This window comes from Syzygium oleosum, unplaced genomic scaffold, assembly GCF_021117445.2.
Source record: "Syzygium oleosum isolate NSW1041296 unplaced genomic scaffold, Sole_v2.1 Sole_v2.48, whole genome shotgun sequence".
In the NCBI taxonomy this organism is placed as follows: domain Eukaryota; kingdom Viridiplantae; phylum Streptophyta; class Magnoliopsida; order Myrtales; family Myrtaceae; genus Syzygium; species Syzygium oleosum.
This window is the reverse complement of record NW_026607532.1, coordinates 1,966,605-2,032,016: the sequence shown is the minus strand read 5'-3', so window position 1 is coordinate 2,032,016 and position 65,412 is coordinate 1,966,605. Positions and strand designations below refer to the sequence as shown.

The 65,412-nt window shown below is 41.1% G+C and overlaps 2 protein-coding genes and 1 pseudogene across 2 annotated transcripts; all 3 read left to right on the top strand.

The window, feature by feature from the left end:
- Positions 1-21,064: 21,064 nt before the first annotated feature.
- On the top strand, positions 21,065-22,773 carry LOC130136710 (probable LRR receptor-like serine/threonine-protein kinase At3g47570; annotated as a pseudogene).
- A 4,252-nt stretch (positions 22,774-27,025) lies between these two features.
- On the top strand, positions 27,026-29,143 carry LOC115661860 (3-oxoacyl-[acyl-carrier-protein] reductase, chloroplastic-like). Its single transcript, XM_056306835.1, has 6 exons — positions 27,026-27,084; positions 27,165-27,238; positions 27,624-27,766; positions 28,484-28,577; positions 28,933-29,015; positions 29,111-29,143. The coding sequence occupies exons 1-6, from the start codon at positions 27,026-27,028 to the stop codon at positions 29,141-29,143; spliced, it is 486 nt and encodes a 161-aa protein (XP_056162810.1).
- An 18,290-nt stretch (positions 29,144-47,433) lies between these two features.
- Positions 47,434-51,804, top strand: LOC115661864 (probable LRR receptor-like serine/threonine-protein kinase At3g47570). Its single transcript, XM_030584060.2, has 3 exons — positions 47,434-50,231; positions 50,332-50,742; positions 51,467-51,804. Exons 1-2 carry the CDS (start codon positions 47,558-47,560, stop codon positions 50,721-50,723), a joined length of 3,066 nt encoding a protein of 1,021 aa, XP_030439920.2. The 5' UTR covers positions 47,434-47,557; the 3' UTR covers positions 50,724-50,742; positions 51,467-51,804.
- The last annotated feature ends 13,608 nt before the right edge of the window (positions 51,805-65,412 follow it).

Here is a 65,412-nt window from a genome sequence, read left to right as displayed (position 1 = left end):
CAAATATTTGCTAATAATGATATGGTTTTTAATATTAGGATTTTCCAAACTTCAATGTTTGGACTACAACCAAATGAGTTTGACCATTTGTGCGATGAACAATTTGCAGCATGGTTCAAGACATATGTAAGTTGCCTATGGATCAAAACCAAGTTATTAAAATTATATACATCATTTAGTTAAATATATATTATTAACTTTGCATGTGTAACCTTAGATTCACAGTAATTATGATGAAATTGGAGGGCAAGGATTGCTATATTATCTGTCATGGGGTCCACAGTTAAGAGTTCGAAGTTGGCCAGCATATTTCATAAATGGATATAATTTTCATACTCAAGAATATGGAATGGGAAAATCCACAATGAATAGTGGTGTGTCTGTTCGGTCATCCAATGGTGACAGTTCGAAAGATGATTTTTATGGCTTGTTAGATGAAATCATAGAGATAGAGTACCCTGGACCATTAATGATGCGGGTTGTGTTATTTAAGTGCACGTGGTTCGACCCCGTCAAAGGAATGAAGGTGCATACGAAGTTCAATTTGGTTGAAATAAATCACAAGAAAAGGTATATGAAGTATGAACCATTTGTCTTGGTACAACAAGCAATTCAAGTATGTTATGCATCATATCCTAGTTTGAAACGTGACAAAGCTGATTGGTGGGCTGTATGTAAAATCAAAGCACGGAGGAAAATCGAGGAACACTGGAAGGATAGAGCCTACCAACAGGAGGAAGTGTCTAACACGGTTGAAATTGAGGAATATAACATACCAACTTTACGAGATCCGTGTGGAGCAATGATAGATGTGGATCCAACTGAAATTTGCGAGTTAAATGTACAAGAATGTTCATAATCTGATTTTCAGACAGATGACGAAGACAAGGACGAGGACAAGGACGAGGACGAAGACGAAGATTAAAATTTTTGTCGTAAAACACTACAGATGTGTAATTATTAATGCCACAAGTGCTATTTTGGTTGTTATCATTATTGTTCTTGTTATTATTGTTATTGTGCTTTTTTATTATTGTTATTGTCGATTATTCTTTTTATTTTAATTGATCGTCCGAAATTTTGTCTCTAAATGCCGACAAGTTTAATATTATTAACATGCCCTAACATTTCCGATATTCTAATTTCTATTGCAACATTTGAGATGCCTAAATTTTGGATTGAAAAAAAGATGTAGCAAATTTAGGACCCAAATAAATAAGATGCTAAATTTTTGACCGAAAAAAAAAAGTCACAAATTTACAACGTTCATGTAGTATGTGCATATTTACGCCGGACTCAAGCTGTCCGTCGCAAATTTTGCGAGAGAATTTGTACCGTTCGAAATTCTATACGGATAATTTAATCCGTCGCAAATTTGCAACGGAATTTTTTTTACGTCGCAAATTTGCGACGGATTTTTATTTCTGTTGGAAATTTTTTGTCGATCGCAAAATTTGCGACCGATATAGAAAGTCCGTTGCAAATTTGCGACGGAAAGTTGATTTTGCGATAAGATTTTTACCGCTCGAAATTTTCGGCGTAAAAAAAATCCATTGTAAATTTGCGACGGACTAAGATTTCCGTCGCAAAATTTGCGACGGACTAATCTGTCCGTCGCAAATTTGCGACGGACTCAGCAATCCGTCGCAAATTTTGCAACCGACTAAGATTTCCGTTGCAAAATTTGCGACGGACTAATCTGTCCGTTGCAAATTTGCCTTTCAAATTTTGCCGTTCAAATTTGCGACGGAAAAATTAATCCGTCGCAAATTTGCGACGGAAAAATTAATCGGTCGCAAATTTGTGACGGACAGCTTAGTCCGTCGCAAATTTTGCGACGAACAGATTAGTCCGTCGCAAATTTGCGACGGACTAAGCTGTCCGTCGTAAATTTGAGACGGACAGTTGAGTTCGTCGCAAGTTTGCGACGGACAATTGAGTCCATCGCAAGTTTGCGACGGATAGCTAGAGTCCGTCGCAAATTTTCGACGGACAACCACAGTCAGTCGCAAATTTTAGGAGGGAAATTTTGCCGTTCAAATTTGCGACGGAAAAATTAATTCGTCGCAAATTTGCGACGGAAAAATTAATCCATCGCAAATTTACGACGGATGTTTAATTCCATCGCAAATTTGCGACGGATTTTTGTTTTCGTCGGGAATTTTTGTCGGTGGAAAATTTGCGACGGACGTCAACGTTCCGTCGCAAATTTCCATCGTTATTACCCCTCCCCCTTCCCCGACGCCGCCCCCCGCCCGATCTGCACATTCCCCCCCGCCCGTCGCCATCGCAGCCGTCGCCGTCGCCACTCGTCGCCGGTCGGCCCGCAGCCCCTCCCGTGCGCCGGTCGCCCCAGCCCGCCCGCGGCCCCCGCCCGTCGCCCGCCCCCCGCATCGTCGCGCCCTCGCCCCCTCGCCGCCACCCGCCGGCCCGTCGCCCGCCCCGCCGGCCGCCCCTTAGCTCCGCCTCGTCGCCCGCCCCCGCGGTCGCGTCCTAGCAAGCCGGCCCGGCCGCCGTCGCCGCCCGGCCTCACCGTCGCCCGCCCGCCCGTCAGGCCTGGCTAGCTGCTTGGCCAGCCGCCGCCGACGCTGCCGCCACCGCCGCCGCCGCCCGGCCGCCGGCACCGCCGTGCCGCCGCCGACCAGCCTCGCCACCCGCCTCCTAGTTGCCGGCCGAGGCTGCGCCCGACCCGCCGCCGCCGCCCGACGCCGCCGCGCCCCACGCGCGTTGCCGCCGCCCGACACCGTCGCCGCCCTGACAGCTGCCGCCGCCGAGCTCCGCCGTTGTTCGCCCGGTCGTGGCCGAGCACCCGGCCGACTAGTCACCATTTGAGCTCACGCTTGCGCCGGGACCGCCACTGTTCTATCGGCCGATTTTTATTATCCTTGAACCAAGTAAGCAACTCTCTAAACCATAGTTAGTATATTTAGGTAATTAGTCGGACTTGTTTAAGGATTATTTAGGATCACTTTTCGTTGGTTAAGTTACGGGTCGATTTCAGGATTGCATGTGGCTTTGATCGATGTTCAACTGGTTAATTTGTCTATTATGTGGATGATTAAGTGTTAAATGACGATAAGGTGATTGATTAAGCGTTTTCACAGAAAATGCTTGAAAATTGAACAATTCTATAAAAAATCAAGGAAAATTACGGAAAATTAAAACAACGGTATATGTTGGCAACAAATATGAAATTTGACCGTAAAAGTTTTTTAAACTTTTTAAAAAACAAAAATTTCATAATATCACAAAATGGCAAAAATTAATAGTGACCACCCATTTTCAATGAAATTTAGATTTTTTAACGTTCCGGGGAAAAAAATATTAAAAAATTAAAAATTTCCATAACCTTATAAAATGGCTTAACATAAATGTGGTCACCCATTATGAGGGAAATTTTTATTTTTTTTGGGTGAAAAAAAAATTAAAAAAATATAAAATTTCAATACTGCACAGAATTGCCTAGAAAACATGTGGCCATCAACTTGCAAAAATGTAAATTTCTTTAGATGGCCAAAAAAATTAGAATTTAAAAATTTTCAAAATTTCACGGAATGACTTATAATACCTGTGGCCACCCACTTTTAGTTATATTTAATTTTTTTAACGTGCCCTAAAAATTATTAAAATAAATAAGGACAAAAATTTTGGAAACTTTACTTAATAGCTTAGACTACCTGTGGCCACCCAATTTTAGTATGGACAAATTTTTTTTTATTTCACGAAAAAAATTTATATTAAAAAATAATAATTTAAAAATGCTTAAAATTTTAAAATTTCAAAACTTTACAAAATGTCTTAGAATATCGGTGGCCACTAACTTTTAGTGAAATTTTTTTTAGGGCCCAAAAAAAATTTAACAATAATAATAATTTTTTTCTTACAAAACTGTACAGAATGACTTATAATACCTGTGGCCACCCACTTTCAGTGAAATTTAAATTTTTGTACGTTGTCAAAAAAAATTTAATCAAAATGAATGCGATTCATATAGTGATGTTTAATACTTGTAGCCACCCAAATCGTGCTCATACATTGATGTTTCATATCAAAATGAATGGGATTCATAGTATATTTGTTTGTAGGAAATTGCACGTCATAAACACTCGACATTGGCTCATTTCAAGGAAACATTTTCTCAGTCTTTCCATCAAAATGGTAAGCTTCGTCATGTACATCATTATGTGCTTGTAATACGTGTCAATAGTTCTTTACATATTCGCATAACCTTCCTACTTGTCAGTATAAACGTGGAGGTCACATGCCTAGAAGATAAGGCTCTTCCTCGTCCTCGTCCCCGTCTCTTTCCTCTTCCCCTGTCCCGGCATCTAACCCTCAACCACAGTATGGTCCGTCACTATATGGACACGTTAGCCCTTCTTCCAACACTCAACAACATGTTACGGGACTTGGCCACATGTGAACTGAACGTTCTCCAGTTCAATCTCCTTTAGCTCCCTCTCCTTCCGTTCCACCCCATTATTCGGCGGAACAATCGAATATTGACGGAAACAGAGGTCAAGAAGATAACCGATTCTTCATATACCTATTTGGAGATTCGTAAGTACTTCATTTTTATTTTAGTATATGTAATATTTAGGGCTTTAGATATTGATGTCAATTGAATTGTCCATGTTGCACAATATTCATATGAATGCAGATTCACGGATGCTCCATCTGTTGTGAGGGAATTGAACAAAATAGTAAGAAACTTTTGGATGGGAGAGTATATTACTTACAGAAAATGTTCCACAAGAAGTGAAAGAAATGTGGTGGAATGAGTTCAAGGTAAGTTTTACATATTTTATTTTCTCACCAATTAAGTGTGGTGTAGCATATTGATGGTCAAGAATGATGTAAATGGACCAGAACAACTCTGTAGTTTTCGATACCTAAAGGACCAGATATTTTCCCCGACATGAACTTTACAAAATTTGTCTATATTTGTCTGGTGCATGGTTATGGATATGTAATCATCATAATAATTTTCAATTTGTGTTTTTATTCATTGCAGCGGAAGTTCAAGTGGGAGGAAGCGGAAGACAATGAAGTGAGAAGAATTTTCGATAAGAAAATAAGTGATTTTATGCGAAATGTCATGAATAGAGCGAAGAGCAAGCAAGCGAAGCCGTCTTTCTTTACAGCTGACAATTGGGAGGTAATTAACACATTTTGGGCATCTGAACAGAGTCGGCAACTCTGTGAGCAGAATAAGAAGAATTGATCTTCTAGTTCTAGTGATGGGTCAGCCACATATTCTGGGGGCTCTATCAACATTGCGGAGCATCGCAAACGACTGGTAAGTCTGTTAAATGAGTTATAAGTTAATTTAATTCAATTACTCATGTTTACATTTTGTAGGCACATGAATTGGCGACGGAACCGATATTTGCAGCTACATTTGAACGCACATTTCAAAAGAAAGATAAGACATGGACTGGCGATCGAGCAAAAGCTGTTAAGGTATGTAAGGTTATACTTTGGCTTATATGTAAACTATAATGAAAACCGTGAATGCTTTCAATATTTTTGGTAGATATATATATAGTGATTTTATTTTCATCTACATTGTTAATGTAGGAAAAATATGATGAACTTTTAATGAGCAGTGCTAGTGGTAGTGATGATTATCCTGAGTCCCGGCCACCAGTTGATAATATGGCATTATGGATAGAGGCAACGGGTGGGGCGAAAAAAGGGAAAATATTTGGGATGGGATCATTATCAAGGATGTACATGCCGAATAGTCCTGGAAGTTCATCATCCACTGGGACTGGTCGAAGGAGGTCACGAGCAGACGAGCAATTGACCCAAGAAGTGAATCGTTTGAATAATTTACTTGTTAAGAAGGATGAACGAATACATAACTTGGAACAACAAATGAGAATCGTTATGCAACACCTTAACATCAATCGCTATGACGATCCTCCTGTACCTCCAGCCAATCCAGTGGGTGATGGGTACAATGATGACCAAGACATTGATGCCGAGAATGCTGATGATGATGATGATGATGAAGAAGATTTTCTCCGGTCTTTCTAGTTAAAATTCTCAAAATCGGGGGTAAGCTTGCTTCATAATCTTGGTTTTTCATAATTTCACTCATATTCATATGTAAGAACATTTATGTTCGTCCCGAAACGTATTTTTGTTAACCATTTTGTTATTTTACACCTAGTTCCACATCCATGCATAAACGCTTTTTTTTATATTCTGGACTGATTTATGTATCGACATTTCCTCAGGTCTCGACAAAAGTGACTACTTTTGATGTCCTGCCATCGTACCAAAGCCGCGTCTTCTTCTGTATGGTTTTTTTGCGCCTTCTATGGTTGTCCCGTCTCTTAGTTCATGTTTTGACTGTATTGTAAGATTGGATATCAAATAGTATCATGTCAGACTCTACAACTTTCCTTCTGTTATTTGTTTCAATTATATGTCATTGTGGCTGGTTTGTCAGAATTTACGGTTTGTTCGTTTTTCTGTTTCAATTATATATCATTGTCTCCTTTGATTAATATGGACAAGAATTTATGGCCGAATTGATATAAAAATAGCGACGAATATTTTAAGCCGAATTTTGCTATCATTAAAGTTTGTCGCTAATTTGCGACGAAATTCGCGATGAATTTTCTGACGAAATTCGCTTGTGAATTTTACGACGAAAATTGCAACGAAATTGCGACGGATTTTTGCGATGAATTTTGCGACGGACAGAGTTCGTCGCAAATTTGCGACGAAATTTGTGACGAAATTGCGACGGATTTTTGCGACGGATTGAGTTAGTCGCAAATTTGCGACGAATTTGCGACGAATTTTTGCGACGAATTTTGCGACGGATTGAGTTCGTCGCAAATTTGCGACGAATTTGCGACGGATTTTTGCGACGAATTTTGCGACGGATTGAGTTCCTCGCAAATTTGCGACAAATTTGCGACGGATTTTTGCAATGAATTTTGCGACGGATTTAGTTCGTCGCAAATTTGCGACGAAATATTTGCGACGGCTTATATTCATGACTAATTTGCGACGAATTCTTTTTCGTCGCAAATTTGCGACGAACTTGTGAATTTTCCGTCGCAAAATTTTGCGACGACCTAGTAGCAACGGAATTTTTTCCGTCGCAAAATCCGTCGCAAATTCGATTTGCGACGGATTTTTCCACATTTTCCATCACAAATTTCGTCGCTAATCCGGTGTTTTTTTTGTAGTGCCATGTCTCTTGCCCGCGTTACCGTACACGCCTCAGGCTCAACATCTACCACCTACGGCATAAACAACCGTCTCATTTTCACAACACTCCTTAGCCCGCGTTACAGTACACGCCTCAGGCTATGTCTCTTGCCCGCGTTACAGTACACGCCTCAGGCTCAACATCTACCATCTACTGCGCAACCCGCGTTGAAGTACACGCCTCAGGCTGGCAGTCTTCCGATAATACCGAGCATCGTCCCGCGTTGAAGTACACGCCTCAGGACGGCACAATTCCCACAATCGCACAAGCCACACCACATTCACTCTCTTACTCATGCACATGCTCAACAATCATTTGCCACATTTAATTGGCCAATCACACGTGACCCGTGCACGCATCAATTCACACACAATTCATGTTCACTAAGCATTTGACATGACCAATTTAACAATTAATTCAGTCTGGCCCAAGCGTGCACATAACAAAGCACATTTCAATCTATCAAATCACGGTTCAATAAACACACAAGGCCACTCATGGGCCCACAAACACAGCCACGTTCATAGATATAAATTCGACACTTCCAAGCATATTAAACACCACAATCCAGCCATACTACCACACACCAAACCGACACCATTTGTCCTTAAATCGAGCCCTAAACTCGCCAATTCCATCCCACAACATCCGACACTCTAATCAGTCTCCCTCCAACCTCGAAACATCCTCATTTCATCCTCAAATCAACTCATCTAACACATATTCAAGCATAAATTCTTGTCACGAGGCAGCAACTATTCAACCCCGACACCCCCACCATTCCGCTCATAAAAACGAACATTCAAAGAATCGGGGTAAAATTGGGCAGTTTACACAATGACTGAAATCCTATTCAAATAAATAGTAAACGAACTCCAAAAATTCTGAAATTTGAATATGTTGCGTAAAACATCTTGATAAACATTTTCCGTAAGAACTCGAAATCCAGTTCCAACTGTAAATACCTCTTTTTGTCACTTGTAGTCGGATGAAAATCAACCCGCTCTAACAGACCGTTTTGTCCTCAAAATACATTTCTTTCAATACCCAAATCACCTTCAAAAGCCTTGAAATTTTTATATTTCATAGAAAAGAAAGTCACCAACAAATTTTGTGAAGGAAGTTTATAGAAAATAGCTCTGGAAAATTTTATAAAAATTCGGTAAGACAAGAAGGTCGGGATGAACAATGTTCCGGGCAGTTTCAATACGGTCTGAAAATGGGTTTTCGTACGACCCAAATGGCCTCCAAAAATTCCAAATTTAAAATATGTTATACTTCAAGATGTTGGGAGCAACTTTCATGAATAAAACTTCCTCAAATTCAGCCCACACAATTCTCCACAAAAATAACAAACCGGACGGGTACAGTAACCGCGAATCAGAGACTCACCTCAAATTTCAAAGATCTGAACCTTAGTTAATATCCACCGAAATTCAGATCACAAAACTCATTCCCCTCAGCTCAAATGACCATCCAACAGCCACAAGAATGTCCAAGAACACAATAAAGGATCAAGCTCTCCTCTAATCCAATTACAATCACTTCCATCAACCCCTAAACTACCCCAAACCGCGCCTAAACGAGTCCATTAATACCCGATATCCTAAATAGGGTTTAGATTGCGACTTACCGAGCCCTAGACTATCTCGGCTAGAGCGACAAGTGGCGGCGATTGGCGGGGATGGCGGCGAACGGCGCGGCTTGGCTCGGCGCACGGCGATCGTCGCACGGCTTCCTTGCCGTGGGTCACGACCAAGGGAGAGGGGAGAGAGAGAGAGAGAGAGAGAGAGAGAGAGAGAGAGAGAGAGAGAGAGAGAGAGAGAGAGAGAGAGAGAGAGAGAGAGAGAGAGAGAGAGAGAGAGAGAGAGAGAGAGAGAGAGAGAGAGAGAGAGAGAGAGAGAGAGTCCACGGTGGGGGGTGGTGTTGCCGTGAGGGAGAGAGAGGGGGAATGAGGAGAGAGAGAGAATGGTCTTGACTAAATAGTCCAATTTGACCAAAACGGCAAATTACGATCTTGCCCTCATCTAATCTTTTCAATCAACGGCCCAGATTCGATCTTATCTTGAAACCGACGGCCGAGATTGCATCTTACCCAAAATATCCAAGGGCAATTTGGGAATTTCATAAAAATCCAAGGGCAAAAATGTCCAACCAAATATTTAAGGCAAAATGACTAAAATGCCCTTGCCCATTATAACTAGCCCTTTATAAATCCTTAGGGGTAAAATGGTCACTTTCTTCATTTCTCATCGAAATCGAATTTTTCCAAAGGAGTCGGGACATTCCAAAATTGCACGATCCATTCACAAGGTCATCCTAGCGCCTAGTTGTGACTTCCTAATTTTCCGGTGTCCAATTTGGGCTCAATTAAATAATTAAATTTTATTAAACGCAACTCGAGCGTTTCTCAAACTAACGGGTGGCTCGTTGGGGAAATTCGCATATTCGACCTGTGACCAATAATAAATCGAGTCACATGAAATTTTATTCGGTTCGCGACGACTTCGGTTGTCATTTAAATCACGAGAATCGATCACTAGATCCGAGGGGTACGATCGTTCGGTATAGGTTCAGGATCATTCGTCAATTCATTTCGTGGTCTAGTGATATCACCCGTGATCCACTACTCTGACAGTGGCGAACTGATCGCTGACTATCCTTGGATCGGCCAACAGTGGCTCAAAATGTCACCTCGGCGATTTTATGATCGAAAGTCAATTCACGATCGAATTTTCTCTTAGTCGTACGAATTTAGATCTCCAGTCAGCCTTTCCCTAGTGGTTAGTATCCCAGGAATGATCAGTTCCGGGCGAGAACTAACTACGAGTACATTTATAAAACCAAATATTTCACAAATCCCAAATGGACAAATTTTCAGGATGTCACAAGTTCAAATTCGAAACATATTCTTTCTCTGTATTTCCTTTATCATGTTGCTTTCTCCGTGTCTATGATACACCGACTTCATCTATATCCTCCCTAACCACTGCCCAATAAAATTATATTTTGACGATCCACACCCCTAATTTCGTCTGCACTATATCTAAATGTGTGGTAGAATATGCAATTAAGTGCGAGGTCCCAATAGAAGGCAATGTCTATATTTACGGTATTCTCTTGCTAGAGATTTTCACGGGATTGTATGCCACCAATGACACATGGAGAGACAATTTGACTATTTATAGTTTTGTTGCGGTAGTTTTACCGGAATGAATGCAGGAAATGATGGACATATCCTGCGTCGAAAGAGAGACAAACATTTGGACCCATATAATCCTCAGCTGGCTCTCCGAAAATTACGGTGAGGCCCGTGATGCACGGGTCTTGAGCACTGCTATGATGTTTCTGAGTCAATCTTAGTCATGAAGTTCTTTTGTTGGTATTGATACCGATTTAGAAGAAAAAAATCAATCGATCATGGCCTATGGGAAATCTTAGAGTAATATCCACGATAAAGGTTCTTCACTGTATAAATAGTTGTTCTCAGATTTTCCTTGATCTCACTTTAGTAATTGTGTAAATATCTAACAAAAAGAAAAGAAGTGACATTGTGTGGGGTTTCACTCTTGTTGGTCTCCTTTCTTATTGGAAATTTATATTTCACGCTTTATTGTCCAGAGGTTTCCTAATTCAGAGGAGAGTTTGAGGTTTCACTCTAATGTCCATCCCCAATTTGATGTACGAAATAATTGGATATTGGTAATGTCGCGGTAAAGCAAAGTTAAGTCAGTTACAAGCTTCCTAAATGAGAAATGTTCTTCTATTTAGGGACACAGATATGGTAATCTGGAACAAGAAGCTACTCTTTTTGGATTCAGCTTTCTCGTGTAGAATCTTTCGAAGGTTAATTTCCATGCCAAGGGTGGTACACCAATGGTTTGGTAGCTTAATCTTACTCAATTTTGGTGATGTAATCGTGTTCGTATGATTTCGCAATTAAGGATTGTTCCAATACTTGTAAGCATTTCGCATTCTTTACTTCCACGCTGCTAAAGATGAAATTCCACTTTTCTTCTAATGGAGAACCCTAACTCCAAGCAACTGTCAACAGTCCACAAGAAAATACTTGTAATCATGTTTATCTTGTGCAGTTTCATTCTCTGCATATAAAAGTCGTTTAAATGAAGTCAAATTATTCACAAGAAAATCTACCCGCAAAATGCATCTCGAGCATCATTGATCAATAAATACTTGGAGGATAAACGCAAGCCAGAATCAGTAGAGGAAGAAAAGAACCGGGAAGGAATTAGAGATGGAAGCGAATGGGTCTGGTTGCATTACAAGGAGGAGTAATTTGACCTACTTGGTAATCTTGGTAATACAGCCACTGCTAGCTTACTTGTTCATTGGGGTGCTGCCACTTCCAACACGATGCATCAATGCTTTAATCAAAAGCTGTTTTCCTTGACAATTCAGGGACCACTTCGGTCAAATATGTCTCCTGAAAATCAAAAGACATGTCCACATTCCTGAATCAAACAGAGCCATATATGCATGACGAATAATAGAATCGTAAAAAGGCTTGTTGACCAATTTATCTGTCAACCATTCAGACATCGTTTTTGGAGATGTTGAACTGCCTTCATTTGCTGCCGCATTAAAATCACAAGGTGAGAGCACCGTTATAGTTCCATTCTCAAGATGTCGAAAGACGCACCCGATTCTGTAGACTGTTTATGGGTGTTTTTACATCTTCATACGTATCTATAAATGTACATTTCAGCTCCTCGGATATATAAGATTATATCATCCTAAAAGATGTTCATCGGAGCATATTAATCGCTAGTAAATATTACTACTAAGCGATTCTTTTTTTTCTATAATTAATTAACTCATTAATGGTTAAAGTACGGCGAAAAGCAGCTAAATTATGCTAGAGGACTAGGAAAGGACGTTAATTTGATGTATTGCCGTAGATAATATATAAGGTCAACGGAGACTAGCAATCAATATTCAAGTATAGTGGAAAATATTAAATACCATCATAATCCAGTGCATAATCTATTAACGTGGACGTGAAGGGGAGTTGATGATACTTTGTGTACTCTTTCTATGGACCTTTCTTAATTAAGTGTGTAATTGCTTTTCTGATTAGACGTCTTAAAGGATTTCAAGTGAAACACAAGTAAATCAAGAACACGAGCCTAGTGCATGCATGTCTTTTGGAATCTCTTTCTTTAACTTTTTCTTAGATTGGTCAAAAGAAGAGCGACTCAGCAACTACCTTGAAATGTAGGGTCTTCCCATATGATTATAATAATCATACACTCGAAAAAGTCTTGCGTAAATAATGTTTGCGATTCCCTATGCACATTAGTCAATAATCACGTCTGAAAAAGTTATGGTAGGACACCTGTACAAAATATATTATGGGAACTTTTATTTTCCATCTTTTTTAGTGCTGCTAATCCGCTTTTTCCTGTAAAAACTTAATTACTCCCTATCTTTTTTCTTTTTAATTTTACATGCTGGTTTGAGTTAATTTTGAAAAACTTTTCAGTTGTGATTCCAAAAAAAAAACAGGGAAGACCTAATCTTTTCCACTTTTCAATATATATTTGGTTTGTGGAAAAAAAAAATCAATGAGAATGGAGATTTTGGAAATCATATTTTCATTTTAGGCTAAGAAAGAATGAAAACGAAAAATATTTATATTATGTGAGATTTAATGAAAGCTCACTTATCTTATTTTCATTTAGATATTGTTTCCAATTATCTCCTTTACCCATAGTCCTTTTTTTTATTACACGATAATGAAGGCAGAAATTTTGACAATTCTCATGAACTAAATATATCTATAGTTGATGTTGGTTTCTATGTATAGATTTTCGTTAGGATGAACATTTATTAGCTATAGAAGAATAGAACTACATCTAAATGTCTTGTGCAAGTAACATTTACGGGCATTTTTGCCATGTTGTGGGCCAATTCACAACAAAGTTATCGGGCTCAAACAAACGCAACCGTTGATCCAATAATTGTTAATGATTGTCAATAAACATCTAACGATCATCGTCTGTCATTCAACCTCTCGTGATGAGATTAATAATTTTGCCTTGGTTTTTACCCATGGCATTGTACAGGGGCCGATTCTTTTCCGAGGAGCTTAATGCAAATTTCACAATATGTGAACAATATAATCTACGATGACGCATAATGTTCATATCTCTCCTTATATATTAAGAACAATATTTTATCTGGTTCGAGAGAAATAGAGAAATTATAGCTCATAAACTAATGTGAATTCCCCAAGGAAAATTAATTATCCGGGCCGCATACACTGTTGCTCCTCATAAGTTAAAAGACACGGGAATCCTTTGTGAATCCTACATCCAAATGACTCCATTCTGACAAGCGACGACCACACCAAAAACTAAAAGTCTCTTTCGTTTGTAATTAAAGTCCAACTTTTCTATTATCTCTCCTGTTCACATTTGACTTTTTATTTTTGATCGAAAGTTCACACTTGACTTTAAAGACTTGGAAAGTTAAAAAGTAGACCTTGGTGCGAGGCACACTATCTTATTTTCTTTTATTACAGTGTACGTCCAAAAGTAGTCCACAAGCTATTAAATTTATAATTTAAGATTAAATGATTATTTTGTATCAAGAAAAAAAAACGACCATATTAGGTAACAAGTATCGCCGTACTTTTCCAAACTTATATCGGAAATGCGAGACTTCCGGTAATTCGGTGTTTAACAAGTATCCTGTCAATTAAATGCTTATCAAAATTGGTATACGGTGTGCGATAAACATCTTCCTGCTGGCATGTATATCTACCTTTATTTATTTATTTTTATTTTCTTTTTGATAGTTCATAATAGTGCGATGGTACTTTCTAATCAATTTTATCCATTGCAGTGGTTGTACATCTCAATTCCTTATCATTTGCTTCGACAACACATTATTGTTAGTCCCTCTCTTTCTCTATCTAATTGCAGTTACCCGTACAGATTGTGTACAAACCTGACTTCTAAATACAGGAACGTCACGGAGCCATTTGAAGAAACCATGGTAATTTTTTCTCTGCCTTTTTATGCTTCTTCATACTAAATAAGTTATAGAGAAGTTTGTCCATTTATGTTCTGACAATATAACAATGTTTTACATTTTTCCATATCAAATGCAGGAAGGGGGCTTGCGATGACAACTGTTGCAATGAAATGACATAAATCAATTTCTTGAAATTCTATTTGACAGTATTCAATCACTGATAATGAAGGTTCTTAAAAAGTTCTAAGTTGCTAATCTGTTTAAAAAGATCATATTTTCTTGTTTTAAAAAAAACCTTTACAAGGTCCCAAGGTAGAATAAGAGTAAATACACTTTTTTGATATATTTTCTTTATATTTTGTATTTTATAAATAACCAAATTTTTACTACGTTTTCCATGAATTATGATGAAAGCGAAGATTAAGGTTGAGGTATGTATTTTCTGTTCTTAAATTCTTTTTTTCTAAATGTAATGGGGATTTGCTCATTTCAACAAGTGAAAAACGTAAGTGGCAATTAGGATTACACAATTTACAATGCCATAATTATGTAGTTTTCTATCAACTCAAATTGACTTTTTCACACTTTACCTGTTTGTCTTGACCAAATTAATGATGAATGACAACCAATGAAGAGCAATGTGGAAAGAACGAGTTGATGTTGAGGGTGCTTCGGGGTGGCTCCTGGTTGTGTCGTGCTTCTTTGGAATATGAGTGGTTGTGTTTGCTGTATGCGAAGTACTTTAGATAGGGAGTGGAGATCATAGCATAAATTAACCACTGAGGAACCACTTTTAATGGAAGGATTTTGCCTCTGCTTTGTCCATGGAGCACGGAGATTCATTGGCATAACACTGTCTCATCGTAATGCAAGGTTAATTTTTTTTGTAATAACTTTGGGATGTATCGAAGCGGTGACCATTGGAGTCTCCATTTTAATCCCAGCCAGTCAGGATTCTCTCACAACTCCACAATACGTGCGGATGGATATTCGTCAGATTGACTCTCATGCGTATATGGCCAGACAAAGTCTTCTCCAGAGGCAGAATAGCGCGCTTCAAAAAAAGAAGAAAAGCGCTCCAAAAAGAAAAATAAAAAGAAAAATAAAAAGAAAAGCGCTTTAATGACCACTGAGTCAAAAAGAATAAAGAAAAAGAAGAAAAGCGCTTCAAACAGCTGTCCTGAAAAATCCACACCTTCTTATAAATCTCTTCACCGTTTCCATCGCCACTGACCTGCCTCTTGTTTCTTCTCCGCCCGTTGCTTTTCATATCTACCCGCTTCCTTGGGTTTTGAGTCATGAAACTTGTAAGCATTAGCTTTGTAAAGATCCAATCATGCCACTTGCTTCTTTGTAAGCTTTGTAAAGATCCAATCATGTCTTTGTATTGGTCTTGCACCTTGCTTTAAACAAGTCTCCTCCACCACCAATGAAACAGACAGACTCGCCTTGTTCGCATTTAAGGCCGGCATATCCGGAGATCCTTTCGGTGTCCTCAACTCATGGAACCACAGCATTGGGTTTTGCCAGTGGTATGGTGTTACGTGCGGCCGGCGGCACCGGAGGGTCACGGTCCTAGACTTGCAATCACAAGGACTCTCCGGATCAATCTCTCCTCGTATCGGAAACCTCAGCTTCTTAAGGGTAATGCAGCTCCAAAACAATAGTTTCAATCAAGAAATCCCTCCACAACTCGGCAGGTTGCGCCACCTGCATATCCTACTACTGCACAACAATTCATTGATTGGTGAAATTCCCAAAAACTGTTGCGGAAGCCAAGCGATCGAACAATAAAATTGACAGAATAAGAAAATAAATCGGACACCAGATTTACGTGATTCGGTCGTAGTGACCTACGTCCACGGGAAGAGCAGCACGGAATTCCACTATAGATCAAGCGATACAACGTAGATTACAATCACACTCGAGTCACTTAAACACTCTAAGTGTTTCCCAAACCCCAATTACACCCAATAACTCACGCAGTGTTTAGCCCCACAATTCCTCACGAAATAATCTCTCAATCTCACGAAGGAATTATACACAAATCTTACCACAAGATTTAATCGCTACTAACACTTGAATCCTTGGTGTAATTCCACGAACAAATCCACGAACCCACTGTCAAGCACTCACTTAGAAAGGATGCTTCAAGACTCACGATCAACTGCTGCCGTGCCAATCTTGCGGCAAAAGAACAGCCCCTGTATGGCCCAAGAAGTGAACGCACGGTGGCCGACTCCAGCTTGGAAAGGGCTTCCATGCAATCCTAATGGGATGCGGTCAACAAAATCAACTTTCCCCTTCTTTTCTTTGACCGACTCATGAAATTTGCCACATGTCCATAATTTCCTTTCTTTCATGATCAGAAGCCCAACGTCCACACGGAAATAAAATCGACCACGACTCATAAAAGAAAGTTTCTGTATTTTGCATTGCACTATTCCGAACTCGCACAGGAAGTCCAAATTTCGGACTTTCCTTTTCTATTTTCTTTGCATCAAAGCAAAACGAGAAATATTCAATTCGGAATATTCAAACCTCCACAAATAATAATTAATCTCGGGTCAGGTTTCGTTCACGTGCTCAAATTCGAGACATATTTTCAACAATCTCCACTTTGGCTCGACGTTTGAGCCAAGTCACAATCGCTTTGATAGAATCCGAATTTCGCTACTACTCTCCCACAGCCCCCAATGGGCTCAACCGCCACAGATGTCTTTTAAGTCCAAGCCTCTCTTGAACTTCGCCATAGCCGTGGACCTCATCGGAATACCAACTCCACATGCACCTTTAACCGCTTCACAAGGATTTTCCGACACAACCTCCTCAACCGCAGATAAAGCAAAACCATCATTGCATCCATATCTGTTAGGAGATCGAATACGCACCTTGTCAATATCAGCAGTCACAGCAACTGTTGGCTCAATAGGCTCCACCTTGCTATAAGCACCATCCGTGTCGATTACTTCGCTAGTATCCGCTACCTCAGGAGTTTCTGGTTGTAACTCCACCTCAAGCTGAACGCCATTCAGATCCATATGAACACTGCTATTAACACTCCTAGCCAGAAGTACTGGAGACTCGTCAAATGTAGCTTCTCTGCTGATAATAGGTGAATTTAATTCCGGGCACCACAACTTATAGCCCCGCTCACCTTGTGCATAACCTAGGAACATGCACTTTCTTGTCCTTCCATCGAGCTTACCATCACTAACTCGAACATAACATGGACAACCAAATATTCTAAGAACAGAATAATCAGCAACGTTACCTGACCACACTTCTTCGGGAGTCCGACATTCAATCGCAGTCGATGGGGATCTATTTTTCAGGTAGCTCGCCGTACTAAACGCATCCACCAGAAATCTCCTAGCCACACCAACACTAGAGAGCATTTTATGGGGCATCTCTAGTAATGTTCTGCTCATCAACTCCGCAACCTGTTGTGGTTTAATGGCACTAGTGCGGTGTTTCACTATGCCTTCCTTCATGTAGAATTCGTTTAACAGTTTCGAGCAAAACTCCATACTACTGTCAGTCCGCATCTTGCTTGATCATTTTACCAGTCTCATTTTCAATCAAAGCTTTTAACTGCCTGATCCTGACAACAGCATCAAACTTGTGCCTTAGCACAAACGCCCACGTCTTCCTCGAGTAGTCATCAACAATTGTTAGCATAAATCTGGCATTCTTCCTCGAAGGAAACCGCGACAACCTGCGAACATCCAAGTGAATCAATTTTGCAATTTCCGTGGTTTCTCTGACAATCGCACTGAACTGCACTTTTCGCTGTTAATCTAAATCACAGCACCTGCATACATTCAATTCGTCAGCAACATAACCACATAGCAAATTCCTTTCACTTAGAACCTTTAGGCTTCTCTCGCTAATATGCCCCAAACGCATATGCCACAATTCAGACTCTCGAACCGATGCATTTGACGTCTCCGCAGCGAATTCCGTCACTGTCTTACCTTGAAGTTCACACAGGCCATTATGCTTGATTCCTCTCATTATCACCAAGGCACCTCAAACAACTTTCAGAACTCCACATTCTGAAGAACACCGATACCCAGCTGAATCCAGGGCACTTAAGGAAATCAGATTTTTCTTCAACTCTGGAACATGCCTCACTCTAGTTAATGTCCACACAATACCATCATGCATTCTGATTCTGACATTACCAACACCAATAACATCGCATTCAGAATTGTTCCCCAACTGCACTTTACTACTATCTGTGCACGATAAGTAGTAAACCAGTTCCTGTTTGATGTAGCGTGAAAAGAACAAGCAGAATCCATAATCCATCCGCCAAGCGATGAATTATTAGTGACAGACAAGACATAATCGGTATTATCCGAATTACCATCAGCTATAGCTGCAACATCATCCGTAGGATCAACTCTAATTTCCTTACCCTTGTCGTTTTTCAGCTTAAGGCAATCCCTTCTAATATGCCCCCTCTTGCCACAGCTCCAACAAATAATACCACCAGTCCTAGACTGACTTCGTCTATTCGAGTTCATACTACTTCTGCTAACACGTGTACTAGTTCTTCCTCTATTTTCACCTACTAAAGCAGTAGATACATGTTCGCCAGATTCTCTTCTACAGATGTCCTCACTCATAATTAAATCTCGAACACCATCAAACGTCAAACTTGTCGACCCAGAGGAATTACTAACAGCAGTAACAGTAGTATTCCAACATCAAGCAATGAGGATAATAGAATCAAAGCACGTACCTCATCTTCAAAGTCAATCTCAACTGAACTCAATTGACTAACGATCACATTAAATTCATTAACATGATCAGTAACTGACGCACCTTCGCTCATCTTCAAATTAAATAGACGTCGCATCAAATGGACCTTGTTGATTGCAGAGGGCTTTTCGTACATGTCCGACAGGGCTTTCATCAAACCCGCAGTGGTCTTCTCATTTACGATGTTAAACGCGACGTTACGTGCCAACGTCAGCCGAATAACACCCAAAGCTCGTCTATCCAGCAATTCCCAATCAGCTTGCTTCATCGTCTCTGGCTTCTCCCCAGACAAGGGCAAGTGCAGTTTCATCTGATATAGATTATCCTCAATCTGCATCTTCCAGAAACCAAAATCCTTCCCATCAAATCTGTCGATTCTCACTTTTCCTTCTTTTGCCGCCATCGATTCGCTTTAACTTAGCCAAACCTTGCTCTGATACCAATTGTTGCGGAAGCCAAGCGATCGAACAATAAAATTGACAGAATAAGAAAATAAATCGGACACCAGATTTACGTGGTTCGGTCGTAGTGACCTACTTCCACGGGGAGAGTAGCACCGGAATTCCACTATAGATCAAGCGATACAACGTAGATTACAATCACACTCGAGTCACTTAAACACTCTAAGCGTTTCCCAAGCTCCAATTACACCCAATAACTCACGCAGTGTTTAGCTCCACAATTCCTCACGAAATAATCTTTCAATCTCACGAAGGAATTATACACAAATCTTACCACAAAATTTAATCGCTACTAACACTTAAATTCTTGGTGTAATTCCACGAACCCACTTTCAAGCACTCACTTAGCAAGGGCACTTCAAGACTCGCGATCAACTGCTGCCGTGCCAATCTTGCGGCAAAAGAACAGCCCTTATATGGCCCAAGAAGTGAACGCACGGTGGCCGACTCCAGCTTGGAAAGGGATTCCATGCAATCCTAATGGGATGCGGTCAACAAAGTCAACTTTCCTCTTCTTTTCTTTGACCGACTCATGAAATTTGCCACATGTCCATAATTTCCTTTCTTTCATGATCAGAAGCCCAACGTCCCACACGGAAATAAAATCGACCACGACTCATAAAAGAAAGTTTCTGTATTTTGCATTGCACTATTCCGAACTCGCACAGGAAGTCCAAATTTTGGACTTTCCTTTTCTATTTTCTTTGCATCAAAGCAAAACGAGAAATATTCAATTTGGAATATTCCAACCTCCACAAATAATAATTAATCTTGGGTCAGGTTTTGTTCACGTGCTCAAATTCGAGACATATTTTCAACAAAAACATATCAGCTTGCTCTAACCTTGTCCGCCTCGTCCTTCAATCCAACCAACTAACTGGAGAAATTCCTAGAGAGCTCGGTTCATTGCCAAAGCTACGAGATTTCGCTTTGTCTGGTAATAATCTGACCGGGAGTGTGGCTTCCTCTATTGGGAACTTATCTTCCCTAGAGCAGCTTTTTTTAGCCTTGAACAACTTGGGCGGGAGCATTCCCCAAGCTCTAGGCCACTTGACCAACTTACAAGTCATGGCCTTTGGAGGAAACAGATTGTCGGGTACGATTCCATCTTCGTTACTCAATCTCTCTTCGCTAACTATATTTGATGTTGGATCCAACCGGATACAGGGGACTCTTCCTGCAGACATAGGCCTCAAACTCCCAGATCTTGAATATTTTAGCGTTGATGCGAACCAACTTGAGGGGCCGATTCCTCCATCGATATCGAATTGCACAAACCTAGGCATACTTCAACTTGGAGGTAACATATTTTTTGGAAAAGTACCTTCTTTGGATAATTTGCATAAGCTTAGTTGGCTCCAAATCTTTGTTAATCAGCTTGGAAGTAGAAAACCTGGAGACTTGAGCTTCCTTTGCTCGTGAACTAATAGCACCAAGTTAGATAAGGTGGGTATTGATAGAAACGAGTTTGGTGGGGGTGTTACCTAAATGCATAGGTAATTTATCCACCACTCTCACAGTATTTTATTTAAGCGGGAATCTAATTTTTGGCGAGCTTCCAGAAGAAATTGGGAATTTTGTCAACCTGGAGACGTTGAATATGGGTCACAACCAGCTTTCAGGTGTTATCCCCTCTAATTTGGGGAATCTACACAATACATCGAAATTGGGATTAAGTGATAACAACCTGGGAGGGACAATTCCATCTTCTTTGGGAAATCTAACCAAGTTGATTATATTATCTCTTGGGGGGAACAACTTTCATGGGCAAATTCCTTCACAACTATCAAACTGCCGGTCTCTTGATGTACTTGATCTGTCTAGTAACAATCTTAGTGGTGCCATACCCCCACAGCTTATAGGTCTCTCATCATTAACTATCAAGCTAGATTTGTCTCGTAACCATCTAACTGGGGTTCTACCCACAGAAGTTGGCAACTTGAGAACTTTGAATGGGTTGGATATCTCGAATAATTTGTTGGTAGGTGAAATCCCAAGAAGTTTAGGTGCTTGCACTGGACTAACATCATTGAGGATGGGGGGCAACTTCTTCCATAGGTCCATTCCTCAATCAATCAGATCGTTAGGAGGCGTTGAAGAACTAGATCTTTCATGCAACAATTTGTTAGGTCGGATTCCAAAATTCTTAGCGGTATTTCGCTCCTTAAAACTTTTGAATTTGTCATACAATAAGTTTGAAGGCATGCTACCACGTGAAGGAATCTTTAAGAATGCTACCGGTACTTCTATTGTTGGGAACAATGAACTCTGTGGCGGGCTGCCAGAATTTCACCTCCCCGATTGCATCTACAACAGCTCTAAGAGTAGAAAAATCAATATAGTGATATTGTCCACTTCTATTATTTCCGGGGGTCTTGTAGTGGCTGTTATTTTTGCTTTTATATATCTTTGTTGGTTGAAGAAGAAAGTAAATGAACCAATTTCGAGTTCGATGCATGATTCAGCTCCGAACATATCTTATGGAACACTCTTAAAAGCAACCAACGGTTTTTCTTCAACGAATTTGATCGGTGTTGGGAGCTTTGGTTCTGTTTACAAGGGGATACTTGGGGACGACGAAACTCTTGTTGCCATGAAGGTACTTCATTTAGTCCGTCACGGTGCTCTGAAGAGCTTCATAGTTGAGTGTGAGGCATTCAAAAACATTAAGCATCGAAATCTTTTGAAGATATTGACAGTATGCTCGGGTATTGATTATCAAGGAAACGATTTCAAGGCCTTAGTCTATGAATTCATGGAGAATGGAACAGTGGCTACACCCGAACGCAACATCATCTCACGGGAATGAGCTTTCGAAAAAGTTGAATTTCATACGGAGGATAAGTATTACTATTGGTGTTGCTTCTGCACTGGATTATCTTCATCACCAGTGCCACTTCCCCGTCCTTCATTATGATATAAAGCCAAGCAATATACTCTTAGATGCTGAGATGGTCGCACATGTTGGTGATTTTGGATTGGTGAAATTCCTTCTTGGATCATCCCTTGCTACTGTAGCTAACCGGATGAGCTCGGTGGGTCTTAGAGGAATAGTTGGTTATACTCCACCAGGTAATCTATCTACTTTTTTATTCTAATGATTTGAGCTCCATGTTCTTTTTTATGATCAACACTCCTATTTTTTTTTTTTACTCCTATTTTTCATCTCCACTATGATCAAAATGTGTGGCAGAATATGCAATGGGATGCGAGGTCTCAAGAGAAGGTGATGTCTACAGTTACGGCATCCTCTTGCTAGAGATGTTCACAGGACTGAGTCCCACCGATAACAGATTCGGAGACAATTTGACTCTTCATAGTTTTGTCGCAGCGGCTTTGCCTGAATGAGTGTTAGAAGTTACGGATCGGATTCTGCTTCCAGAAAGAGAGAGTCGTTTTGACCCTGATAGTCCTCGGCATTGGCTTTCCGAAAGCAATGTCATATTTAAAGAGTGTTTGGTTATGATATATGATATTGGCGTCGCTTGTTCCAGTGAAGTGCCCGGAAAACGGATGAGCACCAGCGTTGTTGCAAATCAGCTGCAAAAGATTAGGGATAAACTCTTTGCAATGGGTTTACATGAACAAGATGAACTACCGGAGGTATACGATAAGTTTCTTAACCTCTCTTGTCTTCATTATTTTGTTTTGCTTATGCTAGTGCAAACATACAGGTAAAATGTGGAGCAGAATAGAGAATCGATCATGCATTTTCAATTGATTGTCATTCCTCATCTGTATATGTATTAAGCTGGCACGTGCACCACAGTGCAGAGACCTTTTAGTGACATCTATTAAAATTGGTCTCGAGTTTGAGAATACGACGAAACCCAACCTGAGTTGAGGTGTGGGAAAGTCTGGCCATATAAAGATAGTTCGAATTGGACTTTGAAAATGTGTAGCTGGAGAGAAGCAGTCGTATCTGTTGGAAGATGATAGTCTTATTATTATTCCTCATCAGCACAGATATTGCACTAGCCTATCATGATGCACAGTCTTGAGCATTGTTATGACATTTAAAGATCAGTCTAAAATGTTCACTTGTTCTATTGGTATGAAGCTCATTTAGACATATAAAAACTAATCAACTATCGGCTACTTTCAATTGATGTCCATGATCAAGCTTTTTCAATGTATGAATAGATGTTCTTAGGAGTTCATTTTAACGCATTAAGATTGTGTGGGGTTTCATATACATAAATCCTAATCTGTCTCCATTTTTATTGGAAATTTATCTTTTCCCCTTGCAAATCCTAACTTTTGTCCAGGCTTTCTAACTCAGAGGAGTACCTGGTTTCTTTCTACAGCTTCACTAGGATTCGCAATGTGTAGCTGAAGTTGTGCGAGACAGTTGGAGATGAGTGATGTTGCAGTCGAGCCAAGTATCTCTTTCAGATTCTGCTTAAATTGGCAAGTGCTCTGTTTGGGAGAAGTACATGATAGTCTGGAAAATAAAAGAATATACAGCTTCCAGATTCAGCTTCCTTGTATTAATTAAATCGAGAAACAGGTCCGCACGATTAATATATTAAGCAGGAACTTTACCATAATGGTTTAGCATAACTAGTCTGTCGGAATTCTCATCTGCATTTTATGCTAGTGTGTTTTCTGATGAGATCTGCGGAGGTGCTGTTTCTAAAGTTCGCCACTTTCATTACTCTTGTTTTGCCACAATTTTTCCTTCTCTCGTTCATTCATTTCTTGTTGCGATAGAACTTGTTTGATGATACAAAACGTGTTGCTAGTGTCTGATATAAATTCTAACCAACCAAAAATCACCGGCACGTACAATCATGTCCTCATCAGGGAGTATTAATCGGCTCAAGACCAGAAAGAACCATAGGCATTTCATTACAATGGAGATAATCCGACGCATGCAATGCTCGTAGTCTCTGAAGAGAAGACTCATATTCTTTGTCTCGTCACGTCCCTCGTTCCTTACCAAATCTTCCAAGCTTCCATTGACCAAAACTCCATAAACAACGCCCGCCAAATCGTGGCCGGAGATGGTTGGCACATACCTGAACAAAAGCTCAGTCAGGCACAGCGACCCTGACCATTTTTACCTTGAAATTCATCTGTAGTTTTCGAAAGGGCTTTCATAGGACACAACTGGAAGAGAATTCTCGTTAGGAGTTGAAGCAGAAGACTCTCATTCTGAAAATGGGCCAAGGATACTGATGACCACTAACACTGGTACTCCTAACAGCACTGAAAAAATTAGGCACCCACCAGTTTCAAGGACATGCCTCCTTTCCTCTTCTTGGATAGCTTTCAAGGACACCATTCTAGAAGTAACTTGCTTGAACTCTTTTCATATTTGGGATTGAAGTTTTGTTTCATGATTAGCTGTTACTTACTGTGCATAAGTCTTACTATTGAGCACCTCAAGTTATTAAAAACATACCTTAACCTCATTTGTATTTTTCCTATGATTAGTTTTTTTTATTATAGTTTTAAGAAACTAATTTTCACACCAAAACCTTAACCTGGGAGGCAGGAGCTTAGCAACCAACTCGAACTAGCTTTTGTTTGGTGAGTGAATTTCACTTGTAGTCACTAAGTTTCGATGTATATCTTATGACGAAGTCGTTGAACTTTGATTTTAATTGCCCAAGAGATTGAATATTCATCTTTTGCAATTAATGTGTTTCAACCGGAGTTCAACCACTTTTGGTATAAGATACCAACATGGCCACCATGCCTCGTGAAGTCTAAGTAGATGCCACTTCCTTTTTTTTCCCACTTTGAGCTAACTTGAATTGTAAGTCAATATCATATGATTGTCACATTAGCACTTTATCAAGAAGTCAGTCAAATTTCGTTAAGAATACATGAAATGCAAAGAAATACCAAATTAGTATAACATTAACGAAAGCTAAAGTCCACTAATGCACATGATTAGTTGTAAAAATATATTGAAGTTTATTGATCGAAAGTGAAAATTACTCATCAAAAGTTTTTTCTGTTTTTGCCAAATTACTCATCATAAAATGACCTGTCAAATTCATCACAACAACCGTTGATGACGTGGGTTTTATATGCGAATCCAACTCAATCGACGGTTATGATTGCGTTGGGCCAAAGACCCCAGCGCCCCAGAGATTTCTCCTCAAAACACCAGAGGGGAAGACCACACCTGACTCTCCCCATCCGGTGACACCTCAAAGTTACAAGCTTTGAGCTTCTTGCCAATATCCCTCGCCAATCTCACTCCGACGGAGTTCTCTTCTCATCATCAGAAGAAGAAGGACTCCCAAGTCCTGACCCCCTTCTCCACCACCTTCAGCTGTCTTCCCTCTCTCGCTTCTCCTGCTTCTCTCGGTCACCCTCGCACTTTTCCATTCCCCAAGTTCTAGCTCATCAATATTGCGGTGCGGTTGGATCTGGGTGCGCCCCTTTTCTTGCCCCAATTGAAGGTTCCCCACACCCACGGAAGTGATAGCTGGGCTAAATTCTCCGTTTTGTCTCCGTTGGCGTTTCTTGATTTGGTAACGAAGGCATTGGGTTTTCGAATTGGGTCGGAAATCAGGATCTTTTTTTCGTTTCTAATCTGGCGGAGAAGAAGGACAAAGCGTCCGCTTGAAAGCTCGTGAATTGGGTTTTTCTATCCTCAGAGTAGATAGGATTTTGGGATTAGGGTTTTTGAAGGGGCCAAATCTGAGGCCTTTAGATAGTTTGGAATTGATACTTTGGTGGTCTCTTTAGGTTGAAGAGAGTGGGTGTGGTTTTGGCGGGATTGAACAGGAGGAATCTGGGCTGCTGATGCCATTTGTCGATTGGCAATTGGGTGGACTTTTTTCGGTGAAATTTTTTGTTATACCGAAAAAGGTTTGAGCAGTATAATGTCTCGGGGCAGGCCCTGAAGATGTCTGTCTATCTACTTCGCTCGCCAGCTATCTTCACAGTAAGCTTTTGCTCCAATATAGCCATGTCTAATTGTGTTTTTGGCTTGATATCATTGCATCTTGGCCAATTAACTATTTGCTTGCTTGTCTTGAGGCTGAATTTTAAGGTTTGTTGGGTAACGTTTGTGCTTTTTTATTTTTTTATTATTTTATTCCTTGAAACAAAAAAAAGAATAGAAATTTGTTTGATAACGTCTATTAATTTTTTTATTTTTAGAAATAGAAAAATATCCAGAAAATGAATTTGAAACAGGGTTAAGAAGTAAAAAAAATTTACTTTTTTATTTAAAAAAAAAGAAGAAATAGAAACAAAGAAACAAAAAAAGAAACTGAGGACCGTCATCTGCAGACCGTCTTCTTCCCTTTCAAGCCGCGGCTTCAGCTCCTCCTCTATCCTCCGTCGTCTGCAGACCGTCTGAAAGCAACGGCCACCAACCCGGTCACTCGCGGCGAAGCCCTGGCCAGTCGAAAGCCGCCGGTAGGCCTTTCTGTTCTCGTCTTTGTTTGATAGTGTGGCGATTCTATAGGGACGCCGTCGAGCGAGGGCCGCCCTCGCCGATCTTGGCGCGGGCCGCCCAGGCCCTCGCGCCCAGATCTGGGCGAGCATTTGAACATATCTTCATGTTTGTGAAGCCGGTTCTTGGCGGAGCCCGATGGAGCCAGCTCCGGAACCTGCCGTCTCTTCGGTGCCGAAGCGGAAGCTCGATTGCCGGTATTGATTCTTTCGTTTTTTGCCTTCGTGCAATGCGTTTGCTACGTTTTCGCTGGTCCTTCTGAGTTTCGGGCATGTAGGGTCGCGGCATTCTGTTGTGTGCTTCTGTGTCTTTGCAATCCTTCGACTCTTGCGTTTATGTGGAGTGCCCGAGGTGTGTGGAGTGCAGGTGCCGGGGTAATTGGATCGGGGAAGATGTTTGCGGATTTTTCGTTTCTGAGTTTTAATACAGTTGAATGATTGGGATGCTGACGACTGGGAGATTATGAGGAGTAGTTACAATATAGGATGAGTAATTTGTGTTTTTCCATGGAAAGGATTAGCAATGACAAGATATTCTTTTCCTTAATTTGTGAGTGTGAGGATAAGGGAACACAAGCTTCGTGTAGTAATTGCATGCAATGCAAGTTAATCCTCAGGGAAGTGGTGATCTATTGTGGTTTGGCTTTGTTGTACAGGAAACATAGGTCATAAATCTCTGGCTTTTAGTGCTGGATAAATCTATCGTTAACCTCGTGGGTTATTAATTGTTCATGCAGGTGTAAGAGCTCAGGTTGCCACTGTTGAAAAAGTGAGCACAGAAGGGGTTCAAAGCGTAGAATCGCCTGTCGTGATAGTTACCGGAGCCTCCAGGGGTATTGGTAAAGCCATGGCATTATCACTGGATAAAGCAGGTTGCAAGGTGGGTGTGATCTTCTCAATCCACAGGCTTTGATTGTTAGCAACTTAGTACTTTGCCCGCTATGAGTGTTCTGCTCTGCAAATGAATGATATATTTTCCTACGCACATCTGTTGCTTGCCCTTGGCAAAGTGGCTACGGTGATTTGAGTAAACAGACTCCCTTATATAGCGAGCCATTCTGAAATAATTCAAGGAATTGCATACGTTGGTTCTCAAGATACAGGATATCTTCATAACAGGCCATAATTGTGTATGCGTCTGTGTGTGTGCATGCACACGTGCCATTCCTCCTAGTGTGCATTTGTAGATGCACTTCTGTCTTGTATTTTGGTTCAGAATATCCACATTAAAGTTTTTTGTTCAATTTGCACAAGTTGAAAGAAAAGATATTTCCAAGAAATATAAAAAGACTTGGACATGGTTGATAGTATTATATAGCTAATTGATGTGACTTAAACTCGGAACTCAAAACGTTGGATCATGAAATAAATCACAGAAACTCTGCCACTTGCATTTTGCACAAAAGCTACGATATTTATTACTTGTTAATTTTTTTCGAGTTTTCTGAAACTTCACCTGTATTAAGCCATGCATAATTCTGACAAAGTAATTCGACCTGTATTTTATTCACCCTTAGTAACCCATCCGTCATGCCAAAGTAATTCTGACAAAGTAATTCTGCCATTGTTGGCTCACTTAACAACATCATTTCCCCAGGTTAATGCTATTGCTCCTGGGTTCATTGCATCTGATATGACTGCCAAACTTGGGGAAGAAGTTGAAAAGAAAATCTTGGAGACAATTCCGTTAGGTGAGATATTAAGGAGTGGCTGTCAGTAATGTGGTATTTCACCGAAGAATTGCTGATTTAGGGATGTTCCAGTCCTCTGACTGTTTCTGAGGACATTACATGAGATCTAATAACAGTTACACTGAAGTATGAATTATATTTTATACTTAGGAAGGCTATACTCTGGAAAGTTTTGGTGGCTTTAGGGTTGGGGAGGGATTGAGAGTATCGTTAACCCCCGATGGAACATCGAATAAGAAGAACAGACCTCGTATCCGTGTTGTGTTGTCTTAACTAAGAGTAGCCCTTCAAAATTTATTTTATCAAAGAGTATGTGAGACTTCTGTTCTGATGTTAGTCATCTTTATGAGTTCAGGAAGGTACGGAAAGCCAGAAGAAGTTGCTGGACTGGTGGAATTTCTTGCCATCAACCCTGCAGCCAGCTACATTACGGGACAGGTAAAAGAATCGCTGTTCCCGCTGTTTTACCCTTTCCCCCTCTCATGACGTTGTTTCAGCTTTGCTTTGCTTAATAATTTGATGTTACTATGCAGGTCTTCACGATAGATGGTGGAATGGTCATGTAGAGTATAATACCTGCTTTGTTGAAGCCTGAATAGAACTTCCAATTGCAGAGCTTAGCCTGTGCAGCAGGGATTCACAAGTGACCGGTGGTATGACATTAGAGTCCATGTTGAAAACTTATTTTGCTTAGGATGGACAATAAGAGGTTTTTGAGGCAAGTTTTGAGATTATTAGCTGCAATTGATCGCACACAATCGTCCTTATGTTTGACATACTTGTTCATGAAATACCATCGTACGATCATTATTGGCTCGATCAGGAAATTGTGATTTGCAGTGTTGAATTCACTAGTTCGAGAATATAAATTTATCTTATGCTTCAACTCCAAATTAGGATGTAAGTAAATCCATCTGCCAATTTCTTTCATAGGCTGTTTACTCATCTTCAACTCCAACTTCAACTCCAAATTAGGATGGAAGTAAATCCATCTACCAATTTCTTTCACAGGCTGTCCATCTACCAATTTCTTTCCAATTTCTTTTCCCTATATGGAGATACGGAATACCCATTTGGACCTACACAAGTGGAGGATGCAGATGAGTGGCATGAGGAGGCATTAAGGATTCATGTCTATATAAATCAATTTCAAAGTTACTGTGACTATTTAAGTGATTAATAAAGCGAATGGATCATATTCAAGCACCCAATAAAATCCGCATCCATGTGTTATTACAATGTTGTGTATGGAGTTTCGAATGTTCTTTATATATATATATATAGTGGCAAAGAACTCTATGCATCATAGAAAAGAGTTTATAAAGAGAAAGAAAGGTATAATTTTCTTAAGTGACAAAAATTAGTGACGTCAGCTATTGTATATTATAGCACTGTCAAGGTTGACCCGGAGGGTTCTTCACATTCGTCGAAGGAGTTCTTGTTTTGTTTATTTATTGGTAATAAAAACAACTAACACATGGTTAAGATGTAAGCATTCTTTTTTTATCTTTTGGTAATTTAATATGAGAATAAATAGTATTTATAATAGCGGCTGTGAAGAAACTTTTGAAATAGATCAATATGGTATTTAGAATAATAAAAAGATTAAGAAAATTAATTTTATCCATGAAGAGCATGCTAAACATATATATAAACATTGCTTATGGTATTTATTGCTTATTGCATATATATATAAAGTAGTGTGAGTCAAAAAGGATTAGACAAACCAATAAACAATGCTTATTGGTTTTTTCACTTATAACTTGTACTTATAGTTAAATAAAAGATATAGACTTGAATGAATAAAATTGGGAATAGAAATTTTTTTGGTTGTACCAAGCACATTTATGTTCTTTTTCTATTCCAGAAATAGAAATTTTGTGTAGTTACTAAACGCATTTTTTTGCTTAGAAACTCATCCAGGAAATAGAAATAGAAAAAACTATTTCTGAAAGAAACGTTACCAAACGCTCCCTTAGTGACTAAAGAGCACGTATTAGGTTCAGTAAGTCTGATGAGTGAGTCCATTAGAATGCCTTTGAGCTTGGTGTATTCTGGAATTGTCCTTTCTTTGTATGTCAAGATACTATTATCTATCGCGACTGCCTGTTGTCTAAAACTTCTTGTAATGATGCTTCAAGTGATTTATAATTTGACTCGGTGCAACTGAAGTTAAAATGTTTTTAAGGTTGAGGTCTTAAAGCAAGACCAGAGTGAGAGGAAGATGTCTGAGTTGAGAGTTGACTTTTACTTGAGATCGAGTTATTAAATGTGGTGTGGAAGAAATGCATTGCCTGAAAAAAATGATAGGATGAGCTATTTTTCCCAAAGAGAAAAGACAAGTTGACTCAGATGAGTGAGTAACCACACATTCGAAAATTGGTTCATGTGACTTTTGCGTTTTCAATGCAAGCTCGTGCTTTTCCAAATCTGGCAAACACATAATTATACTTCATATTAAGCTGTTGCTATGTTAACATGCCAGAGAAATTCTTTATTTTTGCCCTCATAGTCCTCCTAGTCGTCATCATCGTCTTCATCTTAATCATCTAAAAAGCCTTAGCCTTGAGTTTTTTAAACTCTATGCCAACCTTCTATTCTCCTGACAAAGAAATATAATGAAATATTATACATAGGCATCTTTACGTTGCCTTCAGCTAACATAAATTTTCATGTGCTGTCTAATGATAGGCTTTATATAGATCTGTGTTGTGTCATGTTGGTGATTGTGTGAATTTTCTCTTCCTTGTGTGTATCATAGTCGATAGTGATGTATAGTTTCTCACAGGAGGACTGCACGCGGATCGCAGAAACCATGTTTGGAATAAATTTGTTTCCCCCCAAGTGTGCGAATGGAAAAGCCATTTTGATTGCAGGAGAAAAGTGTTTTAAAAGGTCTAAAGTGTTGTCTTCTCTTGTTTCATTAGACAATATATAGAAGCTGAAACGGCTTAATGTTGGATGTGATTACTGTGAAGACTGATAGTTTTAACGACTGATACAAGTGAAGGTGGAGTGAATACATAATCAAAGTGGAGGAAATGTGACCGGCGCAGTGGTAATAAACAGAATTTCACCTCATCCCTTGCGAAATTGTCACAATTCTGTCTGTGAAGCAACCTCTCACTCTGTAGTCAATGCTATGCCAGAGCCTTCGCTGCTGAGCATTTCTCGCACCCTCTTTCTTGGCTATGGCTATGTTTCCAACCACTGTTATTCTTCTATCTCTGAGCTCCTTAATTTGACGTTTCACCTTGTCAGAAAAAGGCTATCCAGTCTGTCTTAACAAAATTGGACATTCTCCAAAAACAAAGGAAGGAAAAGAAGCTATTATTGGGGGACAGTTTGTCAAAATGCAGTTACTTGGAAGTGCAAATTGTTGTATACAATACCATACATGAGTACTGGTGAGAGCAGGTGCGAGAGAAATAGCAGCTGGTCCGCTTATGCTAGACATTCACATTCACGCGCTTGCTTTATCTTTAGCTTCATATCTTCTCTCTCTCTCTCTCTCTCTCTCTCTCTCTCTCTCTCTCTCTCTCTCTCTCTCTCTCTCTCTCTCTCTCTCTCTCTCTCTCTCTCTCTCCCTCCTTAATCTTGTTGCAGAATATCCTCCCTACCCGCTGCCCAATATAATTAATTTTTTATGATCTGCACCCCTAATGTCATCTACACTATGATCTAAATGTGTCGCACAATATGCAATTAGGTGCGAGGTCCCAAGAGAAATCAATGTCTATAGTTACGGCATTTTCTTGCGTGAGATGTTCACGGAGTTTATGCCACCGATGACACATTGCGAGACAATTTGACTCTTCATAGTTTTGTTGCTGTAGTTTTGCCTAAATGAGTGCAGGGAAGGATGGACCATATTTTGTGTCAAGAGAGGAAGAGAGAGTCATTTAGACCCCTATATAGCCCTCAGCATTGGCTTTCCAAAAGCTACGGCATATTTAAAGAGTGTTTGGTCGTGGTTTATGATATTGGAGTTGCTTCTTCCATCGAAGTGCCTGGAAGATTCATGAGCATTAGCGCAATTGCAAATCAGCTGCAAATGATTAGGGAGAAACTCTTTGCTTTGGGTTTATATGGACAAGATGAACCGCCACAGGTGATATGATAATTAGTGAACTTTTCTCACTCTGTCCTTTACATATTTAAGTGTTGTTTGTAAGGGGAGGCAGGCACGGAAAAGCATAACCGGAGAGAAATGATCACTTCCGTAAGAAGATCATAGTTGATTACAATTCTTCATCTATAGTGATATCGCACCAGCATAAGGCCCGTGATGCACGGGTCTCGAGCATTGCTATGATTTTTCTGAGTCAATCTTAGTCATAGTCATAAAGTTCTTTGGTTGGTATTGACACCAATTTAGAAGAACAAAATCAATCAACTGTGGCCTATGGGAAATCTGAAAAGTAATATCCACGATAAAGCTTCTTCACTGTATAAATAGTTGTTCTCAAATTTTCCTTGATCTTACTAGGGTAATTGTGTAAATTTCTAACAAAAAGAAAAGAAGTGACGTGTGGGGTTTCATTCTTGTTAAATCCTAACTAGTTTCCTTTCTTATTGGAAATTTATATTTCACGCTTTCTTTGTTCAGAGGTTTCCTAATTCAGAGGAGAGTTTGGTTTCTACAGCTTGATTAGAAATTGCTCTCCAATGTCAATCCCCAATTTGATGTATGAAATAATTGGCAATCGGTAATGTTGTAGCAAAGCAAAGTTAAGACAGTTACATGCTTCCTAAATGAGCAATCTTTATCTCTTTTGGGACACAGACAGTTTTTGGATTCAGCTTTCTCGTGTAGAGTATCTCGAAGGTTAATTTCAATGCCAGGGGATGTATAACAATGGTTTGGTAGACTTAGTCTTACACAATTCTGGCACTGCCATCGTGCGTCTGATTTCACAATTAAGGATATTGTTCCAATACTTGTACACATTTCGCATTCTTTACTTCCATGCTGCTAAGGATGAAAGACCACTTTTCTTCTACTGGAGAATCCTAACTCCAAGCAACTGTTAATGGTCCACAAGAAAATACTTGTAATCATGGTTATCTAGTGCAATTTCATTCTCTTCTGCATATAAAAGTCGTTAAATGAAGTCAAATCATTCACAAGAAAAATCTACTTGTGTTGTAGCAAACGCGGAAAAGCAAACACAGAACACGAGGATTTACGTGGTTCGATCACAACGTGATCTACGTCCACGGGCGAGGCAAGACAAAATTCCACTATAATCAAAGAGAGTACAGTTTTCAGAAGTCGAAACAACGACAAAAGCTCACGGCTTACAAAACTCTCTGAAAATAAAATTCTCTCTCTCTCTACAATGAGAAAACCTAGCCGCGGAACTAAATCTCAATTTTCGGGTCGCACAAAAATATGTCGGGTCGGGTGTTAAACCGGACTGAGAACATAAAATTCAAGACATATTTAACAAATCTCCACCTTGGCTTGAATTTCCCAAAATAAAACAGTCAAGAAGCCGAACACATTCTCTCGGCATCCCTAAGCCTACGTGAGCTAACTCGGTGTAGGAAACAAGGACTGCAACGAAAGAACATATCCACTTCAAAACACAAATGTAGAACTGTCATTTACCTCTCCACCAAAGCCCCAGAAGGGGCAAACTCAACTGAGCATGCCAATCAAGTTCAAGCAATGCTTAAACTTGTTGGCGGGAACTGGCTTGGTCAACATATCAGCAGGATTGTCAGCTGTACCAATTTTCTTTACTGTCATATTTCTCTCAGCAACTGCCTCTCGAATAAAGTGATACCTGACATCGATGTGCTTAGTCCTCTCATGATATGCTTGATTTCTAATCAAGTATATAGCACTCTGATTGTCGCAAAAGACAACCGAATTGTCTTCCCGCCGTAGCCCAAGTTCCCGAACAAGATTCCTTAACCAAATACCTTCTTTCACCGCTTCGCTCGCCATATACTCGCCTCCGTAGTAGACAAAGCAACCGTCGATCGTAAGGTTGACCTCCAACTAATAGCCGAACTAGATAGTGTGAAAAGATAGCCAGTCAAAGATCTCCTCTTATCGAGATCACCTGCATAATCGGAATCCACAAATCCCACGATTGAGGTACCGTTGGAACTGTTTCTATCAAACACTAGGCCCAACTCTGCGAAGCCTCTAAGATACCTAAGTATCCATTTCACTGCCTGCCAATGAACCTTTCCAGGATGCGCCATATATCTACTAACCACACTAACTGCCTGCGCAATGTCTGGACGAGTGCATACCATAGCATACATAATGCTACCGACTGCACTGGAGTATGGGACACGAGACATCGCAGCCTCCTCGACCTCTGATTGAGGTGAATGTAGAGCTGAAAGTCTAAAATGGGATGCCAACGGTGTACTCACGGGCTTAGCGTTTTGCATGCCAAACCTCTCAAGTACCTTCTCAATATAACTCCTCTGTGAGAGATATAACTTCCCTTCTTTCCTGTCCCTCTGAATCTCCATTCCTAAGATCTTCTTGGCAGGACCCAGATCCTTCATCTCGAACTCCTCACTGAGCCGTTTCTTCAAGATCAACACTTCTGACATGTTCTTTGCAGCAATGAGCATGTCATCCACGTACAAGAGAAGATAGACAAAGGATCCATCTGAACCCTTCCTGAAGTAGACACAACTATCATAGTTGCTCCTATGATAACCGCTCCCTATCATAAAGCTGTCAAATCTCTTGTACCACTGTCTTGGTGACTGCTTCAGACCATACAAGGATTTCTTCAATTTACAAACATGATCTTCCTTGCCTTCTACGTAATAGCCCTCGGGCTGGGCCATATAAATAGTTTCCTCAAGCTCGCCATGCAGAAAAGCAGTCTTCACGTCAAGTTGCTCAAGCTCTAAGTCAAATTGAGCAACTATAGCCAGCAACACACGAATGGAAGTGTGTTTTACCACAGGGGAGAAAACTTCGTCATAATCAATTCCCTCCTTCTGGTTGTAGCCTTTAGCTACGAGCCGAGCCTTGCATCTAGCATTTTCAACACCTGGAATTCCTTCCTTTTTCTTGAAGACCCATTTACACCCGATGGCTCTTTTTCCCTTAGGCAACCGCACCAAGTCCCAAGTCCGGTTCTTGTGAAGTGATTCAAGTTCCTCAACCATAGCAATGTACCCATTTCTCTCGATTCCGTGCAAGTAACGCCTTCGTATAGGTAGAAGGTTCCCGAATACCCATATCTTCCGCGTCGAAAGAGCATAAGCCACCAGATCAGAGAATCCATATTTCTGAGGAGGCCGAGTCTGCCTCCTTTCTCTGCCAGTAGCAATAGAGTATGGCTGCTCCACCTCATCTACAGCTTCCTCATCTAAACTTGAATCAACAGGAGCATTTTGCTCGTTCAAAACATTCTGAGAGGTCTTTTCTGGAAGCTCCACCTGAACCTCCACCTCATTCATATCACTCTCATGTTTTCCTGCAAACTCATCAACAACTTTCCTTTGATCAAGCATATGCATTTCATTAAATGTAACATCCCTACTAATAATGAACTTAGGTGAGTTAGGTTCCTGGCACCATAAACGATAACCTTTCACCCCATCAGCATACCCAACAAAAATACATTTCTTTGCTCTAGGTTCTAACTTACCATCCTTAACATGATAATAAGCAGAGCATCCAAAAACCTTTAGATTAGAATAATCACAAGGCTTACCTGACCACATCTCAAAAGGAGTCTTGCATTCTATTGCTGTTGAAGGAGAGCGATTAACCAGATAACAAGCCGTGTTAATAGCTTCAGCCCAAAAATCCTTTTCCATGCCAACATTAGAGAGCATGCATCTTGCTCTCTCCAATAGAGTTCTGTTCATACGTTCTGCCACTCCATTCTGCTGTGGAGTGTGTCTAACTGTACGGTGTCGAACAATACCTGCATCTCGCACGTAATTCATTAAAATCGCCACCACGTAACTCAAGACCATTATCGCTCCTAAGACGTTTGATCTTCTTCCCTGTCTCGATTCTCAACAAGAGCTTTCCACTTCTTGAAGGTTTCAAACACATCACTTTTTCTTTTCAGAAAGTAAACCCAAACCTTCTTGGAATAATCGTCAATGAACGTCACAAAGTAAAGAGCACCACCCTTAGATGGAACCTGTGCTGGTCCCCATAAATCGGAATGGATATAGTCGAGTGTGCCCTTTGTCGAATGCGTCCCCGTACTGAATCTGACTCTACATTGCTTGCCAAGAACACAATGCTCACAGAAATCTAGCGAGGTCGTCTGCTCCCCACAAAGTAAACCACGTTTACTCAAAACTGACATGCCACGCTCACTCATGTGGCCCAAACGCATGTGCCATAATTTCGTTCTATCATTATCAGAAACGGAATTGCTTGTGCCAATCGAAGAACCCATAACTGTGCTACCCTGCAAATGATACAAGTGATTCACCTTGTTTCCTTTCATCACAACTAGATTGCCTTTTGTAACTTTGAGAACTCCACCTCCACCTGAGTACACACACCCAATGGAATCCAAACTGCTCAACGAGATAAGGTTTCTCTTCAAGTCTGGTATATGTCTAACTTCAGTCAAGGTTCTTACTGCTTTGTCGTGGCACTTAATCCGAACAGTACCAATACCCACGACTTTGCATACAGCATCATTCCCCATCAAGACTGATCCACCATTCAATGGCTCGTATGTGGTGAACCATTCCCTGTTTGGGCACATGTGATATGATGCTCCCGAATCCATTATCCAAACATCATTGGACAAATTAACAGCAGAGCATGCCGTAAGAACACTGTCTGACGCATTAGCCTCATTTTCGTTTGCAACATTCGCCGAATCTTGTTTTTGACCATGCTGCTTATCCTTTTTCTTGAGCGAAGGACAATCTGACTTGTAATGTCCCTTTTTATGACAATAGTAGCACTCAACGTTCATCTTATCTCCAGGTGGCTTAGATTTTGAACGACCAACAGATTTCCCTCGGAAAGCTTTATCCCTGCTCTTGGTCCTGCCTCTCACAAACAAACCATCTGCTTTATTTTCACTGGTATTCCCATTCAATTTTGTTCTCAGTTCTGCAGAATTCAAAGATGCTTTGACATCCTCCAAAGTTATGGATTCACGTCCATAAAGCATCGAGTTCACAAAATTTTCGTATGAGGCAGGCAGTGAACATAACACGATCAAAGCTTGATCTTCATCCTCGAGTTTAATATCTAAATTTTTCATATCCAGAACAATTTTATTAAACTCATCCAAGTGTTCCTGAACAGACGTACCTTCGCGCATCTTTAGGGTATAAAGACGCTGCTTCAAATAAAGTCTCGATGTTAGAGATTTCTTCATATAGAGACTTTCCAGTTTCTTCCAGAGATCGGCCGCTGTTTCTTCATCCGCGACTTCTCGCAAAACCTTGTCATCAAGAGACAACTGGATCGCGCTATGCGCCTTCTCGTCCATCTCTTCAATCTCAGCCGAGGTCATATTGTCTGGATATTTTCCGTCCAGCGCCTTAACCGTACCCTCTCGCCTCAATAAAGCCTTCATCTTTATTCTCCATAATCCGAAGTTGTTCTGTCCGTCAAAAGATGAGATCTGAAACTTCAAAGATGCCATCTTGCTCGAACCCTAGAATCGGACGTAGCTCTGATACCAGTTTGTTGTAGCAAACGCGGAAAAGCAAACACAGAACACGAGGATTTACGTGATTCGATCACAACGTGATCTACGTCCACGGGCGAGGCAAGACAAAATTCCACTATAATCAAAGAGAGTACAGTTTTCAGAAGTCGAAACAACGACAAAAGCTCACGGCTTACAAAACTCTCTGAAAATAAAATTCTCTCTCTCTCTACAATGAGAAAACCTATCGGCCCAACTCTCCGCGTCGCGAACTAAATCTCAATTTTCGGGTCGCACAAAAATATGTCGGGTCGGGTGTTAAACCGGACTGAGAACATAAAATTCAAGACATATTTAACAACTTGCAATATGCATCTCGAGCATCGTTGATCAATGAATACTTGGAGAATAAACGCAAGCCAAAATCAGTACCGGAAGAAAAGAACGGGGAAGGAATTAGAGTTGGAAGCAAATGGGTCTAGTTGCATTACAAAGAGGAGTGATTTGACCTACTTTGTAATCCTGGTATTACAGCCACTCCTAGCTTACTTGTTCATTTGGGTGCTGCCACTTCCAACACGCTGCATGCATGCTTTAACCAAACGCTGTCTTGATCGGCAGAGACTTTCCTTGTCAATTCAGGGACCACTTCGGTCAAACATATTTGCTGAAAATCAAAGGACTTGTCCACATTCCTGAATCAAACAGAGCCATATATGCATCACGAATAACGGAATCGTAAAAAGGTTTACTAATCCATTGATCTGTCAATCCTTGGTTTCAGACATCGTCTTGGAGATGTTGAACTGCCTGCATCCGCTGCCGCATTAAAATCACAAGGTGACAGCGCCCTTGTAGTGTCATTCTCAAAGATGTCGAAAGACAAACTCGATTATGAAGACAGTTTATGGGTTTTTTTTTATATATATCTTCAGAAGTATCGATATGTGTACATTTCAGCTCCTTGGAGGCATAAGTTTATTTTATCCCAAAAGATGTCCATCGGGGCATTTTAATCGCTAGTAAATATCACTACTAAACAATTCTTTTTTCTTTCGATAATTAATTAACTCATTAGTGGTTAAAGTATGGCGAAAAGCAGCTAAATTATGCTATTTGACTAGGAAAGGACGGGTTTTGGAAGTGGACAGCTCGAGGACTTAATTTGATGTGTTCCCGTAGATAATAAATAAGGTCAACGGAGACTAGCAATTGATATTCAAGTATAGTGGAAAATCTTAACTACCATCATATTCCAATGTGTAATCTATTAACGTGGACGTGAAGGGAAGTTGATGATACTTTGTGTACTCTTTCCATGGACCTTTCTCAATTAAACTGTGTAAACGCTTTTCAAATTAGACGTCTTAAAGGATTTCAAGTGAAACAATGCAAATCAACAACACGAGCCTAGTGCATGGATGTCTTGTGAAATGTCTTTCTTTGGCTTTTCCTTAGATTGGTCAAAGGAAGAGGAACTCAGCAACTACCTTGAAATTAATGGTACTCCCACATGATTATAATAATCATACGCTCGAAAAAGTCTTGCTTAAGGAATGCGTGTGATTCACTATGGATTGGACATTATTTAATAATCACATCTGAAAAAGTTATGGTAGGACACTTGTACAAATTATATCATGGGAACTTTTATTTTCCATCTTTTTTTATTGCTGCTAATCGGCTCTTTTCCCGTAGAAACTTAACCTTTAGTCCCTATCTTCTTTCTTTTGAATTTATCGTGGACAGGCTTGAGTTAATTTTGAAAACTTTTTCAGTTGTTGTTCCAAAAAAGAAGTGAAGACCTAATTTTTTCCATTTTCAATATATATTCGGTTTGTGGAAAAAAAAGTTGGATGAGAAAGGAGATATTGGAAACCATATTTTCATTTTAGGCTAAGAAAGAATGAAAACGAAAAATATTTACATTTTGTGAGATAAAATGAAAGCTTTTCTTATTTTCATTTGGATGTTGTTTCCAATCCTCTCCTTTTACCATCGTTGTTTTCTTTCTCTTACACGACAATGAAGGTAGAAATTTTGACAATTCTCACGGAATAAATATATCTATACTTGATGTGGGTTTCTACATACATATTTTCATTAGGATGAACATTTATTAGCTATAGAAGAATAGATCTACGTCTAAATGTTTTGTGCAAGTAACATTTATGGGCATTTTTGCCATGTTGTGGGCTAATTCACAATAAAGTTATCGGGCTGAAACAAATGTGACCATTGATCCAATAACCGATAATAGTTATCAATAAACATCTAACGATCATCGTTACTCATTTAACCTCTCGCGATGAATTTACTAATTTTGCCTTGGTTTTTTCCCATGGCATTGTAGAAAGGGCTGAGGGGTTACGGGGGCCGGTTTTTTCCGAGAAGCTTGATGCAAATTTCAAAATATGTGAACAATATAAACTATGATGACGCATAACGTTCATATCTCTCCTTCTATATTAAGAACAATATTTTATCTGGTTCGAAGGAAAAGAATTACCCGGACCGCATACACTATTGCTCCTCGTAAGTCAAAAGAGATGGGAATCCTTTGTGAATCCTACATGACTCCATTCTGACAAGTGACGACCACGCCAAAAACTAGAAGTCTCTTTCGTTTGATTTTAGACTCCAACTTTTCTATAATTTCTCCGGTTCACATTGACTTTTTTTTTTTTGTGGGTCGAGGTTCACATTGGCTTTAAAGACTGAGAAAGTTAAAAAGTAGACCTTGGTGTGTGGCACGCTATCTTTTTATTTTATTTTATGATCTTTTATAATAGTATATGTCCCAAAGTAGCCCACAAGCTATTAAATTCGTAATTTAAGATTAAATATAGGAACGTCACGGAGCCACTTGAAGAGAAACCATGGTAAAGTTTTCTCTTCCTTCTAATGATTATTTTTACTAAAAAAGTTATAGAGAAGTTTGTCCATTTACGTTCTGACATTAACAATGTTTTACAAATGCAGGAAGGAGGCTTGCAATGACAACTGTTACAATGAAATTACATAAATCAATTTCTTTGAAATTCTATTTGACAGTATTCAACCACTGATAATGAATGTTCTTAAAAAGTTCTAAGTTGCTAATCTGTTTAAAAAGATGATATTTTTTTTTAAAAAAATCTTTTGCAGGGTCCCAAGGTATAATAAGAGTAAATACACTTTTTGATATATTTTCTTCATATTTTGTATTTTATAAATAACTGAATTTTCACTACTATTTCCATGGATTATGATGAAAGTAAAGATTAAGGTTGAGGTATGTATTTTCCGTTCTTAAATTCTTTTTTTCTAAATGTAATGGAGATTTGCTCATTTCAACAAGTAAAAAACGCAAGTGACAATTAGGATTATACATTTTATAATGCCGTAATTATGTAGTTTTTTATCGACTCAAATTGACTTTTTTCACATGCTATATGTCTGTCTCGACCAAACTAATGATGAATGACGACGACCAATGAAGAGAAATGTGGAAAGAACGAGTTGATGTTAAGGGTGCTTGTGGGTGGCTCCTGGTTGTGTCGTGCTTCTTTCAAATATGAGTGGGTTCTGTTTGCTGTATGCGAGGTACTTTAGATAGGTAGTGGAGATCATAGCATAATTTAATCAACAGGAACCGCTTCTAATGGAAGGATTTTGCCTCTGCTTTGGCAATGGTGCACAGAGATTCGTTGGAATAACGCTATCTCATCATGCGAGGTTAATTTTTTTGTAATAACTTTGGGATGTATGAAAGCGGTGACCTTTTGAGTCTCCATTTTATGTCATAAAGCAGCGGTCTCCATTTTAACCTTAACTAGTCAGGATTCTCACACATCTCCACTCTTAATACGGGCCGGGGCATACTCTCACCCGGATTCCATGAACTGCGCGCAATCATCACTTTCGAAATTTGTGGGACTCGCGGATCCATGGTTTATGCATATTGGGCAAGAAACTAATGTGTAAAAAAAAAAGGGAAGAAAAGGTAGAATTCCACCCCACGATAGTATCAAAAAGAAAAAGGCGCTTTAATAACCACTGAGTAAAAAAAAAAGAGGAAAAGAAAAAAAAAACGATTCCAAGACAACCGAGTCAAAAAGAAAAAAGAAGAAAAGCGCCTCAAAAAGCTGTTTGGAGAAATCGACACGTTCTTATAAATCTCTTCACAGTTTCCATTAGGTAAAAGTGCCAAAAAAGTCATAAACTTTTTGTATTGGTACCGATTTAGTCATAAATGTTTTTTTGGTGTCAATTCAGTCCTAAACCTTTTGAATTGATGTCAATTCAGCCATAAACTTTTTTATGGTGCTAATTCAGTCCTAAACCATTTGTTTTTATGTCAATTCAGTTCTTCCGATCAATTTTAGCCGGATTTTGCTGACGTGGATGCCGGCTGGCGGGCGGCCGATCACTGACGCTGACGTGGACAACTTTAATAATATTTTAATAATTTTTAAATTTTTATTTAAAATTTTTTCTTTTTTTTCCCCCTCCCTTCCCTCCTTCCTCTGGCCGGCTCCGGCGAGGCTCGACCTCACCAGTGGCCGGCGAGGGCGAGCCTCGCCGGCGCTGGCCTCTGGTGTCTGGTCGGTCACTAGTCCGGCGACCGGCTGGAGGAAAGAGGGAGGGGAGAGGAAAAAGAAAAGAAAAGAAAAAACGAAAAAAATAATTAATTAATTAAAAAAAATTAAAAATATTATCAAAGTTATCTATGTCAGTGCCGGTGACCGGCCGCCGGCCGGCGTCCACGTCAGCAAAATTCGACCAAATTTGGTCGGAAGAACCGAATTGGCACAAAAACAAAAGGTTTAGGACTGAATTGGCACTAATGCAAAATATTTAGGACTGAATTAGCACAAAAAAAAAGTTTAGGACTGAGTTGGTACCAAAAAAAGGTTTAGAACTAAATTGGCACCAATGCAAAAGGTTTAGGACTTTTTTGGTACTTTTCCAATTTCCATTAGCACCAATCCTATCTCTCGCTTCTTCTTGCCTTGCTTTCATATTTACCTGCTTCCTTGGGCTTTGAATCATGAAACTCGTAAGCATGTGTATAACAGAGTTTCAATCATGCCATTTGCTTGTTGGTATTGCTCTTGCATTGTGCTTTAACCAAGTCTGGTCCACCACCAATGAAACAGTTAGACTTGCACTGCTCGCATTTAAGGTTGGCATAGCCGGAGATCCTGTCGGCGTGCTCAACACATGGAACAATAGCATTGGGTTTTGCCAGTGGTATGGCGTTACGTGTGGCCGAAGGCACCAAAGGGTCACGGTCTTGGATTTGTCATCACAAGGACTCTCCGGATTAATATCTCCTCATATCGGGAATATGAGCTTCGTAAGGGAAATTCGGCTCCAAAACAACAGTCTCGATCAAGTCTTGTCCACCACCAATGAAACAGACAGACTTGCACTAGAATTTAAGGCCGGTATAGCTAGAGATCCTTTCGGCGTGCTCAAGTCATGGAACAATAGCACTGGATTTTGCCAGTGGTTTGGCGTTACGTGTGGTCGGAGGCACCGGAGAGTCACAGCCTTGGACTTGTCATCACAAGCACTCTCCGGATCAATCTCTCCTCATATTGGGAATCTCAGTTTTGTAAGGGAAATGTTACTCCAAAACAACAGTCTCGATCATGAAATCCTTTCGCAAGTCGGCCTGTTGCGCCGCCTTCGTGTCTTAGCACTACACAACAATTCATTGGTCGGTGAAATTCCCAAAAACATATCCGCTTGCTCAAACCTTGTCAAACTCAATCTTCGAGTCAACTAACTAACTGGAGAGATTCCCGGAGAGCTCGGTTCACTGTCGAACCTACGGATGGTCGCTTTGTCTGTTAATAGTTTGACTGGGAGTGTGCCTTCCACCATTGGGAACTTATCTTCACTGGAGATCCTTTTTTTAACCTTGAACAACTTGGGTGGGAGCATTCCCCAAGTTCTGTGAGATAAAATGAAAGCTTGCTTTTCTTATTTTCATTCGGAAGTTGTTTCCAATCATCTCCTTTTCCCATCGTTGCTTTCTTTCTCTTGCGCGACAATGAAGGCAGAAATTTTGACAATTCTCACGGAATAAATATTTCTATACTTGATGTTTGTTTCTATATACATATTTTCGTTAGTATGAACATTTATTAGCTATAGAAGAATAGATCTACACTAAATGTTTTGTGCAAGTAACATTTGTGGGCATTTTTGCAATGCTGTGGGCTAATTCACAACAAAGTTATCGGGCTCAAACAAACGTGACCGTTGATCTAATAACCGATAATGGTTGTCAATAAACATCTAACGATCATCGTCAGTCATTCAACCTCTCGTGATGAGTTTACTAATTTTGCCTTGGTTTTTGCCCACGGCATTGTAGAAAGGGCTGAGGGGCTACAGGGGCCGGTTTTTTCCGAGAGGCTTGATGCAAATTTCACAATATGTAAACAATATAAACTATGATGACGCATAACGTTCATATCTCTCCTTGTATATTAAGAACAATATTTTATCTGGTTCGAAGGAAAAGAAATTATCCGGACCGCATACACTATTGCTCCTCGTAAGTTAAAAGACATGGGAATCCTTTGTGAATCCTACATGACTCCACTCTGACAAGTGACGACCACGCCAAAAACTGGAAGTCTCTTTCGTTTGAATTTAAAGTCCAACTTTTCTATAGTTTCTCCGGTTCACATTGACTTTTTTTTTTGGTCGAGGTTCACATTGGCTTTAAAGACTGAGAAAGTTAGAAAGTAGACCTAGGTGTGTGGCACGCTATCTTTTTTTATTTTTATTTTTTATAATCTTTTGTAATAGTATACGTCCCAACGTAGCACACAAGCTATTAAATTCGTAATTTAAGATTAAATGATTATTTCGCATCAAGAAAAAAAAAACCGGCCAAAATAGGTTACAATTACCACCATACTATTCCAAACTTATATAGGAAATGCTAGACTTTCGGAATTGGGTGCTTAACAAGTATCTTGTTAATTAAATGCTTATCAAAATAGGTATACGGTGTGCGTCAGCTCCTGATTTTCAAGCTTTGAAGATCCACGTGGCTTCTTCCTCATGTGCGTACAATTTTCTTTTTCCTTTGTTTTTTTTGTGGTTGGGGGGGGGGAGATAAACATTTTCCTAATGGCATGTATATATACCTTTATCATCCTTTTATTTTCTTTATGATGGTTTCATAATAGTGTAATTGTACTTTCGGATCAATTCTATCCATTACGGTGGCTGTACATCTCAATTCCTTATCATTTTCTTTGACTACACATAGTTACTCTTTCTCTCTCTCTCCCTAATTGCAATTACCCGTGTAGATTGTACAACATACCATTTAAAAACAGGAACGTCACGGAGCCATTTGAAGAAACCATGGTAAACTTTTCTCTTCCTTCATAATTATTATTTTTACTAAATAAGTTTTGGAGAAGTTTGTCCATTTACGTTCTGACTTTAAAAATGTTTTACAAATGCAGGAAGGAGGCTTGCAATGACAACTGTTGCAATGAAATTGCATAAATCAATTTCTTTGAAATTCTATTTGATAGTATTCAACCACTGATAATGAAGGTTCTTAAAAAGTTGTAAGTTGCTAATCTATTTGAGAAGATCATATTTTTTTTATAAAAAAAATCCTTTGCAAGGTCCTAAGGTAGAATAAGAGTAAATACACTTTTTTGATATATTTTCTTCATATTTTGTATTTTATAAATAACTGAATTTTCACTACTATATCCATGGATTATGACGAAAGTAAAGATTAAGGTTGAGGTATGTATTTTCCGTTCTTAAATTCTTTTTTTCTAAATGTAATGGGGATTTGCTCATTTCAACAAGTAAAAAACGTAAGTGACAATTAGGATTATACATTTTATAATGCCATGATTATGTCGTTTTTTATCTACTCAAATTGACTTTTTCACATGCTATGTGTCTGTCTCGACCAAATTAATGATGAATGACGACCAATGAAGAGAAATGTGGAAAGAACGAGTTGATGTTGAGGGTGCTTGTGGGTGGCTCCTGGTTGTGTTGTGCTTCTTTCGAATATGAGTGGGTTCTGTTTGCTGCATGCTAGGTAGTGGAGATCATAGCATAATTTAATCAACAGGAACCAATTCTAATGGAAGGATTTTGCCTCTGCTTTGGCAATGGTGCACAGAGATTCGTTGGAATAACGCTATCTCATAATGCAAAGTTAATTTTTTTGTAATAACTTCGGGATGTGTCAAAGCGGTGACCTTTTGAGTCTCCATTTTATGTCATAAAGCAGTAGTCTCTATTTTAATCCCAACAAGTCAGGATTCTCACACATCTCCACTCTTAATACGGGCATACTCTCGCCTGGATTCCATGAACTGCGTGCAATCATCACTTTTGAAATTTGTGGGACTTGCGGATCCATGGTTTATGCATATTATTGATAGATTTTTGGACAATACCAAGAACATTGGCATTATTGGTAAGGCTCAAATTGGCAGCCCTTGTTCCATCATTTTTTAGATATTAATTAATAAGTGAGCGAGGAATTTCTCTTTAATTTGCTAGGGGGCAGAGCTTTTTCTTTTTTGTTTTGTTTTTTAGTCAGGGCAAGAGGGCAAGAAACTACTGTGTAACAAAAAAAAAAAGGGAAGAAAATGTAGAATTCCACCCCACGATACATATAAAAAAGAAAAAGGGTTAATACCACGAAAAACCCCAAACTGGTACACCTGTGACAAATTTACCCCAAATTAATTTTTTAATCAATAGAAACCTCAAACTGGTACACTTGTGACAATTTTACCCTCCGCTAGTTTTCGTTAAATTTTACCGTAAAATTTCTGAGTTAGATGACACGTGGCAGTTGACGAGTGTACAAGTTTGGGGTTTTACTCTCCATTTGTCATAGATGTACCAATTTATGGTTTTTTGTTGTATTAATCCAATTTAATATAGGGTAAATTTATTGCAAATGTACCAGTTTGGGACTTTTGGTGGTCAAAAAATTAGTTTAGGGTAAATTTGTCACATGTATACCAGTTTGGGATTTTTTGTGGTCAAAAAATTAGTTTGAGATAAATTTGTCACATGTGTACTATTTTTGGGATTTTTCGTGATATTAATCCAAAAAAAAAAGCTTTAATGACCACAAAGAGGAAAAGAAAGAAAAAAAGCGGTTCGATGACTACTGAGTCAAAAAGAAAAAAAGAAGAAAAGCGTCTCAAAAAGCTATTTAGAGAAATCGACACATTCTTATAAATCTCTTCATAGTTTCCATTAGCACCAATCCTGCCTCTTGTTTCTTCTTGCCTTGCTTTCATATTTGCTTGCTTCCTGGGGCTTTGAGTTGTGAAACTCGTAAGCATGAGTTTTGCGGAGTTTCAATCATGCCGTTTGCTTCTTGGTATTGTTCTGGCATTGTGCTTTAACCAAGTCTTGTCCACCACCAATGAAACAGACAGACTTGCACTGCTCGAATTTAAGGCCGGTATAGCCGGAGATCCTTTCGGCGTGCTCAAGTCATGGAACAATAGCACAGGATTTTGCCAGTGGTTTGGTGTTACGTGTGGTCGGAGGCACCGGAGAGTCACAGCCTTGGACTTGTCATCACAAGCACTCTCCGGATCAATCTCTCCTCATATTGGGAATCTCAGTTTTGTAAGGGAAATGTTACTCCAAAACAATAGTCTCTATCATGAAATCCCTCCGCAAGTCGGTCAGTTGCGCCGCCTTCGTGTCTTACGACTAGACAACAATTCATTGGTCGGTGCAATTCCCAAAAACATATCGGGTTGCTCTAACCTTGTCCTCCTCATTCTTCAAGGCAACCAACTAACTGGAGAAATTCCTGCAGTGCTTGGGTCATTGCCAAAGCTACGGGAGTTCGTTTTGTCTATCAATAATTTGACCGGGAGTGTGCCTTCCTCCATTGGCAACTTATCTTCACTGGAGGTCCTTTATTTGTCCAAAAACAACTTGGGCGGGAGCATTCCTGAAGTTCTAGGCCACTTGACAAACTTGCGAGTCATTTCCCTCGGACGAAATAGGTTGTCAGGTACAATTCCATCTTTGTTACTCAATCTCTCTTTGCTAGCTAAGTTTAGCGTCGGAGACAACCGGTTACTGGGGACTCTTCCTGCAGGCATAGGCCTCACACTCCCAAATCTTGAATATTTTAGTGTCTACTTGAACCAACTTGAGGGGCCAATTCCTCCGTCAATATCGAATTGCACAAAGTTAGAGATGCTTCAACTTTCAGCTAACAAATTTTCCGGGAAAGTACCTTCTTTTGAAAATTTGCACAAGCTTCGTCGGCTTCGAATCTTTAGAAATCAGCTTGGAAGTGGAAAACCTGGAGACTTAAGCTTCCTTTGCTCGTTAACCAACAACACCAAATTACAGGACCTGAATATTGGCTGGAACAAGTTTGGTGGGGTGTTACCTAAATGCATAGGTAATTTATCCATTACTCTCGCATTATTCGTTGCAGCCGGGACTCAAATAAACGGTGAGATTCCTGAAGAAATCGGGAATTTAGTCAACCTGGAAGTATTGTTTATGGATGGCAACCAGCTTTCAGGTGTTATCCCCTCAAATTTCGGGAATCTACCAAATCTAGCGGTACTGGGCTTAGTTGGTAACAAACTGAGAGGGATTATCCCGTCTTCTTTGGGAAATCTAACCAGGCTTATTGAACTAAATCTTGGTGGGAACAACTTTCACGGGCAAATTCCTTCACATCTATCAAACTGCCGGTCTCTTGATTCGCTTGATCTGTCTAATAACAATCTGAATGGTGTCATACCCCCGCAGCTTATTGGTCTCACATCATTATCGATCATTTTGGACTTGTCTCGTAACCATTTGACTGGAGTTCTACCCACAGAAGTTGGAAACTTGAGAACTTTGACTGCGTTGGACATCTCGCACAATTTGTTGGTAGGTGAAATCCCAAGTAGTTTAGGTGATTGCACTTCATTGACATCACTAAGGTTGGCGGGCAACTTCTTCCATGGGTCAATTCCTCAATCAATCAGATCGTTAGGAGGCATTGAAGAACTAGATTTTTCATGCAACAATTTGTCAGGTCAGATTCCTGAATTCTTATCGGTATTTCGTTCCTTGAAACTTCTGAATTTGTCGTACAATAAGTTTGAAGGCATGCTACCACGTGATGGAGTCTTTAAGAATGCTACCGCTGCTTCTATTATTGGGAACAATGAGCTTTGCGGTGGACTGCCAGAATTCAATCTCCACAGCTGCATCTCCAGAAGCTCCAAGAGTAGAAAGATCAATATGGTGATATTGTCCACTTCTATTATTTTCAGAGTTCTTGTAGTAGCTCTTATTCTAGCTTTTATATATCTTTGTTGGTTGAAGAAGAAAGTAAATGAACCAGTTTCAAGTTCGATGGATGATTCACGTCCAAGCGTATCATATAGAACGCTCCTAAACGCAACCAATGGTTTTTCTTCTAAGAATTTGATTGGTGTTGGAAGCTTTGGCTCTGTTTACAGGGGGATACTTGAGGTCAATGGAACTGTTGTTGCCGTGAAGGTGCTTGATTTAGTCTGTCACGGTGCTCTGAAGAGCTTTATGGTCGAGTGTGAGGCATTAAGGAACATCAAACATCGAAATCTTCTGAAGATACTAACAATTTGCTCGGGTAGTGATTATCAAGGGAATGATTTTAAGGCCTTAGTCTATCAATTCATGGACAATGGAAGCCTAGAACGGTGGCTACACCCAAACGCAACATTATCTCATCATAATGAGCTTCTGGAAAAGTTGAATTTCATTCGCAGGATAAATATTGCTATTGATGTTGCTTCTGTATTGGATTATCTTCATCACCAGTGCCACATTTCCATTGTTCATTGTGATCTAAAGCCAAGCAATATTCTCTTAGATGCTGAAATGGTCGCACATGTTGGCGACTTTGGATTGGCAAAATTTCTTCTTGGATCATCCCTTGATACTGTAGCTAATCAGATGAGCTCTCTGGGTCTTAGAGGGACAATCGGTTATGCTCCACCAGGTAATCTCTCTACTTTCTATTATAATGATAAGAGCTCCACATTCTTTTTGATGATTAGCACTCCTCATTTAATCTGCACTATGATCAAAATGTGTGACAGAATATGCCATGGGACACGAGGTCTCAAGAGAAGGCGATGTCTATAGTTACGGCATTCTCTTGCTAGAGATGTTCACAGGATTGAGTCCCACCAACGAGAGATTCAGAGACAATTGGACTCTCCATAGTTTTGTCGCAGCAGTTTTGCCTGAACGAGCACTAGAAGTTACGGATCACATTCTACTTCAAGAAAGAGAGAGTTGTCTCGACCCCAACAATCCTCAGCATTGGCGTTCCGAAAGTAATGGCATATTTCAAGAGTGTTTGATTGTGGTATATAATATTGGAGTTGCTTGTTCCAATGAAGTGCCTGGAAGAAGGATGAGCATTAGCGGTGTTGCAAATCAACTGCAAAAGATTAGGGAAAAGCTCTCTTGCATTGGGTTGACATGAACAAGATGAACTACCGCAGGTGATATGACAATTTCTTAACCTCTCTCTTGTCCTAAATATTTAGTTTTGCATATGCTTGTGCAAACAGACATGTTAATCTGTAGCAGAATAGAGAATCGATCATGCATTGTCATTAAAAGGCAATAATTGATTGTCATTCCTCACCTGTATATGTATCGAGCTAGCATGTGTGCTGCAGTGCAGAGACCTTTTAGTAATATTTGCTAAAATTTGTCTCGAGTTTGAGAACATGGATGAAACCCAACCCGAATTGATGCGCTGGAAAGTCAAGCCGTTTAAAGATTGTCTGAATTGGGCTTTGAAAATGTATAACTGGAGAGAAGCAGTCGTTTCTGTTAGGAGAAAATAGTTGATTATCATTCCTCATCTGCACAGATTACTGCACTAGCATATGGCCCATGATGCAGAGTCTTGAGAATTGTTATGATATTTTAGAAGATCAGTCTCAAATATTCAGTTCTTTTATGGGTGTAAAGCTCATTTAGATGAATACAAATTAATCAACTATCGGCTATTTTCAGTTGGTATTCATAATCAAGCCTTTTCAACGTATGAATAGTCGTTCTCTGAAGTTCGTATGACGCAGTAACGGTGTGCGGAAGTTGATTCACATTAATCCTACATGTCTCCTTTTTTATTGAATTTATGTGTTTCCTCCAGCAAATCCCCTAGCTTTTGTCCAGGCTTTCTAACTCAGAGAAGTGCTTGGTTTCTTTCTACAGCTTCACTAGGAATCGCTATGCGTCGTGGAAGTTGTGCGAGACAGTTCGAGATGAGTGATGTTGCAGTCAAGCCAAGTATCTCTTTCAGCTTCAACCTAAATAAGCAAATGCTCTGTTTGGGAAAAAAAAATGACAGTTTGAAGAAGAAAAGACTTTCAGATTCAGCTTCCTCATATGCGTTAAATCGAGAAACAGATCTGGGCGATTGATATGTGAAGCAGGAACTTCGCAATAATGTTTTAGCATAACTAGTCTATCCCAATTCTGATCGTGCAACTTGTGCTATTTGTGTTTTTTCTGATGGGGAATGGATCTGCAGAGCTGCTATTTCTACAGTATGCCACTTTGATTAATCTTTTTTGGCCAAAATTTTTCCTTCTCTCGTTCATTCATTTCTTATCACGATAGAGCTTGTTTGATGAATTACAAACTGTGTTGCCAGTGTCTAATAAAAATTCTAGCCAAACAGAAATCACCGAAACATATGATCGTGCCCTCATCGTCTTAAGACCAGAACAAACTTTAGGCGTTTCATCATGATTATGGAAATAATTTGAAGCATGTGATAGAGAAGACTCATATTCTTCGTCTTGTCACGTCTCGTTCCTTACCCAACCCTCTAAGTTTCCAATGACCAAAACTCCATAAACATCGGCATCCAAATTGTGCTGGGATGGTTGGCACATACCTGAACAAAGCTCGGCCGAGCACGGCGACCCAGACCAAAATTTTCGTTGAAAATTCATCTGTAGCTTTTGAAAGAGCTTTGATAACTGGAAGAGAATTCTCGAAAGGAGTTGAAGCATTAAAAAACTAATTTTCAAGTTAAAACCACAACCCGGGAGGCAGGAGCTTAGCAAACCAACTTCGAGCTAGCTTTTGTTTTGAAAGCCTCATCATGAAGTTTTATGTATCTTAGGATGAGGTCATTGCACTTTGATTTTAACCCCCCAGTATGTTGAATTTTCAACATTTGCAATTAATGTGTTTTGATCTGAGTTCGGCAAATTTTTGTAGAAAATACAGACATGACCGGCATGTGTCATAGAGTCTAAGTGGATACCCATGTTAATTTTCTTTTCACTTTGAGCTGACTTGGACTGAACGCTAATGTCGTGTGATTGTCTCGTAAGCAATTTATCAAGAAATTGTTCAAATTTTAATGAGAGCACGTTGACTGCAAAGGAATATTAATTTAGTTTATACATTAACGGATTTAGGTCCACTAATATGAATGACTAATTGTAAAATCTATTGAAGTTTGCTGACTAAAAAGTGGAATTTACTATTCATAAGTGGACACGCTCAAATGTGGCCCATCTTTGCAAGTGAAGCCGGATAGATCGCAATCGTTAATTATGTGAGCCCACACACGCGAGTCTTAATCAATCAACGATTGTAGTTGCGCCCCGGTCCTATGAATTTGTCCTCGTACACACTACATGTTATATTTCGTCGGTCCGCCCATGATGTGTGTGTCCAAGGAACACCATTTACTCTAATAAGAAGTGTGTCTAAGAGAAACCTTTTGAAGAGGTGGGAGGGGAGTTTCTTAAGGGAAGTTAAGATAACTTCCTCAGTAGATGAATAATATACGAGAGATAATTAGAACTCTCTCTCTCTCTCGACACATAAGGATTCCGTATCTACTTTGAGAAGACAATCGGTATTAACGCTGTGGAACGAGAATACTTTCCTTGTGATTATATTCGGATCAACGTGAAGTAGATTCGTCCATCGTTCGCTGGTGATTCAACGTACGTTCCTGGAAAATTGGTTTGGAGTGCATTGAACAGGTTAGTCGATTCTCCTGACACTTGCTTCCAACATTGGTATCAGAGCCTCGGTTATGATCTCTGTCTTGTTTTTCCGTTGAATTTTTTCGCTTGTTGTTTGATATGGGGATCGAGAGAATTCATATCGTCTGGATGTTCATTGCTCGGAAATTGCAACATGAATCGTCGAAAATGAGATCGGACGCGACGAACGGGTTTGGAGGATGAACGCCGTTCTGTTTGACCCTGTATCGAATATTTATTTTTATTAAAAATAATATATTATTATACAGAGTTGAAGAACTTGTCGAGACGAGCAGAATGGCGGGTCGAACGCCGCCGGAAACCTCCGAACGCGCCGCCACGCGCGGTTAGAAGCCGCGACGTCACCGGCGACACGCCCCGCGCGCGACCACGCGCTGGGAATGCCAGCACGTGAAGGCCACGCGCTCGTTGCCAATCGGCGCGTGCTGACGTCAGCAAAACTGTCGGTAACCGACATACTGACGTCATTGATGGCGTCATCTCGCTGGCGAACCCACCTCCGGCGACCGGCTGACCCGACCCGACCCACGACCCGACCCAACCCATTGACCGGTCAACGGTTAACCGGTCGGACCGGCTCAGAAGCCCGTATTGGGTAGGCGCGTGCGCCACATGCGCCGCGCACTTAGGCGGCGCGTGTGGGCGCGTGGGAGCTCTGATTGGAGCGTGGTTGGTACGGTTGTGTTCGTATTCAAATTCTCTACATTGTGATATAGTTATTTTATATGTTTTAAGCTTTTAAAGGTATGAAAATGCATACAGAACCCTAAATACATTTATTTTTGGGGTATTATTGCATTTTTCTTGTATTTTCCTATGGTTTTGGAAATACAGAAGCTGGCTTACATGTAAATGACCACATAAAGATTATGTAGAGCATGGTTCATTGATGGCATGTTTATAAGGTTTAACGTGCTTGCAATTTCAGTTCCGAGCTGACTCGAACAATGGTTGGAGATCCATTTTTTATTTACTTGTATTCTGCTTGAATTACCTGTATTTTGGTTAATATCATGCTGTTGTCTATAATTGTATGAGAGAATGCGATCATTGCATGATGCATGATAATCGTTTTTTCTAGTGGGAGTTCGTAGGTTGGTAAAATTCAAAGGAGTTCTCACCTAGAACTTAAAATTTGCGCAAATTAAACAAGTTAATGATAGTAGAACAATTGTACGTCGAAGCTGATTGGGAACATAGTGAACTTTCGTTTCGATATCTTTTGTTGAATTATCATTAATTTAGTTTGTCTTTGCTGCAAATTAAAATGTGTGTTTATGTGGAATATGTGCTAGTATTGATTCTATGTTTATTATGTCAATGTGTAGTAGAAATTGATTATGGCTTCGGCATCCAAGACCATTGTGGCTGACCTTAACAAGGGTGAAAAGCTGAACGATGACAATTATGATATTTGGCACCGAAAAGTTCAGTATATCCTTGAGGAGCAAGAGGTTTTCGAAACCCTCAGCTACACCATGGATGAACCTGAGCATGGAACTTCTACTCAACACATAAGAGATCAAGAAACTTTTCAAGCTTGGAAAAAGAAAAATAGCATTGCTCGCATCACGTTACTGAGTTGTATGCAAGATGATCTCATGTGTGAGTTTGAAAGTTATGACAAAGCTCAAGCAATGTGGGTTGCCTTGAAAGATAAGTTTGGGGGTACGTCTGCCACTAAGTTGAGGAGGCTCACCATCAAATTTGACACATACCGGAAGCGCTCAAATCTATCGATGAGGCAGCATCTTCGGGAGATATCAAACATGATGCGTGAGCTGAAGTCGGCAGGTCATACCTTAACTAACGAACAGCAAGTTCTGGCTGTTATAAGGTCTCTTCCTGACAGCTGGGTACATATGAAAATCAATATGACGCACAATGAGAATATCGTCACTTTTGACGATATTGCGCGTCATTTGGAATTAGAAGATGAGCGCCTAGAGGCTGCAAAATCCTCTACCCATGCTTATGTTGCTGAATCAGGTTTGGGAAAAGCTTTGGGCTTTAAGCGCAAGAGGAACCATAAATTCAACAATAAAGGAAAAGAGACTGATCAGGCACCCAAGAGAGCCAAGACTTTCCGACGCAAGAAGCGTGGCGGGAAGAAGGACAAGGCCAAGATGATAGGCTACAATTGTGGTAAATTGGGCCACTTCGCTCGTGAATTCACTGAGCCGAAAAAGGTACCACAGTACTCCATTACTTTGAGTAATGCTTTTGTTTCTAGCACTGTAATGCTTGCTGAATCTCATCCAATGTGGACTGTAGACTCAGGAGCAACAGACCACGTAGCTAGAGACCGAGGAGCATTTGTGGAGTATCGTCGAATACAGCCTGGAAGAAGATGGATATATGTTGAAAATAACTCAAGAGTTGAAGTGAAGGGTATCGGCACATGTAAATTAACCTTTCGTGGTGGTCGAAACCTATTCCTACATGATGTCCTCTATGCTCCAGATATTCGGCGAAACTTGGTCTCTGTAGTTGTTCTTCTTGGCTTAGGTTATGTATTTAATTTTCATGGTGATTGTGTTGACATTTTGTTTAGAACAGTTTATTACGGTTGTGGTTATGTATTGAATGGTTTTATGGTGTTAGACATTGACTATGATGTGTACAAAGTTAATGTTGATGGTTGTTTTTCTTTAATTGCTTCTTCTAGTAATGTGGAGATTGATGCAAGTACTTGGCATGCTAGACTGGGTCACATTGGGTTACAAAGAATGAAACGATTAGCAAGAGAAGGCCTTTTGGGGTCACTCGCTAATGTTGAACTACTCGTATGTGAACATTGTCTAGCGGGAAAAATAACTAGAAAACCATTTGGTAAAGGAGCCAGAGCTGAACTTCCATTGCAACTTATACATTCTGACATTTGTGGTCCTTTAAATGTGAGGGCGAGGCACGGAGCCTCATATTTCATCACTTTTATAGATGACTTCACGTGTTTCGGTTATGTTTTTTTGATCTCCCATAAGTCTGAAGCATTGGATTGCTTTAGGCGGTTATAACTTTGGTAGAGAATCAGTTGAACAAAACAATAAAGGCATTGAGAACCGATCACGGACGTGAGTATCTATCTGAGCAATTTAAGGCTCTTTGTGATGAAAAGGGAATTGTAAGACAATTGACTATTCCTGGTGCTCCGCAACAAAATGGGGTTGCAGAAAGAAGGAATAGAACTCTATTGGAAATGGTTAGGTTTATGATGGTGCAGACAAATCTACCTGTCTCATATTGGGGAGATGCGTTATTGACTGTTACCTATATACTTAATCGTGTGCCCTCTAAGTCAGTTGCTTCCACCCCTTATGAATTGTGGACTGGTAGAAAACCAGACTTAAGTAATTTACGACCTTGGGGGTGTGCAGCATATGTTCATGATTCTTCCCATAAATATGGCAAATTAGGCCCTAGAGGGAAGAAGTGTATCTTTATTAGATACTCTGAACACTCTAAAGGGTACATGTTCATAGGTGAACAAGCTGATGGAAGTGTGACTGAAATGGAGTCACGAGATGTCATGTTCTTGGAGAACGATTTTCTTAGTAGAGGTGAGATCGATAAGGACTTCCAATTACATGAGATGGAAGATCCCGATAACACACCCACTAATGTTATTGAGGGAAATACAGATTTACCTCAACATACAAGACCTAGTGGGAGTATAGCGTCGCCTGGCGAACTGAATTCTCAAGAAGTTTAGTTGCGTAAAAATAATCGTAAAAGTATTCCCCGTCGTCGATTTGAGATTGAAGGGGAAGTATTTATGATTGCTCCACAAGACGATGCGGAGCCTAAAACAGTTCAAGAGGCTCTCTCATCTCCTGACAAGGAAGAATGGAGAAAAGTTTTGGAAGACGAAATTGAGTCTATGAGGACAAACCACGTCTAGGACTTGGTTGATCTACCACCTGATCGCAAGGCTATTGGAAACAAATGGGTTTTCAAGATTAAGCGAAGGGCGGATGGATCCATTGAAAAATATAAGGCTCGCCTTGTGGCGAAAGGCTATACTCAACAAGAGGGTATAGACTATGAGGAAACTTTTTCACCAGTTGTAAGGTTTGCCTCCATAAGCCTTATCCTAGCCATTGTTGCACATTTGGACCTAGAATTATATCAAATGGATGTAAAGACAGCATTTCTCAATGGAGAACTAGATGAAGAAATCTATATGAAGCAACCGATAGGTTTCATTGCTGAAGGTCAAGAGCGTAAAGTTTCCAAACTTCATCGCTCAATTTATGGCCTTAAGCAATCGTCTAGACAGTAGTATTTTCGTTTTCATCGAGCCATAACTTCTTTTGGGTTCACGATGATCGAAGAGGATCATTGTGACATTCCGAATTTTGGCCCATAGTTGGGATTTATAAAACGTGTAATTCGTCAGTGTGCTTATAGTAAAATCTCGCCCGAGAACTGATCACTCTCGGTTATTGTTTTTAAAATTGAGATTTCGCTAGAATCGCACTCGATCGAATTTGGCCGTTATTTAGAGCCCAAACTTTAGTGTCGAATTTCTCGGAGTTCCATGACGAATTTAATTAAACGGTGTCAATATTATTGTGGCCAGCGTCGCTATTGCCAGGAATATGTGAAAAGTGAATTTTTGACCGGGTGCAGATTTGAACTAGTAGACCTCCCTCTGAGTTTATTTTATTTAGTGTCTATTTAGCCTTTTATTTTATTTTGAAATCTGGAATTTTCTGGGCCATTGGATCTTGGAGTGCTCACCAAGGCCAAATGTGAGCCCTAGGATGAGTCAAAAAAGTTTGACTCTCTCTCTCTCTCTCTCTCTCTCTCTCTCTCTCTCTCTCGCGATCGTTTCCCCCCGTGTCAGACCCATCCCCTCTCCTTCTCTCTCTTCCTTTTTCTTCTTCTTCTTCCTCTCTTCTTCGTCTTCTCTGGTCATTCGCCGACTGGTTCCGCTTCTGCTTCTGCTCGCCCGAACAGTCGCCACCGACCGCCCTCGCCGTCCGCCTCGCGCTCCGCCGTCGCCCGACCGAGCCGCGCCGCCGCGCTCGTCTCCCCGTGACCGCCCATTGGCTCGCCGGCCCTCGCTCTCCATCACGCCGCGTCCACGCCGCACGCGAGCAACAGCTCGCCGCCTGCGTCCGCCCGCCCGGGCGTTACTTGGTCGTCCGCCCGGCTCTGTCCTCCGTCGCTCGGCCACTCGAGACGCCGCCCGTGCTGCCTCCGGCCGCCATCCGACCTCCTCTTTCCCCCGTTTTCTTTCCGCGCCTTCCCCCTTTCGAGCTCCCGCCTCGCCGCCGCGCGCGCGCCCGCCGCTCCGCTCCGCCACCCGGCCTTTCCCCCGCCTCCACCTCCGCCGCCTGCGTCCGCCCCCCTTGGCCGCCACCACCTTTCTTCTCCTCGTTTTTTCTTCCTCCCCGACGCTTCCCCGTTTTGGAGCTCACTCCCGCGCCGCCGCCCAATCGCCACCGCGCACCGCCGCCTCCGGCCGGCGCCGCTCCGCTCCGTCCGCCACCATCCCGGCCCCGGCGGCCTTGCTCAGCCCACTTGCATCCGCCGTGCTCACCGGAAAAGCCCAACTGCCCGTTGCCGTCGCCGTTGGGCTGCCGAGGCCGAGCAGCCTGCCGTGGCCGAGCTCGCCCAGCCACCGCACGGCACCTCGCCCGTTCAAATGCCCTGGCGCCTTGCCCGTCTGGCTCGGCCACAAGCGCCGCGGCACGCCGTTCGCCACCGCGCCGCCCAGCTGCACACGCTCGATCGGCCACCGTGCCCGTGTTGGCCGGGCCGCGCCCGTTGGCCCGCGCCTAGTCCGATACTGTTCACCCGGGCCATTTTAGGCCCGAGCCGATTTTCTCCGGGCCAAAACCAAGTAAGTGACTTTCTAAACCCTACCTAGTACTTTGGGTATTTTATAGGCTTGTCTTGGGTTTAGAACGGCTAGGGCGTGTTTTAATTTAATTATATTATGATATAATTGTGCTAATTGGATTGGATAAAATAATGTGCATGATTTGGGTGATCGTACGTGACCGACTTGAACGTCGGGTTTGTGGATTGACGTGGCGAATTGTGAATATGGATCGTTTGATGCAATTGGCGTGAAATTGATTGAATTGAATGGCGTGTGCATGCCTGTCGATTTTAAGCCCGGATTGATCGGAGGGCTACGGACTTGGGACGTGTTGACGGCGGTCCGTGTGAAGGCATGAATGGCCGGTGTGCCAAATGGATGCAGGCTTGAGACGTGTAGGCGGTGGCCCGTTAGAGGTGTGTTGGACCGGGACGTATTTACGTCGGTCATTGGAAATTGAGCCCGGATTGATCGAAGGGCTACGGACTTGGGACGTGTTGACGGCGGTCCGTGTGAAAGCATGAATGGCCGGTGTGCCAAGTGGGCCTGAGGCGCAGTGGCGCGGGCAGTGAGAATGGACCTGAGGCGCAGTGGCGCGGGTCGTGAGAAAGATGTTCGGCCACGCATGCGAATTGAGTGTGATTGAATTGGCTGGTTGAGCGTGTGATTGAATTGGCTGGTTGAATTAGTTGGATTGATTGAGTGCAAGTGTGGTTGGTGTTTGAACGATTGTGATGTGCTATTTAATTACTATTATTGTATTATCACGTTGTGACTAACGTGTAGAGTTGGCATGGGCTTGATGACAAGGTAAGTACAATGATGCGAATTTTATATGTTATGGGGTAGATTGCATGTACGACTTGTCTGGGTACGCATTGGCCTACGTGGGGTATAGGGGGTTGCTTATTGAGACTCGTTCTCACGGTTATTATATAACCATTTCAGATCCGCGACCGTGATCGATTCGGAGATGCCGCCAGAGCTCCACAGGGATTGAAAGATAGATCATTTACCCTGTCTTTTGAGTACCTTTTGTAGAGGAGATAAGTTTGTCAACCACCGCCCCCTTTTGAAAATTGTGGTTTTAAATTTGGTAGACTGGGTTATTGTTTTGTAATAGTGACTGATTTATGATGTTATGCAATTATTGTTGCATGCTATCCTTTGGTCATCATGTTTGTTGTCTGGGTTGTTTTATTTCGCTTCCGCTTGCGTAGTTCGTTTGGGTCGGCGACGCGTCCTGGGACGTCACGTTCAATATGACCATCAAGGGGTGTCGCGAGCCCGTTGGGGTTCGGGGTTTTGACATCCCCGTTGATTTGGTATCAGAGCAATGTCAGCTCGATCCCAGTGGTCGAAACCTGGAGTGATAAGGAGCGATAACTTTGGGGTAGCCAGTTAGGGAGATTTGTGTGTCATGCGTACCCCAGACTGTGTGATTATGATTTGCTAAGTGATTTTTATGCAATAATGTGTGAGGTGTAGGTGCGTCAGGACTTGAGGTAAGTGCACGAACTCGGTTGACTGAGATTGAGTGTTGTATGTGATTGGCTGCCTGCTTAGTGAATTATTGTTGTGATTCGCTGCCTAGGGCTTTAGACTGGTAGAGTTGGCCTAGGTTTTTAATTCCTGCGTGGAACTTAGCAGGTGAGCGTTTGTGAGAATCGGTAAGATGAGCAGTCGAGGTCGAGGTCGAGGTAGGGGTCGAGGTGGAGGTCGAGGTCGAGGTCGAGGTCGCATAGCCCCGTTAGCTGGAGTTATGGAGGATAATAGAGTGGATGAAATCTGGAGGGCGCTCGAAGAAGCAGGAATATTATCGGGTAGACAGACGGGGGAAAGAAGTGCTAATGTTGCCGCTGCAGCTGCCAGCGAGATTGTTGGGAATAATGGAGATCAGGGGAATAATGTAATTGGTGCAAATCCTGGTCCAAGGCGAGTAAATGCGATCGGCCAATGTCCAAGCCGGTCGAACAGGTTTCGAGGTTGAAACCCCAAAGTTTGATGGGAGAGGTGACCCGAGGCGCACCGAGATGGGTAGAAGAGCTAGAGAAAGCTTTTGAGGTCTTTGGGGTGTATCGAGGAAGAGAAAGTAACCTTAGCGATCTACCGGCTTCGAGGAAAATGCCGGCGATTGGTGGAGAGCCACCGGAGGTCAAGTGTTCCCCACGTGATGCGCCCCAAATTGGACCGTTTTTACCGAGACCTTCAACGGCAAGTATTTCTGGAAAGTGCCCGAGAACAGTAAATTGGCCGAATTCATGAGACTCCGCCAAGGTCGGAGGTCGGTAGATCGGTATGAAGCCGAGTTTGCAAGGCTGTCCAAATTTGCCCCTTAATGGTGGAGGACCCAATGGACAAAGCTAGGAGGTTCCGGGATGGGATTTGAAACCGGACCTTCGCGATCGATGATCTCATTGAACTTGAGGGCTATAACGAGATATATGAAAGGGCCCAGGCAATTGAGCGAGATCAAACGGATCGAGCCGCCGCTTCGGATCGCGGTATGCCCTGGGCCAGGACAGACAATCAACTTGGGAAAAGACCCATGGTAGGAAATAGTCGCTTTGTCCCTTCCGTTCGGAGGAATATTGGGAAGCCAAACCGTTATCAGAACGCCCCGTGTAGGCTATGTGGAGGAAGACACAGGAATGGACCTTGCCCAAATAGGGGCGGAGCATGTTTTACATGTGGTGGAAGGGGCCACCAGATGAGGGAATGTCCTAACAATAGGCAGGCCGGGTCACCTGCACTCCTGCCGCCGCCGCCCCGGAATGGAAATCAAACTAGAGTTATCCAACCGGCCAATCAGAATAGGCCGCCGACCCAAGGACGGGTGTATGCAATGGCAAGGAGGGAGGCTCAGGATGTGCCTGGCGTGGTCACAGGTACAGTCTCTCTCTGTGATCATGCTGCATATGCCTTGTTTGATCCGGGGGCGTCGCATTCATTTATATCTGAGCAGTTCGTTGAATTATCTGGGATTGAGCCGAAATCGCTTGATGTTATGCTGTGTGTTACTACTCCACTGAATGATAAAGTGCTGATTGCGTTTGGATGTCCCGATTGTAAGATAGTGATTGGCGATAGGGAAGGAAGGATAGATTTGGCGGTTTTATCTATGCATGACTTTGATGTGATTGTCGGTATGGGTCGGCCGGTCAAACAGAGTCAGTTATGGATCGTAGTAGCGTGGGGTGATCCAATTTAATCCAGTTGGACATCCTAGATTTGAGTTTGTGGGAAACCGAGGAGGAACCTCGATCCCTTGGATTTCGTCGCTCGAGGTAGCCAAGCTTCTGCATAAAGGGTGCCAAGGATTTCTGGCAAATGTAGTTGATTCGACGGCTGGAGAGCCGAGGCTAGAAGACATAGCCGTGGTGTGCAATTTCCCCGATGTTTTTCCTCAGGAATTGCCGGGACTACCACCTGATAGAGAAGTAGAGTTCGTGATTGAGTTAGCCCCAGGGACGGAACCGATCTCGAAAACGCCCTATAGGATGCCACTGTCTGAATTGAAGAAATTAAAGGTCCAAATGCAGGAGTTGCTAGATAAAGGCTTTATCCGCCCGAGTGCGTCTCCATGGGGAGCACCGGTGTTATTCGTGAGAGAGAAAGATGGATCTTTGAGGTTGTGCATAGACTACCGACAGTTAAATCAGGTGACCATTAAGAATAAGTACCCACTACCAAGGATAGATGACCTATTTGATCAGTTGCAAGGTGCATCGATATTTTCAAAGATCGACTTGAGGACGGGTTACCACCAATTGAGGATTAAGAAGGAGGATATACCAAAAACGGCATTTAGGACGAGATATGGGCACTATGAGTTTACGGTAATGCCGTTCGGATTGACTAACGCCCCTGCAGCCTTTATGGACTTAATGAATCGGATATTCAAGGAGTTTTTGGATCAGTTCGTCATTGTCTTCATAGATGATATTTTAGTGTATTCAAAGAGCCCCGAGGAACATGAGGTACACTTGGAAAAGGTTCTACGAACGTTAAGAGAACATGCACTGTATGCTAAGTTTAGCAAGTGCGAGTTTTGGCTGAACCGAGTAGCATTTCTTGGGCATGTAATTTCCGGAGAAGGAATCTCCGTGGATCCGGCAAAGATTGAAGCAGTGATGGATTGGCCGAGACCGACGACGGTTACTGAGGTTCGAAGCTTCTTAGGACTGGCAGGTTACTATAGACGATTTGTGGAAAGATTCTCGGCAATAGCCACTCCATTGACAAGGTTGCTTAAGAAAGAGACTAAGTTTGAATGGACGGAAAAGTGCGAAGAGAGCTTTCAGGAGTTGAAGCAGAGATTGACGACTGCGCCAGTGCTAACGATCCCTTCAGGACCGGGAGGATATGAGATTTATAGCGATGCTTCGCTCAAGGGATTGGGATGCGTGCTAATGCAACATGGAAGGGTGGTTGCTTATGCATCGCGTCAGTTAAGGCCTCATGAGATGAACTATCCAACTCACGACTTGGAACTGGCAGCAATCGTTTTCGCACTTAAGATTTGGAGGCACTATTTATATGGAGAAAGGTTCCAAATTTATACGGACCATCAGAGCCTCAAGTATTTGTTTTCGCAGAAGGAATTGAATATGAGGCAAAGACGTTGGATGGAGCTTCTGAAGGATTATGATTGTGATATTTTGTATAATCTCGGAAAAGCCAACCGGGTAGCGGATGCCTTAAGCCGGAAATCGAGCATCGCACAATTATTAGTCAAAGAGTGGATTTTATTGGAAGGAGCACGAGACTCAGAGTTTAAGTTTGAGGTAGGACGCCTCTCCAGTTTGGTGGCAACGTTAAGGATTGAACCGGAAGTGCAAACCAAGATTAAGGCGTTGCAGTCTACGGACCCTGAGATTCAGAAAATTCTGGAGATGGATGGCACCAAGAGGAAACCGGACTTCCAAGTGTCCGAGGACGGAATTCTTAAGTTTCGAGGACGTTTGTGCGTACCCGAGGATTTTGAGCTTAAGGAAGAGATTTTATCGGAAGCTCATAGGAGCAATTATAGCATTCATCCGGGCAGCACGAAGATGTACCAGAACCTTCGACAGCATTATTGGTGGAATGGAATGAAGGTGGATGTAGCCAAGCATGTGGCCAAGTGTTTGACGTGCCAACAAGTGAAGGCACAGCATTGTAAACCTGGTGGAATGTTGCAACCGTTGGAAATCCCAGAATGGAAATGGGAGCATATTACGATGTATTTTGTAACGAGATTGCCAAGAAGCCAGAGGGGACACGACTCTATTTGGGTGATAGTGGACAGATTGACCAAGTCAGCGCACTTCCTGGCAGTGCGAAAAGATTTTGAGCTAGAAAAATACGCAGACTTATATATACGGCAGATAGTCCGATTGCATGGAGTACCGGTATCGATCACTTCGGACCGTGATCCCAGTTTCTTGCTAATTTTTGGAAAAGTTTCCAAGCGGCCTTAGGATCAAAGTTGCGGTTTAGTACGGCCTATCATCCCCAAACGGATGGCCGATCTGAAAGGACGATTCGACTTTGGAAGATATGTTACGGGCGTGTGTATTGGATTTTAAAGGTAGCTGGGAGGAACAGTTGCATTTGGTTGAATTTGCCTACAATAACAGCTTTCAGCAGAGTATTGGGATGGCGCCGTTTGAAGCACTTTATGGCAGAGTGTGTAGAACACCCTTGTGTTGGGATGAAGTGGGAGAAAGAAGTGTAACAGGTCCAGAGTTGGTTCAGCAGTCGATGGAAACGGTAAAGATTATCCGGGAAAGGCTAAGGACCGCTCAGAGCCGTCAGAAAAGTTATGCGGACCGGAGACGTAGGCCTTTGGAGTTTCAAGTGGGGGACCACGTTTTCCTCAAAGTGTCGCCTATGAGAGGACTATCTCGGTTCGGCAAGAAAGGGAAGTTGAGCCCGAGGTACGTGGGTCCATTCGAGGTCTTAGAGAGAATTGGCACCTTGGCTTATCGTCTCGCTCTACCGCCGAATTTATCTCAAGTGCATAATGTGTTCCACGTGTCTATGTTAAGGAAGTATGAACCGGACCCGACCCACGTGCTAAATTATGAAGAAATAGACGTGGACGACAGAGTGTCGTACGTGGAAAAGCCAGTAAGAATCGAGGACAGAATGGAGAGAGTATTGCGGAACAAAACAATTCCGATGGTCAAGGTAATTTGGGAACATCATGGAACTGAAGGTGCGACGTGGAAAAGCGAAGAGTTGATGCGACACCAGTACCCCCATTTGTTTGAATAGTTAGGTTGGATTGTAAATTTCGAGGACGAAAT

Bases quoted from the DNA above. Each gene is read 5' to 3' on its own strand.
- LOC115661860 (XM_056306835.1), top strand. From the start codon at position 27,026: ATGGAGCCAGCTCCGGAACCTGCCGTCTCTTCGGTGCCGAAGCGGAAG. The intron at 27,239-27,623 runs GTGTGTGGAGTG...TTGTTCATGCAG, and splicing joins GTTTATGTGGAGTGCCCGAG to GTGTAAGAGCTCAGGTTGCC. The intron at 27,767-28,483 runs GTGGGTGTGATC...TCATTTCCCCAG, and splicing joins TGGATAAAGCAGGTTGCAAG to GTTAATGCTATTGCTCCTGG.
- LOC115661864 (XM_030584060.2), top strand. From the start codon at position 47,558: ATGAGTTTTGCGGAGTTTCAATCATGCCGTTTGCTTCTTGGTATTGTT. The intron at 50,232-50,331 runs GTAATCTCTCTA...AATGTGTGACAG, and splicing joins AATCGGTTATGCTCCACCAG to AATATGCCATGGGACACGAG.